Source organism: Nilaparvata lugens, chromosome 2 (assembly GCF_014356525.2).
Source record: "Nilaparvata lugens isolate BPH chromosome 2, ASM1435652v1, whole genome shotgun sequence".
Lineage (NCBI taxonomy): Eukaryota > Metazoa > Arthropoda > Insecta > Hemiptera > Delphacidae > Nilaparvata > Nilaparvata lugens.
In genome coordinates this window covers 98,246,789-98,311,627 of record NC_052505.1, presented here as the reverse complement: position 1 = coordinate 98,311,627, position 64,839 = coordinate 98,246,789, and the positions used below count along the sequence as shown (strand labels likewise).

Genomic DNA, 64,839 nt, shown 5'->3' with positions numbered 1-64,839 from the left:
GTAAAGAGAGAGGTCCCTTCACACAGAAGCCAGGGATCGATGTTACCACTATGAAATTCGAATCTATTGTGAAAGTGAGTTGAGGTTTTATTGAAAAATAACATTTTATTTGTCATAAAGTTCATCCAAACAGATAATAAAACTGAATATTACTGTATTTATCATTTTTCTTTTTCTTCTTCACCTCATTCTCTTCTGCTTCTTCTTCTCATGTCTACTTCTCCTTGTTCTTCATCTACTCTCTCTCTCCTGCTTATTCTTCTACTTCTTCTTCATGCTTCTTCTCGTCATCCACCTTCTCCTTCTTCTTCTTCTTCTTCTTCTTCTTCTTCTTCTTCTTCTTCTTCTTCTTCTCGAGGTCTTCTTCATCCTCCTACTCCTTTCCTTCTCTTTCTCCTCCTTCTCCTTCTCCTCCTGCTTCTTCCTCTTCTTTTTTCTTCTCCTGCTTGATGAAATAAGTACATTCTATTCTACAAAATCATATCTATTGTATCCTATTATCTTTCCTCTTCTTCTATTTCTTAATTTTTTTAGCTCTTCTTCTCCTGCTATCCGCTAACCACTAGTATTCTTCTAATTCTTCTCCTTCTTCTTTTTCTACTCCTGTTTCATCTCACTTCTCTTCCTATCCTCCTGCTTCTCCTTCTTCTTCTTGATGTCTTCCTGCTTCTTCTTGTTCTTCTCCACCTTTTTTTCCCTCGTTTTTCTCAACGCACTTCTTGTCCTTGGTTTTCATTTTTTCTTTTCTTCTTCTTCTTCTTCTTTTCATCTTCTTCTTCTTCTCATTCTTCTCCCTCTTCTATTCTTCTTCCTGTCTTCATACTTCTTCTCGTCCACCACCTTCTTCTTCTGCTTTTTCTTCGTCTTTTTATTCTTCTTCTTATTTTTCTCCTGTCTTCTTTTCTTTTTCTTTTTCTCCTGTCTTCTCTTCTTCTTTTCCCGTCTTCTTATTCTTCTACATCTTCTTCTCGAGGTTTTCCTCCTCCTCCTCCTCCTCCTCCTCCTCCTTTCCTTCTTCTCCTCCTGCTTGATAAGATGAATTAATACATTATATATAATAATATCACAATATTATATATTATATAATATACATAATCATATATAATCATAATCATCTATTCTATTCTCTCTCCTCTTCTTCTTCTTCTTCTTTTTCTACTCCTCCTTCATCTTACTCCTCTACCCATCCTCCTGCTTCTCCTTCTTCTTATTGATGTCTTCCTGCTTCTTCTTGTTCTTCTCCTCCTTCTTTTTCTCCAGTTTTTTAACGCACTTTTGTCCTTGGTTTTCATTTTTTTCTCCTTTTTCTTCTTCCTCTTCCTCCTTCTTAGTCTTCTCTTTTCTTCTTATCCGTTCTTCTTCTTCTTCTTTTCTTCTCCTTCTTTCTTCTCTTCTTCTTCTTCTTCTTCGTCTTCTTCTTCTTCTTCCTTCTTCTTATTCTTCTTCTTCTTCTTCTCTTCTTCTTCTTCTTCTTCTTCTTCTTCTTTTCTCTTCTTCTTCTCCTTCTCCTTCTCCTTCTCCTTCTCCTTCTTCTTCTTTTCTTCTCCTTCTCCTTCTCCTTCTTCTTCTTTTCTTCTCCTTCTCCTTCTCCTTCTCCTCCGCCACCTCCTCCTCCTCCACCACCTCCTCCTCCTCCATCTCCTTCTTCTTCTTGTTGCAGGGTGAGCACAAGCAGTTTAGCGTGCTGCAATTCGTGAACGTGCATAGTGACAGCGTGTGCCAGGTGCAGTTGAACGCCACCAACACGTTCTTCTCGTGCGCGACCACTCCACACGCGTCACTGCTGCTCTGTGACGTCACACGTGTACGCAAACCCTACGTCTTCAATGTGCCTGGTCTGGGCATTTCCTGTTTCGCCTATGACGAAGGTCAGTGCCGCATTGTTGATTATTGTTGACAAGTAACATAACTGTAGTCAGAGAAAATAAAACAATCTTATAATCGTACTAGCCGTCAGGCTCGCTTCGCTCGCCATATCCGTCTAGCAAGGGGGCTCCGCCCCCTCCAGACTAAACGTCTGGCTAAACGGATATGGCGAGTGAAGCGAGCCTGACGGCTAGTAATATAATATTCCCAGGAATAGCTCTGATCAAAGTAGCAGTGCCCAATCAATTTTTCCGCGATAAATGCATTTCAATCTTCAATTTGGTGCCAACCTAACAAAGTCAACTCAACTTAATGCCAACCTGACAAAATTATTAATTTAGTTACCAGTTAACAACTGTTTCGAAGAGGTACTCTCTCTAGATTATAGTTCTATTTTAACATATGGTATGGCCTTATTTCAATTATAATTGAGAGAATAAGAAGAATATACATGCTGAAAGACGAACTTCAAACCCTTAAAAATCACCCTTAAAGTTAAAATATTGCCAAAAGATTTCTTAGTGCGACTCTAAAGGGCCAACTGAAATATACTACCAAATTTGAACGTTTTTGGTTTGGTAGATTTTAGTTCTACAGTGAGTGAGTCAGTCAGTCAGTCAGTCAGTCAGTCAGTCAGTGAGTGAGTGCCATTTCGCTTATAATATATATATATATATATATATATATATATATATATATATATATATAGATAAGTTTTCATTGCTATAGTTTGAAGGTTGCATTCAACAGGTGGCCGATTCTACTATGAGTTAAGCCGGGTCCAGACGCTCAAGTTTGCCATCAGTCTTTTGCTCAAGCAAAAGACTGATCGTTTGGTTCAAGCAAAAGACGGATGTAAAATTGCGTCCACACGCATCCGTCTTATGTCGTCCGTTTTCCTATTTTTGTGCTCACAAGCTCAGTTCGTCATCAACTATGGAAGAGCTAGCAGCTAGTACTCTTGGCCACTTTTGTTTTGTGTGTAAAAAATAGGAAGAAAGGTAGAGTTCATCGTTCACGTTGGAGTAGGGACTGGTTGTTAAAGACACAAATTTTCTCACGTTGCATTGCTTCGAGAATTGCAAGATGAATCTGAAAATATGTTTATAATTTTGTTTAAATGTTCCTCATTTACGGTGAAACGTGGCAATAGATTTTCATGAAATTTGACAGGTATGTTATGTTCCTCTTTAAATTGCGCGTCAACATATATACAAGGTTTTTTGAAATTTTGCATTTTAAGGATAATACAAAAGGGAAAGAAGTATCTTTCGAACGTTAATATTACCGTTAAAATCAGACTAATAGATTATTACTTGCATGCAATTAATTTCCCATTGTAATTTGGTAAAAAATCAGCTGTCGTGTGGACTATTAATTGCAATCAATGAGGCATGCAATATTGATAACTCGATGTAGCTTATTATTTTTTCTCCCGACTTTTCTCTGCTTTCAACTTGGTAAGCTTTTAATGATATTAGCATAGTTGTTTAAAACAAATTATTAGCATTCTAATGCTAATAATTATTTCTAATATTAATAATTATTGTCGATACAACTAAAATCATAATATCAACATCAAGCTCTAAGAGTATCATGAGAATCAAGAAAGAAAAAAAGCGTTATATAAAATCGATAAAAAAACTTGCTTTTTTCAAGTACTCGCGAGGTATTTTATTAATTTGAGGGCGCTGAATCCGAATCTGAAATCACAATTCCTCTATCTCCATTTTTACGCGATTCAGGTTTTGGTGGATTGGCAAAAGACGGACGGTTTGATGGGAAAAGATTCCCGGCCGATACATTCTAAGTTTGACGACTTAAGCTTGAAGACCGTCCGATCCGTTTTACCGTCCAGACGCAACGACTTACATGCTCCGACTTTTGCTTGAGCAAAAGACTGAAGCTAAACTTGAGCGTCTGGACCGGGCTTTAGACTTTTAATTCACAACTTTCTCATACATTCAACAGGTGGCAGATTCGTTGAGGTCATTCACCCTAAGAACGAATCGGCCACCTGTTGAATGTATGAGAAATCTGTGGATTTTTGCCTCTAGCTCCGCCCCCAAATCAGTTTTTTTGAAATCTGAGGGCTGGTATGTTCCAAGCTCTACTTCCTTCATGCATTCCTATGAAGGACAAAATGCTAGATCATTTGAGTTGCATACTATTGAGGCTTTTTACAAAATAAAACTTTTGCCTTTCTGACATTCAACAGGTGGCTGATTTGTTTTTGGGGTCAATGACCTCCTATTTTGTACACTTGTATTTGTACTTTGAACCTGGACATGCAACAGGTCAACTCACAACTCACAATTTTCTTTGAAATTCAACAGGTGGCCGATTCATTGAGGTCATTCACCCCAAGAATCTACCGGCCACCTGTTGAGTGTATGAGAAATCTGTTGTTTTTTGCCTCCAGCTCCGCCCCCAAAGGGGTTTTTCGAAATTTGAGTCTGGTATGTTTCAAGCTCTACCCTCTCCATGGACTCTGATGGAGAACAGGCTTCTAAATATCCTTAATCATCATCTAAGTCGCATGCAAACAGGTGGTTCAAGGAAATTGAGACTTGTTCCTCCAGCTCCGCCCCCAAAGGGGTTTTCCGAAATCTGTAGGTTGGAATGCCCCAAGCTCTACTCCTCCATGCATTCCTATAAAGGATATAATGCTAGACCAGTTAAGTTGCAAACTGCTATTGAGGTATTTTTGAAAATGAAACGTTTGCCTTTCAGACATTCAACAGGTGGATGTTGAAGTTGAGAAACAATTGGAAGTTGAGAAATTAATCCAATTGAAGTCAAATTTTCATTAATTTGTAACATACAAAATCATGCGAAAATGTTGATCCAAAACTGAGATCCAACTAAAATGGAACTCACACGACACTAAAGACCTGCTTATAAAGGTGCGTACAGATTTACGCGCCGCGAACATGAGCAATTCACTTTTAATCAGCTGATCATATCTGTATTTTTACAGAAACGGTGAGATACAGCAGATATAAAAAGCTTGGCATCAGCTGATTAAAAGTGAATTGCTCATGTTCGCGGCGTGTAAATCTGTACGCACCTTTATTGTTCCCAATCACTTAACCATTCTATTATTCTATATTGATTGTTTCCTCAACATTCTCATTTCCTTCATTCTAATTATTCATCATTTTTTGACAGATCAACATCATTTTTTGTTTCCTCAACATTCTCATTTCCTTCATTCTAATTATTCACCATTTTTTGACAGATCTTCATCTATTGGTGACGGGTGGTGGGGATGGCCTTCTAAGACTATGGAATCCATACGTGCCACAGAAAAATAGCGGAACTTGCAAGAAGCACGATGCCAAAGTCTGCGCTATCACCATTCAAAAGGAGCATCATCTCATCTATTCGATATCCAAGGATCGCTGCTTAAAAGTGTGGGACTCCCGTACTAAGCGCTGTATTAGAGTGAGTATCTTTAGTTAGGTCCGGTTTCTGAGCTCGGGATTCAGCTAAGTTCTAGACTTAAAACAGCTGTAGTCAGAAAATTGGCTTTCCGAAACGGGGTGTAGTCGCAGTCAACGTTTAAATTGAATTTCGAAATCTAGAAAATTGAACACAAAATAAAATAAAGAAAAATAGTGTTAAGTTTCAGCTAATACATTCATCTTTCAATACAAAATCTCAATTTGACTCCAATAAAATACCCACTGATCCATTATAATCATTAATGGATATGGTAACCAAATTTTCAAAACAGGATCAATTTATCATCAGTTATAAATAGTGTTTTCGATTTGCAGTCTCAAATAGTTTTAGTCGTGGTCATAGTCATAGTCAAGTTTGAATTCAATTTCGAAAAACTAGAAAATTGAACACAAATTAAATAAAGAGAAAATAGTGTAAAGTTTCAGCTATTTTTAACTATTTAGAATTGTTTTATTTCGTCAAGGTAAAACGTTTCCAATTATGAAATGAGAAAATAAAGATTATCATAAAAACTGCTACTACGCTCCGTTTCGGAAAGCCAATTTTCTGACTCCAATTTTTTAAAGTCTAGAGCTTAGCTGAATCCCGAGCTCGGAAACCGGCCCTTAAAGTCACGCTATAAAGTCAGCACCTGATCAATCATTGGTTCTCTAACGTTGACTGTCATTAGACAAAGCAGATCTCTATGGTGGTCCACGTTATGATGACAGTATCTACCAGTAGTTCTTAAGAATTATTTTAGGTAGTAGAGAATGTGACTTCATTTTTTTGTTCTCATGAATTATTTTACGTGGTGGAGAATGTGCCTCCATTTGTTCTCATGAATTATTTCACGTTGTGAAGAATGTGCCTCCATATTTTGTTCTCATGAATTATTTCACGTTGTGGAGAATGTTCCTCCATTTGTTCTCATGAATTATTCTACGCTGTAAAGAATGTAATGACTTCACTCTTTTGTTCTCATGAATTATTCTACGTTCTGGAGAATGTGCCTCCATTTGTTCTCATGAATTATTTTACGTTGTGAAGAATGTACCTCCATTTGTTCTCATGAATTATTTCACGTTGTGGAGAATGTGCCTCCATTTTTTCTCATGAATTATTTCACGTTGTGGAGAATGTGCCTCCATTTGTTCTCATGAATTATTTTACTTTGTGAAGAATGTGCCTCCATTTGTTCTCATGTATTATTTCACGTTGTGGAGAATGTGCCTCCATTTGTTCTCATGAATTATTTTACGTTGTAAAGAATGTGCCTAATGTATCTGGAATACACTCCATTGTATCTATTCTACAATAATTAATTATTCTACATTCCTTGAATAAGCCCCTTCAAAGAAAGAGCAGCAACCCGCCGTACATAATTATCCACATCTCATGGAACTGGGTCAACGCACTAACTCCATAAACAAAGCCATAGTGCATTCGTGCGACGTCAGCACAGGTAGGGCTCCTACACCAATAAAAATTCGTTGATTTCAGCTGATTTATATCAGCTAAAGTGCGAGATAAATTTCTTTTAACACTGCTCTTTCTCAAAGACGGAGAGGTCCGATGCTCTATCCTCCACTAATCTCTCCCACTACCTAGCAGCATTCTCCTTCTTTTGTGTCTGTGTGAGAGAGCTTTGTAACGCTTCGCTCCCCTCCACTGGCAATGTTCCAAAGTGATATGTTTGTGTATGTTACGGAGATGTGTGTTCATCACAAGAACCTGAAGCGAAATGACACGGCGCATCCAATTGTGCGCAGGATGTCCATCTGTGACTATGCTACAAACTGTGAAGGGAGAATTGGGTTTCTCCTCTTCATGTTAAAAGTAATTTTATCTCGCACATTAGTGTTTCTATTGGTGTAGGAGCCCTGCCTGTGCTGACGTCACGCGAATGCACTATGGCTTTGTTTAGGGAGGTAGTGGTCAAGGTCAGCAAAAACTCGGCCATGGGTTCACTATTAACAGGTATAACAGACTAGAGGGTCTTTAACCTAAAGTTCCAGATTAGTTTTTTATTATTAACTAGAACAAATTTTTAAAAAATGTTCATATATTTACTTATTTATTTATTCATATGCAAATACAATCCAGGTAAAATCAACAGGAATTTGCCCAAAACTGCTTTAAACCTTAATTTGGAATACACAGACTAAAGGTTATGTTACTTATGTAACGTAAATAATAACTCAATTCGTAAACAATTTGAGTCCAAAATAATGTATCTACTACAATTTTGAATTTATCAGATTAATCAATTTCCAAATACGAATCCAAACAAAAATCTTCCTTCACAATTGCAAAAAATATTGAAAATTTCACTAAAATCCACAAACTCATGTAAAAATATAGCTTGTTAGTGAAATAGTGTGTACTGACCAGTGAGTATGGAATGTATTTCTATACATTACAAAATTACATTCTTTTATTATATACTCACTGGTACTGACTTATCTGGTCGTTCTAATCGAATCAAAAAACAAAGTTAATCAAAATGGATGGTGAGTAGGGTAAATATGTCTTTATACTGAGATTATATTCCTTGATCAAAGTAAATATTCCCTATATCTTTACAAGATTAACTTCATTTAACCTACTGTGATCTTCAAGAAGAATTCAAAATACACCTATAACCATCCTTGATAAATCAATAATGTGCAAAATTTCAAGTTAACAGTCCAGTAGCTCAGACGTGATGATGCGTCATTCGTGAATTTCTATCCCGTACGTGTATAAGCCAATTCTTTCCATTATTATTATAGATCATTTTTCGTCTCATTGTTCTATCAAAACTTGTGCATAATATCCACATAATAAGTAATGAATTGTACATTATTTTTCAGACTTTGGATGGGCTCATGGATATTGGAAAAAATGCGCCCAGTATTGCCATATTTTATAATCCAGAAAACTCATTTACTCATGGCCGCTAGTGTTAAAATTGCTCTCATCACGTGTTTGAGAGTTATCAATGAAATTTACACCGATGGGTTCACGCATTCGAAAACTGTTACGAAAGTACTATACAATCCTCTTTATAAAACGGTGAGTCTCAGAATATATAACAAGATAAAAGATATTAGTTGCAGTGATAGTAGTTTTAATTTTTCTGCTCAACATTTTCAAGTTTATTTCAATATTATCGAAACATTCGGATTGTTTAGTGTTATTTCCGGCTTTTATCAACCCTTCGAAATTCAAAATTCATCAGTCATAAATATCTCAAATACGTATTCTCTGAGTGTTAATCTTTGGTGAAAACAGAAATTTTAAACTTAACCTCACTTTGGACTATTTATGTGCCAAAATCAAGGAATTGAAGAAGTTTTGGGCAATTGCCTGTTTCTCTTTCCAAATATCGTGTTTGTGACTGTTCTAATAAATAAATAATAAATAAATAAATAAATAAATAAATCAAGAACCCTTATATTTCTATAATAACACATCTAGTTTCAACTTTTCAAGAGCCATTTGCAAGTGTAATCATTTTGATGGTCCTTCAAACTTGAAAATGGTTCTTGAAGAGTCGAAACTAGTTGTGTTCTCTAAAGATTTGTCAGAAAGCATAGAAATATATCTGATGGTATTATGAGATACCATGCGTTTATATTCCAATTTTCACTGTTTACTCAGTCCTAGTAGTTGTTTTTCGTGGCGCTGGAAGTCTCTCATGCTGAGCCGTTCTTAAGGTGCATACAGACTTTCGCTCTGCTCCGCAACCGAACGTCACTCCGGCAGAGCGATTGATGATCGACCGGGGAACAACAATGGTTCGACCGGGGAACGCGAGAAGATCTAACATCTTCCATAATAATCATGATGGGTGCGTGGGCGGTGCGACTGTGGTTCGATGGTGGTACGAGGGCGGTACGAGGGAGGGGCGTGCTCGGTGCTGGTTGGAAGCGCGAATATGTGTACACAGCTTTGCACTCTCACCCGGCCAAACAGTAATAATAGACAGTTGTAATCGGCTTAAGTTAATAAAAATCGGCTTGCAATTTGAAACATGAACGACGTATACCATGAGATATCTTTTTATGCTATCTTTCTTCCCTTCATGGTTAAACATTAATGGTGCGTGCATATTGGCTCAAATAAGATTAGTTTGATATCCTAATTTCATTTTGTAATACACTTTCGTTCCAGATCTTGACGGTCAGCAAAGACTCGACGATAATCGCATGGGAGCCTTTCATTGGTCGATGCCTGTTTACAATAAACCACGCCCACACAAAAATGGAGCTGGGCGAGTCGAAGGATCTGCCAATCACAGCCGCCGAATTCGACCCGAGCAAAGTGCTTCTAATCACGGGGTCCAATGATGGAAGCATGAAAGTCTGGAATTTCAACGAGAAAAAATGTGTGCGCAATATGACCACCGGTGATGACAGGTTCGGAATCCACTTAATTTGTTTATTCATGAATGATTCTGTTTGAAGCCTTGCGCACACCCCTGCGATTCGCAGACGGGAGCGGGAGTATTGAACGGTTGAAGCCGTCATGTGAATTGTAGTGATAAGCACAAGACCTTGAAACCTTAATATATTAGCCACGTTCAATTTCTTACTTTTTTCGACTTTTAAATCTCTGGATTTCTGATGTGTATATTGAGGTACACGTTATAATGGTAATGAAGGAGGAAAAGAGACCAGCGTTGGCGATTCTCTGACTTGCAACTCCCTTCCAACGTTGCGGAGATGGGAGAGTATAGAGCTATCTGCTTTGTCGAATGATAAACAAAGATAGCAACACCGTTGTCAACCAAATACTGCAATTATAACGTGGACCTTAATATACATTCCACTCTTTACAGTACCGGTATCTTGAGAAATAATCAAAATAGCTATAATTACACTATAGATATTTCTTTGCTGAGGGTGATGCCCACATGAGCTCGAGGATTGTGCGTGGGTAATGAGGCGGATGAAGATGAGATGAGTGGACATTCAGTTTTAGTTAGGCTCCGAACCACCTGGAAGCGATTTTTCAACTCATGAATAATATTAAGAGGAGTTGGCTCAGTTGGTCACCCATCCAACGGGAGTAGCAGGCGCATGATTCCTAACTTATCGAAGTGACGATAACTTATCAGCGCGACCACAGAGTCACTCCCTATTGGATAGGCAGTAGGCCTACTCTCGTTTACAACTTATTTGAAGGTTAGTAATATATGATTTTACTTTCCTTGCCCTATTACCATAGGTAAGGAAAGTATTCCTTTCCGAAAAAAATTAAGCTACCCCAATTTCTAAATTTCTATACGTTTCAAGGTCCCCTGAGTCCAAAAAAGTAGTTTTTGGGTATTGGTCTGTGTGTGTTGGTGTGTGTGGGTGTGTGTGTGTGTGTGTATATACATGATATCTCATCTCCCAATTAACGGAATGACTTGAAATTTGGAACTTAAGGTCCTTACCATATGAGGTTCCGACATGAACAATTTCGATCAAATGCAATTCAAGATGGCGGCTAAAATGGAGAAAATGTTGTCAAAAACAGGGGTTTTTGCGATTTTCTCGATTTTGATTAAATTTATACCTAGAATTGATAAGCTCTATCAGCTGCCACAAGTCCCATATCTGTAAAAATTTCAGGAGCTCCACCCCATCTATGCAAAGTTTGATATCAGATTTCCAATTATCAGGCTTCAGATACAATTTAAACAAAACAAATTTCAATGAAAAAGATTGAACATGAAAATCTCCACAATTAATGTTTGGTAACATTTCCACCTAAAATTGAAAATAAGCTCGGAATTCGAGAAAATGTGATTATCCAATTGCAAACTGTTGGCAACTGTTGATTCTATTAAATGATTCACTATGAAGAGATAGCAGGCCTTGTATGTCTCCAGCGTTATTGTCCTGTCACCAGCTGGCTCTGATCTTTGTTAGTTTATAAGTAGACTTGAGATGCGCGTGAACACTAGCGTCAGGTGATCAATTTTCATAACGGCAAGAAAAGTTGTGTGAGTGCGCCTCACCAGATTTTTAATTATGTAAGTCTTGAATGTGTTCACATGTTTTTATAACAGTTCCCACAGATAGATGCTAGTGATTTCTGATATTATTTTGTATATTTTTAATGACAATATCGATATGAAAAATTGAGTATTGCTATTTATGATAAATGAATAATAAATATGATGATTGGTTTGCAGTCGTGTGGTGGACATCCACTGGATCTCGAATCGTGTGCTGGTGATGACATGGCACCACATCACAGAGTTCGTGTACCCGGAAGGCACAATTGTGGGCAAAACGTGGGAGGCCAAGCACACTGATGATCTCACTGCCTGTGCAGTGTGTCCGCACGCTTTTGTCACCGGCACATTCAACGGAGAACTCATTTTCTGGAGACTCGAGACCGGGCAATCGCTCAAGGGCTTCATTATTGTCGACCCTGAGAAGAGGTGAAATAAAGCCTTATTCTCATATTATATGTAGTTAAGTATTATCCTCATATTCTAAAATTCGTTTTTAAGTGATAGAATATGCTTACATATTTGTTAAGTGATAGAGTGGACATCTCTGCGGAGAACTCATTTTCTGGCGACTCGAGACCGGGCAATCGCTCAAGGGCTTCATTATTGTCGATCCTGAGTAGAGGTGAGAATAAAGCTTAGATCCCATATTATATGTGGTTGAGATTATTCTCATATTCCCATATTCGTTGTTAAGTGATAGAGTAGATATTTCTACGGAGAACTCATTTTCTGGTAACTCGAGACCGAGCAATCGCTCAAGGGCTTCATTATCGTTGATCCTGAGAAGAGGTGAGAATAAAGCTTGAATCACATATCAGTGGAAATATAATATCCATGAATTCTAATGGGAATATTCACACTGCACGTTGAGTGGCTGTTGTTATTCCTTTAAAAATGATGTAAAGAACGAGCCCCTTTAAAGTAAGAGATGCAACATGCAGTACACATCTCATGAAACTAGGTCAAGGGCAGCAAAAACTCTGCTGTACAGTTGGCATAACAGTCTTGAACCTTTTAGTTATCGCTTAGTTTTTCTAATGGAAAAACGTAGTTCAAGTAATTCTTGATTCTTATATAGTAGTGAGCTACTTTAAACATTAAGGTTGTGCAAATGCTAAAAGAAAACTTTCTACTCGTGATATTTTTCTAAGTTTTTCGATTTGTATATCATCAAGCTATCAAAATGGAAAAGTTTTCTCAGGAAAACTTTTTTTACCGATCATTATTTTTTGAGATATGAGCATCTGAAGTTTGAATTTTTGGGACAGAACATTTCAAATTCGGTAAGATATAAATCCATGAGATTTAGAGGATGGACTCTTCATGGTATTGTCAATCTAGTAAAACAAAAATTCTCTGAAAATATCAATTTTTAAAAAAGTTATTCAATTTACCAAAAATAACTCAACTAAAAGTTATTTTTAGTAAAATGAATAACTTTTTTTTAAAAATCGATACTTTTAGAATTTTTTTGTTTTAATAGATCAACAATTCCATGAAGAATCTACCCTTTAAATCTCATGGATTTATATCTTACCGAATTTGATATGTTCTGTCCCAAAAATTCAAACTTCAGACGCTCATATCTCAAAAAACAATGATCGGTAAAAGAATGTTTGCCTGAGAAAACTTTTCCATTTTGATAGCTTGATGATATACAAATAGAAAAACTTTTCAAAAAGTAAAGATCAGAAAAAAATGTTTTCCTGAGAAAACTTTTTCATTTTGATAGCTTGATGTACAAATTGTAAAACTTTGAAAAAATATCACGAGTAGAAAATTTATTTTTAGCTTTTGCACAGCATTAAACATGAAAAATAGGACAGAATGTTGGATTGGGTTAGTCTAGTTACCCCGGTTGGTAGTGGAAGGATTCATGGATACAATGGAGCCTTCATTTATATAGAACCATGAACCTCTGTTTTGTATACAAATCATGAGCGAACAATTCCTCTATAACCATCATTAGCTATGCTCAAGTTTTTAGAATGCATTAAAAAAGGGATCATTCATAATTCACACTATTCTAATCACTACATTTTTACATTTTACTTTCCTTCTTCTTTTCTTTCTCCTTCTATTCTTTTTCTTCTTATTTTCTTTTTCCTTCTCTTCTTTTCCTTCCTCTTCTTTTTCCTCTTCATTTTCTTCTTGTTTTTCTTCTATACTAGGTATCAGCTAGTAAATAATTTTCACTACATGGAAAAGGCCCATAAGGTGACTTTGTTGCACTTATATTAAATGCGACCTTAGTTAAATGATATCGTCAAACAAGAATCTCATCCACAAGATCCTATGAAAGAGGCTAACGATTTCATTGAATATGTGGTTAATCTCGTTCAAGTTTTATAGATTAGGCCATAATGTTTGAATATTGACTGATCAAAAATTGGATTCAAGTTATTATGATAGAATTAAAATCCATATTAGATATAGTGAATTATATTGATGTACCTAACCTAACCTAACCTAACCTAACCTAACCCAAACCAGAGAAAATAAAACAATCTAAAGTATAAGTATAAGTTATCTCTGCCCAAACTTATGAACCGCTTACTTAGTTCAACATAACCAAGTTATAACAGCTTTAATTATTCCAATAAATTACAATATTGCATTGATGTAAGATGTTGGCCGATGTGAATTAATTTCGAAAAATATTCATTCTTTTTCCCAGTAAAGTGACCGAGTTATCACTGAAAACTATCAAATCGAGGAAAAGGAAGGATGTTGCGAGTGATACTCATTCTATTGTGTAAGTCGAGCCTCCCAAACTCTATTTTATTTATTCATTCATTTTTTTAGAAAGAGCTCATTACTGACTGTATGTTGATTAAATATTAATTGGTGTTGATATATTTACCAAAATATTCTTTACAAAAATAAGAATAACACAGAATTTTCAAATTTATAGCAGCCTAATTGATAGTGATATATTCACCGATATCTTTATTTTTAATTAATCATGAATTCATTAAGTTAATGTTGATATATTCACCAAAATACCCTTCTCGAATAACACAGTATTTTCTAGTTCGAACTCATTTGTCAACTTCAATGTAGTAGTTTATCGATCACAATTTTACACAAGTTTAATCAGACTGATATCACGAATCTATACAAAAATTATTAAAAGTCTCTGTACAATCAAAAGCAAGTTGCCTACTCTGCTGTGTACTTTGCCTGCCATCTTCGGAGCAGAACGCGCCAGGATTGGTTGAAATTGATTTGTCACACACAAAATGGCGTCTATCGCGGACCAATGAGATGACAGGGCGTGACTATTCGCCTCTGATTGGTCGGAGCTTTGGTGTAGTTGAAAATTTATTGTAGTACATTGTTCGATTGCTATAGTGAGGTCCACGTTATAATGGCAGTGGAGAAAGATAGGAGATCAACGTTGTCGATGCCGATGTCTTGTCAATGGCTTCCATAGACGATAACTGATACAGGTTTATTGATATAATATTAACTGTTCATTCTCATTCAGAATTATCAATTAGATTTCATTAAGCAAGAAATTATATTTTTCAATAATTCCATAATGAATCTTCATGAATAAGATAAAATATTTTGTTAATTAATTATCAATTCTACATTGTTGAAAGACGATCTGGCAACAGAGCAAAGTGAGAAAGAGATAGAGCTATTCGCTTTGTTGAATGATAGACAAGGATAGCAATACCATTGCTAATCGAACACTGCCATTATATCGTGGATCTCACTTTAGATAGCATTGGACGTACAGTATTATTAAAAGTTGTTTTTTGTCTCAAGCTTCTCAGTTCTTAAATAGTGATTTTTGTGTGAATTTCATTTGTCCATGGAGTAGACCTGCCAATTTAAAATTATATATTTCATGATTTTGCAGTCTCAACACTGCAAATGTCACAGACAATGACTCCATTGATTCAGACATGACTGATAAGAGTCAGTCCGACTTGGAAGTGAATAATTGTGAGTATAGATTTCAAAAACCGATAATTAAACACTGGAATATTGTCTAAAAATATCACGAATTTATTAAAAAATTACAAACATGTTTCAACACCGATTGTGTCATCATTATTATGCATAAATATCAAAAACTATACCTCATCAAAAACCGTATCTGAAAGCAATAACAAATTTCATCCAATTGAAAAGTTTTTTTATTTCTTTATTTAGACTATGTGGTTTACCTTTTTATTCAGGTTTTTTTCAAAGGATTTTATTGTTGAAATAGTAATTTTAACTGAAGTTAATTTATAAAGTGAACTCTTGTAACACCATCCATTCAAGACCTCAATTAGTAGACTATCAAATTCAAATTCAAATTTATTCACACTCATAGATACATATACAGAAACCAGATAGAGTCTAGCTTGACAAATACAACAATAATCCATCTAAAATTTAATAATAGATTGTAAGTAATAGTATATAATATAATAATATATAATATATATTAATGTGAACAATAACTGCTCACAAAGTGCTTCATGAAGCACTTGTCCGTGAGCAGGAGTTGAGGTTTAATCGGATATAGGAGGAGAAAAAGCCTACACACACACAAACACGCACACATTCAATCGCCATCATCAAGTAATTTTATTGATTGATTGTAGTATTTCCTCTCTTTAAATATACTTATATTATGAAATGTAGTTCAAACTGCGAAAAAATGGGAGGAAGAATCACCAGTATAATTTTTTTCAACATAATTCATGACAAGAGAGGGGAAAAAATGAAAAATGAAAGATGAAACATAACAGTGATAAATAAAACAATGTTTGCAGATCAAAGCTCCATCTATTACACAACCCTTGTGCACTTGAAATACTGCAGCTATTGGAGAAATCATTGAGCAGGCCAGACCTTCAATAATATAGAATTTTCTGAAACCATCAACACAATGTTGATATTATTGAATAATATTATCATTGAAATGAACATCATAGTTTATCTGCTCAAAAAGATTCCTCGTACCTATGATAATATATACAGTAAACTTACATTGTATTTTGTAAGTACACTCCTGAGTGATATTCCCATATGAAAATTAATGGAAAAGGTTGAGTAGAGCGTAATCTTGTTGTATCAATAATAGTATTTGTATAGTCAGGAGGTCCACGTTATAATGGCAGTGGAGAAACATAAGAGAAAAATGTTGCCGATCCTCTGTCTTGTCAATGCCTTCTATAGACGGTAGCTGATACAGGTATATTGATGTAATATTGACGGTTCATTCTCGTTTAAAAAAAACGATTAAATTTTATCAAGCAAGAAATTATATTTTACATTGATGTCATAATGAATTTTCATAATTAAGATGAAATATTTTGTTGATTAATTATTAACTCTACATTGTTAAAAGACGATCTGGCAACAGAGCAAAGCGAGTAAGAGATAGCGATATCCGCTTTGTTGAATGATAGACAAGGATAGCAATAACATTGCTAATCAAACACTGCCATAAAGTAAAGTAAATTCGTATGGCTTTTGTTGGTGGGGAGTCCCTTGCGGGAAGGTCCCACCGCCTGAATATATAATTTTAGCCGTCAATGGGCCTTACGACTGTCATACTTCAGCCGGGACCGACAGTTTAACGCGCCCATCCGATAGCACGGGAGTGATCTGGTTAAAAAACTTTTGGTTGTGAGAGGGTTCGAACCCGGGATCTCTATGCCATTATAACGTGGATCTCACTATAGTATTTAAAATATGCCTATTTTAGTGATAGTAAATGATGAAATATAGTGATAACTTCAAGGAAAGTGAGCATTGCTAGGATTTCGATGTTGAATCTGTGCTGAAATAATCCTCAACAGTATAGTGACACTTTTTAATGAGTAATGTTTCTATATGAAAGGCTTGAAATATTTTATATTTTTCCTCCATTCAATGTTAATATATAATTCTACTTAATATTGTTCAATTTATATTATTTAATAATCCTCAACAGAATAGAGACACTTTTTAATGAGTAAAGTCTCTTTATGAAAGGCTTGAAATATTTTTCCTCCATTCAATGTTAATATATAATTATTTAATATTGTTTAATTTATATTATTCAATAATCCTCAACAGAATAAAGACACTTTTCAATGAGTAAAGTCTATTAATGAAAGGCTTGAAATATTTTTCCTCTATTCAATGTTAATATATACCTAGGTAATTATTTAATATTGTTCAATTTATATTATTCAATAATTCTTAGCAGAATAGAGACACTTTTCAATATTAGTAAAGTCTCTTTATGAAAGGCTTGGAATATTTTTCCTCCATTCAATGTTAATATATAATTATTCAATATTGTTCAATTTATATCAATCAATAATCTCCAACAGAATAGAGAAACTTTACAAATCAAATAAAGTTTTATTCACAAATTCAGTACAGATATAATAAAAAATATATAACATTTATAAATTTCCCCCACATAGACAAGTCTGTGTGTGGGGAAAGAATTCTAATGAAACATAATTTGGTACTCAAAAGAAAATAATAAATATTTACAATTTAACTTAATATAAAAAGTTATTTATATTTCTGCCAATAAAACATTCTCAAATTTAATTTAATATAAAAAGTTAATGAAATTTAGTGAAGGAAATATATGTTTGAATTGAAGTAGCATAATATAAATATTACGGTATACAGCTTTCAATGATTAAAGTCTCTTCATGGAAGGCTTGAAATATTTTTCCTCCATTCAATGTTAATATAATAATTTATTCAATATTTTTATAGTACTATCAATACGGTACTCTTTTTCCAGACAGGTCTAGTTTTGGATACATTTACATTATTATTTTCATATTCACATTTTCCATTCCATTTGAACTTTCAAGCATAACCTATTTTCTGGACATGTTATTCATTATCTAAATTTAGGAATAGAATAGTTTTGGGCCAAGCCTGATGTTGTTCGTTTCCGATCATATTTATATGATTTGTAATAATTGTATCCACAAATAAATACATAAATTACAATTAATTTTTATTCTCTGGCAGACAACTTCGAATCATCCCTGCTAACTAACCATTGGAAGAGCGACGTGACCATTCACGCGATCACGTATCTGCGTGGCGGCACGCGATTGGCCGGCGCTGATGAAGGGGCGGTGCTTGTCTCGACCAATGGCGGCTTTGTGCAGATGTGGTCCACTCACCGCTCGGCTGCCAGCGGTCTAGTATACACGTTCAAGGCCACTAGAGATCCTGATGTCTACATCATGACTATGGCCACTGATAGGCTTGATCAGTACTTGTTTACAGGTACAGTAGGTTAATCGTGTTAATTATACTTACCCTTAAGGAGCGTTCACATTAGTCAAGTATACTTGAATTTCTAAACTAAAAAATACAATAAAAATAAGGAAGGTCCCCGCAAGTTTAAGGCTGTGCAATTGCTAAAAATAAACTTTCTACTCGTGATATTTTTCAAATTTTTTCGATTTGTATATCATTAAGCTATCAAAATGAAATAGTTTTGTCAGGAAAAAATTTTTTTCCAATCATTACTTTTTGAGATATTTATTTATTTATTTGCATACAAATGACTATGTAATAACTTGGTAGATAAAATAATAAGGTAGTCCTTGTGCTATTTTTCTTCCAAATTGTAGGTGACACAGTCCAAGATATGAGTGCCTGAAGTTTGAATTTTTGGGACAGAACATTTCAAATTCGGTAAGAAATAATCCATGCGACTTAGGGGATTGATTCTTCATGGTATTGTTGATCTAGTAAAACAAAAAGTTTCTGAAAATATCCATTCTTGAAATAGTTATTCAATTTACCAAAAATAACTCAACAAAAAGTTATTTTTGGTTTTTTTCAGTAAATTGAATAACTCTATCTTAAGAATGGATATTTTCATGAACTTTTCGATTTACTAGATCAAAAATACCATGAAGAATCAATAATCCTCTAAAGTTAATGGATTTATCTCTTACCGAATTTGAAATGTTCTGTCCCGAAAATTCAAGCTTCAGGCGCTCATATCTCAAAAAGTAATGATCGGGAAAAATTTTTTCCTGAGAAAACTTTTCCATTTGTATATCATTAAGCTATCAAAATGAAATAGTTTTGTCAGGAAAAAATTTTTTTCCAATCATTACTTTTTGAGATATTTATTTATTTATTTGCAATACAAAATGACTAATGTAATAACATTGGTAGATAAAATAATAAGGTAGTCCTTGTGCTATTTTTCTTCCAAATTTGTAGGTGACACAGTCCAAGATATGAGTGCCTGAAGTTTGAATTTTTGGGACAGAACATTTCAAATTCGGTAAGAAATAAATCCATGCGACTTAGGGGATTGATTCTTCATGGTATTGTTGATCTAGTAAAACAAAAAGTTTCTGAAAATATCCATTCTTGAAATAGTTATTCAATTTACCAAAAATAACTCAACAAAAAGTTATTTTTGGTTTTTTTCAGTAAATTGAATAACTCTATCTTAAGAATGGATATTTTCATGAACTTTTCGATTTACTAGATCAAAAATACCATGAAGAATCAATAATCCTCTAAATTTAATGGATTTATCTCTTACCGAATTTGAAATGTTCTGTCCCGAAAATTCAAGCTTCAGGCGCTCATATCTCAAAAAGTAATGATCGGGAAAAAATTTTTTCCTGAGAAAACTTTTCCATTTTGATAGCTTAATGATATACAAATCGAAAAACTTTGAAAAATATCACGAGTAGAGAGTTTATTTTTACCATTTGCACACCCTTAAAAGACCTGTGTGCAGAGGCCGGTAGTTTGAAAAATCTAGTTATTTTAAAATTTCAGGATAAAAGATAGAAAAATTAATTCAGTGGAAGAAAAAATAAAAAACTGATAGAAAATTATAAAATTCGAAAAGAAACTCACTAAACTTGAAAATAAATTAAAAACCAAGAGGAGGAAAAAGGAAGAAGGAAAAGTGAGTAAGAAAGGACAGGAGAGAAGGCACCTGATAGAATTGAGTTGTTTTTTTCTGTCAAGATGAATATTATTGTCTTGTCTCCATTTCTGAATTTTCAGTTCAATATTATCATCAAAATTTTTATAGTTTTTGCTTTTTAAATGAGATTTTGTTTTTGAAAATAGTTTTCTTGATTTCAAATTTTTTAAAATAGAAACTCAGGAAGTGAAAGTGAAAATTTTAGTGAGAAAACATGAAGAACCCAAGACATAACCTATAAACTTGAGTGTTGATAGGAAATGACATTGGGTAATACGGCAAGGCAGAACATCCGAAAGGATCTCTCTGCCGATAAAAGCCATAAGAATAAATAAATGAATAAATAATGGGAATGTAGTACCAGACAGCAACACAGCAAAATACCTTGGACCTTGGAATGACTCTTGACGCCAAGTTGGAATGGAAAGAGCATATCTAGATGAAAAGGAGCGAGCTAGGACTCAAATACAGTAAAATCTATTGGTTGTTGGACCGTCAATCACAACTCTCATTGGACAACAAATTATTGATTCACAAACAAACTCTAAAACCTGTCTGGACGTATGGAATTCAGCTTTGGGGCTGCTCTAGAACATCTAACATCAATCAGATTCAAACATTCCAAAACAAAGTACTGCGGAACATGGTGAATGTGCCCTCTGGTACATAAGGAACAGCGATTTGCACCGAGATCTGCACATCCCCTATGTGGCCAGTGAGATAAGACGATTGGCAGCCCATCATGAGTCACGTGTTCATCAACACGACAACACCGAAGTCATCCAACTACTAGACAACACTGAACTCACAAGGAGGTTGAAGAGAACAAAGCCCTTCGAGTTGGTGTAGTGCTAGGGAAGTGAAAAAATAAAAAAGTATATTGCATAAAATTATTGTAATGAAAGAATTTAAAGTAGTGAAATTATAGATTGGAACGGTAGACTTCACTGGAAGACTTTAGCAATAAAAATTAATTTAGGATAAGAAATAACGGAGATAAATTAATGGCTAGTCTTAGTGACTAATTTCAATAGAAGCAATAAATAAAAGATAAATATTGGAGAAAATAAGAGGAGATTGGCTTGGTTTTTGCAGCCACTATTTAAACTATAATGTCATTCTAAGCTAACCACTCATTTATATGTCTTACCAGCTTTGCACCGTATTCAACAAGAAGTAATGTAAATGATTTCCAGCTACCGAGAATTAGATTAGACCTGGTAGGAAGAGGCCCTTGGTATAGGGGTATGAAAATGTTCAATTTGCCTCCATATTACTTGAAGGATGAAACTACTAATGGATGTTTTTTAAATAGATTGAAGTATTATCTTGTCAATAGCTGCCCATACAAGGTTGAAGAACTATTTCAACCATAGATCTCTCGTTTTTTATGCCTGACTGTTTCTTGACTCAAGTAACTTTCATCCTATTATGGAACTTTTCATAGTTTTTGACGTGTTTCTATGTGTTATGATTGTAATGTTTGTAATTGTTTTATTGTATTCTTATTATTGACATGTCATGGCTTGATAAATATTGTATTTATGCAAACAAATGTGACGTAAGATCTTATCTTATCTTTCTACTCTTTATTGGTGATAAATTGATGAGGGATTTTATTTATGTGTTATGATACAATATATGAGAACTGTCTTCTGCAGATAGATAATAGTGTCAGCAAACTGTAAAGTGATGTATGAGAGACGAGAATTAAATAAATATGATTTTATTGCCGTTAAATTCTTAGAACAATAGGCAAAGTCAAATATTGAATACAGTACGACAAATGATAAAATTAAGTTTTACAGCAACTGTACACACAAAATTAGTCTACACAATCAATTTACTAAATCAATCTACACATCTGATTATATGTAGATTCACGCGAATTGAATAGATCTTTATGTTTGGTCATAAATAAGCTATGAAAATTCTAATAGACAACTGCCTTACTGTACAGTTGGAACCTTGAATTCGAAAAATATACGGTATATTTATTCACTTGGATAGTGTCTAGGCTTTCCAAGTAAGGCTTTGATTAGGGTTTTTGAATGACAAAAATCTTATCTATATGATTAGAATAACATCCATCCCAAGTTCTAATCCCATATCCCACAGATAAGAACGTTAAAAACGTTTCAATTTGAAATACAAAAACATCTAGTTTCGGATGTTTAATCCATTTTCAAGTTAAAAAAAATATCATTCATATTCACTCTTTCTATACAAGACTACCACATTACAGCCATTATAATTGAGATTAAAAAATACCCTTCCATATTTTTCATTAGTGCATAAACAAGTTCCAACTCACGATATAAACTTACACTGATAGAATTTTAAAGGATGCTGGATGATATTTTGAATCTATTTCAATACTGTATCATATGTATCATAGTTTACATCAGGTTTCGCACAAAAATAATGTATCAAAACTTTTATTTTTAAGTTTAACTAAAAACGACATTGTCAGTTTCACATAATTTTTATTTATGTTTTTATTTCACTTAAATATGGAGAAATTCCACAATATCTCTGTTCATAGTATAAACTTTTATTTTTATTTCGATTCTGAATCATGTTTGTCATAGTTTACATCAAGTTCCCTACAAATAATGCATTGTAACTTTCCTTTTGCAGGAGACTCAATCGGTTACATAAGAATATTTTCAATTCTGAATTTGGGAGTGCCAGAATCAGACAGGGTACAGATTGATCACATGTACTTCTACCATAAATTCCCCTATTATGCAATTGTCAATCCCGACATGAATTTTGAAAACGTCGCTTATCCTATTTTGTTGTCGTGTTATCAAGGGCATAAAAAGACTGTAACCAGTCTCAACTTTATACAAGAACTGGAGGTGCTAGTAAGGTAAATAATTCTATTTATCCAATTAATTGTATTCTCGATAAATTTATAAATGAATTTTCAAGTGAGATTCAGGTTATAGAATCAGCATCACCTAGTATGCTATCTTTGTCTGTCATTGGACAAAGCAGATAGCTCTATCCTCCTCCAACTTCGCAACTTTGTCAAATCGTTTGTAGACAATGTAGAAATATTATGAACTACTGAAATTTTTCATTCAAGTAATAAGAATCTAGACTATCATAGAATCATGAAGAAGTAAATATATATTTATATATTTTTTAGTGATAATAATGTGAAATATTTATTCTATTTATTCTTGGTTTTGAAGCATCTAAATTTAAAAATCTACTTTATGAAAATAATTAAGGACTGGAAATTCTGTAAAGTGAACAACTACAAGACTTAACATATTTCGGACTATGTGTAACCTTCTAAATTTGGGAGAGGAATAGCACAAGGTTACCTTATATATTTATTCTCTACCTACCATTTTGATGGTGTACCGTACTTATTGTATGAATCAATAAAGGATAAAGTTATTTTCGGACTAAGACTTTATAGGTAGACTATTCTGATTTAGTTCAGCATTTATCTCTAAAAAAACAGGATCAAAATATCCATGCTGCCAAATGGGGCAATATTCCAATCTTTAATGTATGCAATTCACTCTTTAATGTATCATTAAATCAATAAAGAATAATTCGACAACTCTTCATCACTTCATCTACTGTGTTGTCAAATTTAACATATCCAGTGATATGGGCTTGTGTGAAAAGATTTAAATTTCACACAATTTGGAACAAGAAGATTTTTTTTTCAAGTATCAACTTGTTTTATTCAGAGTATCCCTGTATTTTGTGAACTGAACATCGGGAATGATTATTGTTAATTATAACAGATCAAATATGATTTTCTTTCAGTTTAAATTAAGTTATTCTAGGTACATTGAGAAAATCCAATACATGTGAGAAACATTATTAAGTTTTTCATATAGTAATTTAGTCTATAAGAGCATAGATCATAAAAAATTATGAGCCATGGGATAGATTATTGCTTTTTGTGTAGTTGAGAAGTTGATATTGTGGTAATTATTCATATTGAATGAAAATATGAAATTATGGCAATACTCATATTTTGTCAGTCACTCAACTCGTTTTATAGAAAGTACATTCTGTGAACTGAGCGTTATAATTAGATATATAATTGTATATTATAACAGCTCAAATATAATTTCCATTCAGTTCAAAATAAATTACGGTATTGAAAAAATCAACTTCTAATTTTCACAGACTTCAAAAACTAAGAATTAATATTTGCAACTAGTTTAGCCTTAGCTTGTTAAGTCAGCATGACGTTTATCAATGGAAAGAATAAGACTTTGATATTGACAATCAAATTTTTATCAATGGATTTCAATTATTAGCATATTAGTTATTATGAACATTATAACTACTTACAACTTCTCCTTATTATTACTAGTTATGGTACCTTTATCATCTTATATTAAAGTATATAGTTTCATTGATAATATTTTTTGTAGTTAGAGTTATCCAGTACCTGTTCAATCCATCTTATATAGCGACTCTGTTTCAAAAGTTCTAGTACAGACAATTCGGCAAGACTGTGGACTCTGGAAGGCCAGTACATTGGCACCCTGGGGAATACCAAATATTGGAAGCAGCTGGAACGAAACACAAAGGCTGAGGTGGTTGAGCCCAGACTTCCGCCTGATATTAGAAGAGTTTGCTCCGAGAATACGTTGAAGGTATCAGCACAGATAAGATTTGCATTAATTAAACTACTTATTTATAAAATAGAATTTTAGTACCCTTTTTTGAAATTGATAAAATAATATAGATTAAAATACAAAACAACTAGTTTCAGTAGAACACTGTTTAGAACACTGAGACCCGGTTGCACAAAAGCCGGTTAAATTTTAACCGTGATTAACTTCACGAGAACCAATCAGAGAATGCGTTTTTGATAAAACGGCTTCTCTGATTGGTTCTCGCGGAATTAATCACGGTTAAAATTTAACTGGCTTTTGTGCAACCGGGCCTGAGACTAGTTGTAATAAATCGTATTTTTAATTTAATATTTTATCAATTTCAAAAAAAAAGGTTCTATAATTCTATTTTATAAATAAAAATCAGTAGCCCTGAATACATACATTTTAAACTACAGTACTCATATTCATGTTCTACATAGGTCAAAATTATTGTAATAGTTTTTGGAAGATGTCCCTATTTATATACTAGCCTACCTACTTGTATTTAGCCTCAGATAAAGAAAATATACTTTTATAATATTCCAGCCACTGGTAGGCCTTATCCTTAGCAGCATTATGATCATACAGACCTCCATGGAGTGAAGTTCTTCTTTCTCTTCTTCTTCTTCTTCTTCTTTTTCTTCTTCTTCTCCTTCTTATTTTAGATTCAGTAGACTTAGTAGATTCATCTATATACATAAAAATCGAGCCTCAAATTTTGACATTCAATAACTTTTTATGTGTGAACCGAATTTGATGATTTTTTTAGTTGTGTTTGTTATGTTCAGGAGCAGGTTTATGGCCTATCAAATTTATGATCCGACTTCAGGACTCTTTCCTTCGGTCCTTCAAAGTTTACATGTAATCCTTATGGGAGAAGATTTGTGAGCTGGCTACACACAGAATTAAAAATCAGCTGTTATAATCATTGAGTCATCCAACAGCCGTCGATAGATCTGTTTTTCAATTTTCTTTCTACTGATTCACAAAATTTCAATTCCAAAGATAATGCCGCGGTACGAACGACGTCTAAACTTGGGTCATAGAACTCGAAATGCTGTAAATTTAGAATATGCACGGGAAAATCAGCAGCAAGGAGATATACCATACAATTTCCATGCAGCACTCAACTATATCTAAAATACAAACTGCTGCACAACTAACTAAGCACATAGGAAGTGCACATTGAGATATACATGTAGATACTGATTGTTGGATAATTTTCATGAAAATATAGTGCATCAGATTAAACTAAGGCTAAGCACACCTGAGGAGGCGTGGTTTGGTGACACAAAGTGTTGATCTTATGGAGATTGCCTTATCACACCGTTCCACGCCATGCCCGATTCAGTGTGTGTGAGTTCTTCTATTCAAACCAATAAGCAAGAAGCACCTGGATGCAAAATGCCGCATCGCGCTTTCTCAGGTGTGCATCCAGCTAAAGTTTGTCATGAGTTGCATTAAGTATTTGGCGGTACGAAGTTCGCCGGGCCAGCTAGTTCAATATAGTTATTTGTGCAACTAGTGCGCAAAGTGACAGTTTGCTGCACCGAAAGAAACGTTTACGCCCGAGCCGTAGGCGAGGGCGGAATGGTTTGTTGAGTGCAGCAGAGGAACTTTGCGCACGTATTTCACATTAAGTTTTTCCTACAGTTACCATTGAATATGAAAAGTGGGTAATTATGGGTAAAATTGCCTGAAATGCATCAAATGTTTTTCTGTGTAATTTTATTATTGATAAAAACCTTAATCCTAAAACCCCAAAGTCCTCGTTGTCCTTGGTTATAATATATAATTAATAATTAGCTCGTTGTGCTTCGTTGCACCTCTGCTCACTATAGCAGCCACAGCAGTCACTGTTACCAACTTCATTTTGATTTTGCTGCACTGTTGCTCCATATAACCTACTAAGTATTTTGCGTTACCATGTTGCAAATCTGGAGTGCAGAAAAATTTTTCCCGCACTAGAGCGGAAAAGTGATTCTTTGCGTTCTGTAATCAGTGCAGCAATGGCCACTTTTCAACGTAACTGTAGGAAAATATTATTACAGTCTTTCAAGAAGGATATCTACAACAATATCACTTCATAAAGGCCTACGCTGTTTTTGGTAAGATATAATGATATTTATCCACAATGAGAAACACTAGAATATTGTCTAAAAATAATACAAGAGTAGGCTATATTAAAAAGTTTTAACACCATATAGGTGTTGAAAAATGTGACTTTTTAATAAATTCGTGATATTTTTAGATAATATTCCAGTGTTTTATTAACAATGTAATATCATTTCCACAACGGTGTCAGTGACAGTGTCAGTGACTATGGTTTGATTTGATTTCTTGCTGGGTAATCTTGAAAAGTATTTAAGGAAAGTCATTTCAAAATAGTAATGAAAAACTATAAATTTAAACAAATGTAATCTGGACTATCGCTTCTATATTCCACCTTAATATTTGTTTCTTCTCATACCTACTGAGCTGTCCTGTGGTAGATCCTATAGTATCGATAAATCTACAAAACTATTATTTATATTTTGCAAATTTATAAATACATTTCATGTATTCCTCACTCAAAAGTATTAAATGAAAATAATATAATTTTTAATGTAATATACGGTAATGTAAATGTAATTTTTGTTTCTTCACACTATGAACAGAGATATTGTGAGTTTCTCCATATTAAGGTGTGATAAAAGTGACGTCATTGTCAGTTTCACATAATTTAAAAAAAATACCATTGATGATGATGCCTTAGTGCATTGAAACTTAATTTTGGCTCAAATAAATTATGTGGACTGAAATATCTCTTTTATTTCACCTTAATTTTGGATTCTTCTCATACCTAGGTACTGATCTTTCCTGTGGTGGGTTTTATTTAGTAATTATCGATAGATTTATTAGGTACCTATTTTTAAATACATGTCGATTTCACATGTCATATATATCTACAATACGGTAATTTACTTCCATTGCTCATGAATGGAATATATGTACTTTTGTAATGATTGATTTCAATTTTTCTCCATAAAACGTAAATGTTTTTTTCGTACATAATCAATTAAATTAATCAATGCTTTAATTTTTTCCTCTACAATTTTTATAATTGCAACATCCAAGGTACACACTAAAAAAATAAATGTTGAGTTTCGTTTGAAAATGAGTATGTAGCCTAACTGTTATTTCAAATCATCCATAAGTTACCTCCCTGCCCAACCCTATATAAAATTTTAAGATAAAATTCCTGCTTTTTTCAAGGTATTGAGCTATAAAAGCACACAAGATTTCCTGGCAAATGTAGACACAGTGGAGGATGATTTGTCGAATCTTCCAGTCGACAAAATTCCAACTTATGGAAAGCCTTTAAGTGAGCCGATTCTAGGCAATTACTTCTCTCTGCCTGAGAGAGGCAAACGCAAAATAAAATTGCCCAAAGTAGACGCTACAAAAGGACGATTTGTGGGTTCATTCATTCATCTATTCATTCATTATTAGTCTACTATTCACATTCATTGAATCTACTATTGACTGTTAGACTCATTTACTATAGATTACTATTAAAATATAATATTATTTATTAGTCAATTGTGCTTTTCATTATGGAAAAGTTCCACAACTTCACACAATACACAACTGTAATAATATTTATAGTGAGGTCCACGTTATAATAGCAGTGTTTGATTAGCAATGGTATTTGCTATCCTTGTCTATCATTCAACAAAGCGGATAGCGCTATCTCTTTCTCGCTTTGCTCTGTTGCCAGATCGTCTTTTAACAATGTAGAATTAATAATAAATTAACAAAGTATTTCATCCTAATTATGAAAATTCATTAAGATATTATTGAAAAATATAATTTCTTGCCTTATAAAATATAATAGACTACCTATTTTAAACGAGAATGAACCGTCAATATTACATCAATATACCTGTGTCCGCTACCGTCTATAGAAGGCATTGACAAGACAGAGAATCGGCAACGTTTTTCTCTTATCTTTCTCCACTGCCATTATAACGTGGACCTCACACTTTAGTCAATGACTATTAATATACCTATGTACTAGTTCCTAGGTACTATGTACTAGTAGTTCTGTGAACAGTACCTAGTACCTAATACCTAGGTACTATGTACTAGTAGTTCTGTAAACAGTAGACCTCGCGCAGTTATAACGACGTCCCAAACCATAAGCACATCCACACTGATACACTAACTATTTATTTGATCAGATCATGCTTACACAAGATTTAATTATCATATAACGCTTTCAAGAATTTAGCGCGAGAAAACCAGGAGACATCTAGGCGCCCAGACGAGCTGTTATAAGTTCTTTGCATCCTATTTTAATAGTGCATAAAAATTGCATTCAATTTATTAGGCATGCAATTTATAGTCTACACAGCTACTAATTTTCTACCAAGTTACATTGAGATATTCAACTAACTCGACAGCTGATTTATGATGAATAATTCTGTAGTCTGATTTTCACTCTAATATTGACATATGAAGGAGGCTCCCTTTTCCTTTTATATTATCCTTCAAATGCAAAATTTCCAAAAACATTGTATATACGTCGACGTGCAATTTAAAAAGGAACATACCTGTCAAATTTCATGAAAATCTATTACCGCGTTTTGCCGTAAATGCGCAACATTTAAACATTTGAACATTTAAACATTTAAACATTTAAACATTTGAACATTTAAACATTTAAACATTTAAACATTTGAGCATTTAAACATTTAAACATTTGAGCATTTAAACATTTAAAAATTAATCATTTAAACTTTTAAACATTTAAACATTTAAACATTTAAACATTTAAACATTTAAACATTTAAACATTTAAACATTAAACATTTAAACATTTAAACATTTAAACATTTAAACATTAAACATTTAAACATTTAAACATTTAAACATTTAAACATTTAAACATTTAAACATTTAACATTTAAACATTAAACATTTAAACATTTAAACATTTAAACATTTAAACATTATTTAAACATTTAAACATTTAAACATTATTTAAACATTTAAACATTTAAACATTATTTAAACATTATTTAAACATTTAAACATTTAAACATTTAAACATTTAAACATTTAAACATTTAAACATTTAAACATTTAAACATTTAAACATTTAAACATTTGAACATTTAAACATTTGAACATTTAAACATTTAAACATTTATACATTTAAACATTTAACATTTAAACATTTAAACATTTAAACATTTAAACATTAAGAGAAATGCCAAACCGTCGACTTGAATCTTAGAACTCACTTCATTCGGTCAATAAATTATTATTACTATTGATATAGGTACTGTAGTTTACCATTATTATTAGGAATATACTATTATCTATAGATTCATTTAGTGGATCTACTATTCAGTATTTACATTCTTACATGGATCTCTCTATATTTGAACATGTACCATATTTTATTTCATAGTATTACCATTCTTACTATTTTTATTTTCAATCAGAAAAGATTTTGACATTTGATAATGGAATTAAAATACTAGAAATTATATAGTGAGGTCCACGTTATAACGGCAGTGGAGAAAGATAGGTGAACGCGTTGCCTATTTCTGTCTTGCCTCTGTGCCTTCTGTAGGGGGATTGCTGAGACTGATGTAATAATTATTACCGTAACTGTTCATTCTTGTTTAAAATAATCAATCTATTTTCCAATTCTCTGTCTTGCCACTGCCTTCTATAGAGGATTGCTGAAACTGGTATATATGTTCATTCTTGTTAGAAATAATCAATTATAGGCCTATTTGTTAAGTAATGCATTTTCATAATTTAGATTAAAGATTCTGTTGATTAATTATAATTCTACATTGTTGAAAAACCACCTGGCAACGTTGCGGAGGTAGAAAAGGATACCTCTATCTGCTTCGTGGAATGATAGACAAGGATAACAATACCAATGTTAATCAAATACTGTCACTAAATAAGCGTGGACTTCACTATAGTCGTGTCTCAAAAGTCAAAGACAATAAAAAAGGGTATTAGTAATTCTATGAAATCTAACTTCCAAGTAGATAGCCCTATTGAAATATATAAAGAACATGTATTATTTATTCTGTAGGTTCGAGTGTATGCCCTGATGGCCAATGATGATAAACCACTGAAAGAGGTTGCTTCACTGAAAAACAGCAAACCAAAAAGGTAAAAGCAATCATATATTTCTCTAAAATTATTCACAAACCTCTTATAATATCCGTGATAATCCATTGGAAACTAATTTTGATAACAGGGCATTATTTGCTCATAAAATCAGTAGAAAATTCATTGGGAACTAATTTTGATAACAGAGTAGTATTTATATAAGAAATGATAATAACTAATGTATTCAGGCACAGGAAGCATGTAATCACTCTCCAACTTGAAGAAATTTGATTTCGAGTTTAAAAAATAATTGAAATGCTGAGTTTGTATGCAATTTTTCTGCATGTGAATATTTATCTAATAAATATTGAGCAAATCATCACAAATGAAGAAAAATAAGGATCAAGTCCAATACTCCTTTACAGTGAGTGGGACCACTACCTCCGTAAACAAAGCCGTAGTGCATTCGTGTGACGTCAGCACAGGTAGGGCTCCTAAACCAATGAGAATTCGTTGATTTCAGCTGATCTATATTAGCTAGTGTTTTTATTGGTGTAGGAGTCCTACCTGTGCTGACGTCACACGAATGCACTATGGCTTTGTTTACGGAGGTAGTGGTGGGACCCACTTCAAAAATGTTGAAGCTCTATTCAACATGCTGTGCATTTTAAAACAACAAAACAAATATCCGAATCAATAATAACACATTGGAATTGATGAGAAACTGCATTTATTCAAATGCTAATCGATAAATAATTATTTATCTTTTTATTTAGCATCCACATATTTTTGGATTGTTTCTCATCGAATCCCCATCTAGCTGTTAACCCAGTTGTCAATATTTGCAGTAGCAGAATTCTTTAGATAAGCATTTTCATTTGAGTTTATAATATAAGCATTTTTAGTTGAGTTCTGAATGTATTTCACTCCTGTTTGCAGACAAGAATTTTCCAAAGCATTGTAATCAATGATCTGTGATATCATTTGTGTAACGGAATTTGTTATGTAAGTGATGTCATTGAATAAAACTTGATTTGATTTGATTCTTCGGGGTGATTTACAGCATTTAACTTTGAATTTCTATTTATAACAATAATAACATTCACAGCCATGAGAATAAAATCATAGAGAAACAATAGCGTAAGTAGATATCCCATGGTATAGGGCGTTTATGTCGCAACTTTTAGGCCTACTGTTATCTCAAGCCGATAGTTCATGTAATTCTTTCCCGTGAAGCTGTGTGACACTGGTAGTCTCTCATATTGTGCCGTTCATACACTCTCACCCCAACAAAACAGTAAAATTCTACAATAATCAACAGTAATCGGCTTGAGATAACAGTAAAAGTTGCCACATAAACGCCCTATACCATGGGATATCTACTTATGCTATTGTTTCTCTATGATAAAATTCAGTTTCATACATGGAAAACAAACTATCGGAATTATAAAAAAAAATTCTTTTGATGAATGATAATATGAATGTATGATATTTGAGCAAGCACCATTTTTGTATTTGGTTGGGGTATTACTGGATAGTGTTTTAAATTGAGTAACCTTCTAGAAGTGATATACTGAAAAGTAATTATTTAAGATTTCGAGCACTGCAAATACAAGTAAATTATGTGAATAAAAGCTTATAGAATCATAGAATATGATGATTTTTTATTTAATGACGTGGCAAAGCTTGGACAGGGATGCCCACTCTACCATTAAAGTTTATTTATAAAAAAAGATTTACACCGTAACACATTTTTGAAGACAAAGTAAATAAGTTGGAGGCTCAAGTTTACAACATTTTCAAGAGTATGATGAGTATGCAAGTTCTAACAAATATTCATAACCCACAAGAAGATTCTAGCCTATAACCATAGAGAAAAGATAGCATGAGAAGATATTCCATGGTATAGGGTGTTTCTGTTCCAAATTTTAATGTCAACTCAGTTGATAGTCCTAGTAGTTATTTTTCGTGAAGCTATGTGACGCTGATAGTCGCTCATACTGTGCCGTTCTTTCACTTTCACCCAGCCACAACAGTAATAATAGGCAGTAGTCGACTTGAGTTAACAAAAATCAGCTTCAAATTTGGAGCATAAATGACACGGGAAATCTTCTTACGCTTCTAGACTCAGTTAAGAGACTCTTATAAAGCTGGTTGCTCTATCTTATTATCCTAGTCTTTCATGATCTCTTACCTTGATTAAATTATATTCTTCCTTATATTTACAGAGGCAAAGAGAGAGATACAACTCCAAAAAGCTAACCAAATTGAACAAATATGTATGTGGATATTGCTTCATCTTGAAAATATAAATGAGTTTGAAGAATATAATTTGGATACTGATGGACGTACATCACTGGATAAAAAGCCTTGAGTATGATGAATGGATAAATATAGGTACCTAATAAGAAATGTGCAACTTATAAACAAAATAAATTGTCAAGTGCATAAATATAATAAATGAGATATGAGACTATCCAATTTCAAGTCTTCTGAGTTTTATTATAGAACTAGCAGGTAGCCCTTGTTCCGCAACTGTCTAATTGAAAGCTTGACCTAGGTACTGAAATCTTGAAGAATTTAAAATAGACTTCAACCATCCTTGGGAAATTAAGAATCTGTATGCAAAATTTCAAGTTAATCAGTCCAGTAGTTCAGACGTGATGTTGCGTTATTCGTGAATTTCCTATCCTATCCCGTTCATGCCCTCAAACGTCTTTGTGGTGAGCTGGACCAGGATGACATTCGTCAGGCCTATTTTGGCATTTTTCAGTCGCATATCCAATATGACCTAATAGTCTGGGGTTGTGCAGCACAAGCGCATGATTTCTTTTTATTGCAGTAAAAGGCTGTCCGAGTCATTGCCAAAGCTCCGTTTCGTGAACATTGTAGATAAATTTTCAAGGGATTGCGTATATCAACACTATTTTCATTATACATATTACAATGTTTACTGTTCTTGAAAGCTAATCCCGATAAAATGGTGTTGAGAAGTGCTACACACACACAAATAATACACGAACAAGTAAATCTTTGAATGTAAGAAGAAGCAGACTCCACAGGACAGATCAAAGCCCCACTAATGCCGCAATCAAAATTATGAATAGACTGCCCTTTCAAATAAGATAACTTAATTACAAAAGGTTTAGAAATGTGTTAGAAAAATTTCTCGTAGATAATCCCTACGTCAAAGAATATATGGAGAAAAAATTATATCCAAGGATTTTGAAATGAGTTGAAAATTATGTATATTTTTGAATAATGTTTATTATTAACTGTATGTAATGTACATATTTGAATTTGAATCCAATGTACTGTGACTGTTTATTGTAGTGTTTTATTGACCGTTTTTACTTTCCTTGCCCTATTACCATAGGTAAGGGAAGTATTGCTTTCCGAAAAAAATTAAGGTACCCCAATTTACAAATTTCTATACGTGTCAAGGTCCCCTGAGTCCAAAAAAGTGGTTTTTGTGTATTGGTCTGTATGTGTGTGGGTTTTTCGCGATTTTCTCAAAAACGGCTCCAACAATTTTAATCAAATTCATACCTAATATAGTCATTGATAAGCTCTATCAACTGCCACAAGTCCCATATCTGTGAAAAAATCAGGAGCTCCGCCACATCAATGCAAAGTTCGATTTTAGATTCCCAATTATCAGGCTTCAGATACAATTTAAAGAAAAAATTTCAAGTGGAAAAGATTGAGCATGAAAATCTCTACAATTAATGTTCAGTAACATTTCCACCTAAAATTGAAAATAAGCTCGGAATTCGAGAAAATGTGATTATTCAATTGGCAACACTGTTGATTCTATTAAATCATTCACTATGAAGAGATAGCAGACCTCGTGTGTCTCCAGCGTTATTGTCCTGTCACCAGCTGGCTCAGATCCTGGAATAGTAGACTTGAGATGCGCGTGAACACTAGCGTCAGGTGATCAATTTTCATAATGGCAAGGAAAGTTGTGTGAGTGCGCAACACCAGATTTTTATTGTGCTGTATTGTATTGTGTGACTGGCCTATATGTCAAATTGTGATGTATTGAGGCTAATAAAGATATTCTATTCCATTCATGTAAAAAGCCAATACTTTGCTTTACTATAATTATTATAGATAGATAATAGGCTAATTATTTGCTATAGTGGATGAATCTTCAATTTTTTTCCTGAAGCCAGGAATGTAAGAATAAATTTGCATTTCAGTAATGCAAGACTAAATTTGTAATTTTATTCTTGCATTCATGGTTAGACTTGTATCTCACTTGATCTCTCATGATTTATGAAAGAGTAAAATAATGTAGCTTTAGGCTTTATCAAAAGGTCATTTCACACCGCCATAGCGTAGCTTGAAAGACGTAGCCAATGTATCTCCTAAAGTTAATCAATCAGTCCATTTCAAAACGGCGTAGCTTAGATTAACACTAGCAGGTACGACGGCTTTGTCTTTCAAAAACCAAATCTAATCAAATTTTATTTTGCCATAATAAAAGACATATTTCAAGCTACGCTACGGCGGTGTGAAATAGTCTTTAGCCATTCTGAATTCTAATTACAAATATTTAACTTGTTTAGCGTTCACTATTGACGAGATAGGAGAAAAAGCCGACATATTCAGTTCAACGTGAAACCCCGCATTGATTTTTCCCTTCAAATCAACACTAAAATCGTCAGTTTTATTGAAAATTTATACATAAAGTTGTGATTTTTAGAATAAACCACAAATCAACACTAAAATCTTCAGCTTTTTCGAAAGTTCATTCATTAAGTTGTGATTTTTTATAATAAACCACAAATCCTTTAAATCAACACTAAAATCTTCAGTTTTATTGAAAATTCATTCATATAGTTGTGGTTTTTCATAATAAACCATAAATCCTTCAAATCAATACTGAAATTTTCAGGGTTTCTGAAAGTTCATTCATAAAGTTGTGATTTTTTAGAATAAACCACAAATTCTTCAAATCAACACTAAAATCTTCAGGGTTTGTGAAAGTTCATTCATAAAGTTGTGATTTTTTATAATAAACCACAAATTCTTCAAATCAACACTAAAATCTTCAGGGTTTGTGAAAATTCATTAATAAAGTTGTATTTTTTCATAATAAACCATAAATCCTTCAAATCAATACTGAAATCTTAAGGGTTTCTGAAAGTTCATTCATAAAGTTGTGATTTTTTAGAATAAACCACAAATTCTTCAAATCAACACTAAAATCTTCAGGGTTTGTGAAAATTCATTAATAAAGTTGTATTTTTTTTAGAATAAACCACAAATTCTTCAAATCAACACTAAAATCTTCAGGGTTTGTGAAAATTCATTAATAAAGTTGTATTTTTTCTAGAATAAATCACATATTTCAACTCATTGGAGGAACATGAAAAATAAAACAAAGTCATTTCTAACCAACAATACTGTAATTCTCGTTATTACATATTATGAAAGTGCAATCAAATACAATAAGAAGTCCAAAATAACTTGAACACAACCAACAAAAACATATATATAATAATTTACTAATAGAACAGCAAGAATAATATAATACAAGTCCAAACCCATGCAAAGCGCAGAGCACAGAAAGAGACATAGTAGGAAAAAGGTGGACATTTTGATGGTCAACCATTCAGGGAAGTAACACAGTTACCAATATTACAATCTGTGGAACTTGCAATAGTTATTAATTGACAATGACTCCCTATGATGGCCGACCAACAATAAATTACATTTAAATACTCCCTAACCAACTACTTCTCAATCTGTGACCTACGATACTAACAAAACTGTTCACATAATAATCATCTAAAACTCTATCTGTAACCCGTGACATAACTGTTCACAAAATGATTTAAAACTAAGTTCTTTGTTCAATTTAACAGTTTAACTACAGGAATGGGTATTGAATTCAATGTAACTAGAGTGACGCACTAGACAGTATTTACAGGTAGCCTACACGATACTCAGCTAAATAACTAACTACTGGAGGTAGCATTGATCGAAACAGCAGGAGTCTGTCTATTTTCTAAATAGTATTTTCAATACTTTATGTCCTCATCTTAACGTCAACCTGACAAAACTAGACACCAGCGTTCTATCTATTTTTAAATAGTATTTTCAATACTTTATGTCCTCTACTTAACGTCAGCCTGACACAATTAGACAACAATTTTCTGTCTGTTTTTTAAATAGTATTTTTAACAATTTATGTCCTCATCTTAACGTCAAACTGACAAAACTAGACACCAGCGTTCTATCTATTTTTAAATAGTATTTTCAATACTTTATGTCCTCAACTTAACGTCAGCCTGACACAATTAGACAACTATTTTCTGTCTGTTTTTTAAATAGTATTTTTAACAATTTATGTCCTCATCTTAACGTCAACCTGACAAAACTAGACACCAGCGTTCTATCTATTTTTAAATAGTATTTTCAATACTTTATGTCCTCAACTTAACGCCAGCCTGACACAATTAGACAACAATTTTCTGTCTGTTTTTTAAATAGTATTTTTAACAATTTATGTCCTCATCTTAACGTCAAACTGACAAAACTAGACACCAGCGTTCTATCTATTTTTAAATAGTATTTTCGATACTTTATGTCCTCAACTTAACGTCAGCCTGACACAATTAGACAACTATTTTCTGTCTGTTTTTCAAATAGTATTTTTAACAATTTATGTCCTCATCTTAACGTCAAACTGACAAAACTAGACACTAGCGTTCTATCTATTTTTAAATAGTATTTTCAATACCTTATGTCCTCAACTTAACGTCAGCCTGACACAATTAGACAACAGTTTTCTGTCTATTTTTAAATAAGTATTTTCAATACTTTATGTTCTCATCTTAATGTCAACCTGAAAAAAATAGAAAGAAGAATTCTATATATTTTTAAATAGTAATTTCAATACTTTATGTCCTCAACTTAACGTCAGCCTGACACAATTAGACAACAGTTTTCTGTCTATTTTTAAATAAGTATTTTCAATACTTTATGTTCTCATCTTAATGTCAACCTGAAAAAAATAGAAAGAAGAATTCTATATATTTTTAAATAGTATTTTCAATACTTTATGTTCTCATCTTAATGTCAACCTGACAAAACTAGACACTAGCGTTCTATCTATTTTTAAATAGTATTTTCAATACTTTATTTCCTCATCTTAATGTCAACCTGACAAAATTAGAAAGAAGAATTCTATATATTTTTAAATAGTATTTTCAATACTTTATGTCCTCAACTTAACGTCAACCTGACACAATTAGACAACAGTTTTCTGTCTATTTTTAATAAGTATTTTCAATACTTTATGTTCTCATCTTAATGTCAACCTGAAAAAAATAGAAAGAAGAATTCTATATATTTTTAAATAGTATTTTCAATACTTTATGTCCTCAACTTAACGTCAGCCTGACATAATTAGACAACTATTTTCTTTCTATTTTTTAAATAAGTATTTTCAATACTTTATTTCCTCATCTTAATGTCAACCTGAAAAAAATAGAAAGAAGAATTCTATATATTTTTTAATAGTATTTTCAATACTGTATGTCCTCATGTTGTCAAAACTAGATAGTACCTAGAGCTTGTTGAGTATGTCCTTACGTAATTCATAATTCTTGATTCAATAATGTGACATCTTTGATAAAATTTGTTGACTGAGGAGAATTGATATTGTGGATTTTTTTCATAATTGGAGAAACACAGTTTTATTTCGTCACATCCACATTCATAAAATATAATAATAGTGAAAACTATTCATGTATCCATGTATCATGTTTTTAATGTTACAAAATAAATCTGTGTTTTTCAATGTGACATCTAAACTGTGACATCTATTGTTGTTCTTGAAGAACAGGCAGTCAAAAAATTGACGATTCAATTATTATTCTAAACATATTTCAGTTAAGATTATTAGATTATGAGAATTATACCCATAATACTAGTACTATAACAATAGTATTTAGAATTATTATGATCGGTTGATTAACCGAAAAAATGGAAGATTTTATTAGAATTTGCAGTTAAGCCAACTGCTCGAATATAATTACTGTATATTTATCTTAGATATTTGAAATAGTTACTATACAGTAACCAAAAAAAATGAGGACTACTGTTCTGGTACAGTAGCTCTAACCACTGTTACCTCCAGTAGGATATTTAGCTGAGTGTTTAACGCACACTTACAAAAGGAATCACTTCACATACACACACTACAAAAAAGTTGCTCAGTTGACTTTGGACTTTTTCGTTGTGGAGGCAAAGTACAGCATTGTTGAGTAGAGAGTCGGAAAGTTCTGAAACAAAATAGAATAGTTATTTGTATATCTAGAGTGAAAAGTACGACTTTTTCTCCCTGTGGGAAAAAGTTTGAAGCCCGAGGCGAAGCCGAGGGCAGCAATTTTCCTGAGGGAGAAAAAGTATTTTTCGCTCGTGATGTACACAACATTTTTCCTCCATCTACATTTTTTTATAGAAACTGCAAATAAAATCATTCTAATAACTTACGTATTGGTGACAATGATTCCTAACAACATAACCTGAATCTAAAACCTAAAAACCGGTCGTCTGATTGGCACTGCCGATTGCGCTATCTATCGGCAAAAGTTGTAACAATTCTATCAGCTGAGCAGCTACCAAAAATGGCTGACTCCAGATCACGCGGTTCAGATTTGAATTGCAGATCAAAAATATTTGTTGGCTGGTATTTTGAATAGAATAAAATATTTTAAAAATTGTATAAATTTTTATCGTCTACTAATATTAAGAATATAATAATAATTATCATACAAACATATATTTCATGAGTTAATCAAATTTCTGGTTGTGGTATTGAATTCAGTTGACTCAATGACAGACACCTCTATTTTGCTTTCTCATCTGAGCTTAGACCTTCTAACCTATTACAATGTAAGTTTCAAAATAGAGATGCTCCCCAATGGAGTCATTTTTACTCCCTAGGGAGTTTTTCTGTTTTTTACTACCGAGAGCGAAAAAGTGACACTTTAGTATTAGGTTTCAGGGAGTAAAGTAAGTACTTTAGACAGTAGGTGGAGGAAAAAGTTCATTCAATACGTAAAAAGCGAGATTTGAAAACAAATTGAATACTATAGTGAGGTCCACATTATAATGACAGTATTTGATCAACTTTGGTTTTGCTATCCTTGTCTATCATTCGACAAAGACGGTGGTACTATCCTTGTCTAGGTCCACAACGATGACATTTATGTTTCTGACAGTGTAGAAATATAATTAGTTAATGCAGAGAATCGGCATCGCTATTCTTTTATCTTTATTAACTGCCATTATAACGTGGACCACACTATAGGCTATAGTGAGGTCCACGTTATAATGGCAGTGTTTAATTAGAAATGGTATTGCTATCCTTGTCTATCATTCAACAAAGCGGATAGCGCTATCTCTTTCTCTCTGTTTTGCTCTGTTGCCAGATCGTATTTTAACAATGTAGAATTAATAATAAATTAACAAAGTATTTCATCCTAATTATGAAAATTCATTAAGATATTATTGAAAAATATAATTTCTTGCTTAATAAAATATAATAATTGATTATTTTAAAAGAGAATGAACAGTTAATATTACATCAATAAACCAGTATCAGCTACCGTCTATAGAAGGCATTGACAAGATAGAGAATCGGAACGTTGTTCTCATATCTTTCTCCACTGCCATTATAACGTGGACCACACTGTAGGGCCTTGTTGAACAAAAAATATAATTTTTTAATTTATTAAAATTTTAATCAAAGAAAATACAAGAAAAAAGACTGCAGTAGTAAAGAAAGACATGTGGAGAGAAGAGAGGACGATTATGTGGGGAAAATGATCGACCACTTTAATGTCCAAGGCACTATAGTGAGGTCTACATTATAATGGCAGTGTACGATTGAAAATACTGTTGCTGTCCTTTTCTATCATACAACAAAACAGATAGCGCTATCTTTCTCTAGCTTTGCAATGTTGTCAGTTTGCCAGAATATTTTATTTTTGCTTTTGACAGTGACTGTACAAAAGTAACTCAGCCGCCATTTTTTTCTCCATTCTATCAAAATACTTTGGTACACAAGTCGTATAATTGATTTAAAATGTATTTTTGAAACAATGAAACAGTTTTTAAACATTACCGTATAAGAAACTCAAATTAAAATACCTGAAATGACATTTTAAAAGTCGATAACTAACCATCCTGGACTTCATCCATGCTTCAGTTAGCCTACCCGTATAGGTTAGACCTACTCGTACCGGTACAAATAATATTGAAAAGTTATTTCAGAATTATTCCCATTAAAATTACTTATTTTAAAAAGGATTTCTATTTTTCTATCATTTTCAAAAGAAATTGGAATAGAATACCTACCAATTGACTGAATTTCTGTTGTTTCGAAATTCAGATTGGTGTATCACAGCTTTTTAAATTAGCCGCCATTTCAGGTTTGTGTAAAAATAAAATTCTGATCTTAGTTATGGAAGCAAATTTTTGAATCAAATTATGAAGAAATATATTTTATTGATTAATTCGACATTAAATTGATTATTCTATCGAGGAAATGATAATTATTATTGGATCAAATTTAATGGGATGAATTGAGTAACAGCTGTGTACAATAAGTGGCAAAATTGAGAGACTTGGCAACGTTTTTCTCCTATCTTTCTTCACTGTCATTATAACGTGGACCTCACTATAGGAAGAGGGGAAAACCTAGGGAGAAATGGGAAAATTGTATCACTCATGATCGCAGAGAAGGGACTAACACCAAACGAAGCCGACTGATCCGAAACGCCAACCCATACTGAGTGGGAGAAAGCTAAGAAAACGAAGATTTAAATTCTAATCATGATTAAATTCTACGAGAGCCAGAAGTTTTCTCTGAGAAGACGGCTTCTCTGATTGGTTCTCGTGGTATTTCTGTTTTCCTACTCAAAATAGCTCCAAAAGAGATACAATATGTATAAAAAGTTTTTCTGGGTGTGTTTTTCATTAAAAAAACGTGTGTACAACATGGGTACATATAGTCTGTTTAGAAAAAAATGATCATTTTTCTCCATGGACCATGAGTACCAAATTATCAATAGACCCTGATCTACTCATTATTTATCAAATAAATACTTGAATGATCATCAAAATAGAAATACATCTAATCACAGAAGAAGATGTAGTAGAAGAAGTAGAAGTTGTAGTTGTAGAAGTTGTAGTTGTAGAAGTTGTAGTTGTAGAAGTTGTAGTTGAAGATGTAGTTTGTTATGAAGACTACATTACATAACTAAAATAAATCTCACATAACATATAAAACTGTGTGCCTTCTGTATCTTGATAACTGTTGATCAGCTGATTTAGAGTAAGATAATTAATAAATTTACAATATATCTTATAGTTATTATAAAGTAATAATTCTCATAAAAATATCATTGGAATATTATAAAATTATATTTCTGCATAAATCTACTTTTTCTTCAAACACAAAAAATAATCACAACCCAAGGTGATAATACTCTACCCAGGGACCAGCTCTAAAGGTGCGTACAGACTTTCGCTCTGCTCCACAACCGAACGTCACTCCAGCAGAGCGATTGATGATCGACCGGGGAACGCGAGAAGATCTAACATCTTCCGTAACGTTCATGATGGGTGCGCGGGCGGAGCGACTGTGGTACGATGGAGGAACGAGGGCGGTACGAAGGCGGAGCGTGCTCGGTGCGCGTTGGAAGTGCGTATATGTGTACGCAGCTTAACAGTTAGCCCATTGAAATGCATTATAACTGTACACCAGAATGAACCACAGAGCTTGGAACACAACTATTGCGTGTGTACCAATATGGTACACATGGTCGTCAAAGTGTTAACATACTTTTGAGTAACCGGGTGTTGGTATTCTAATTGATACCGAGCTCTCAAAAGAAATGAAAACTAAGGAATGGGAAGTTAGATTGAGTGTAACATTTATATATCTTCATTATTCTAATGATCTTGTTGCATCTTCCAAGATGTAGAACAGACAAATCATATAAGAGCATTCTTTGTAGGTGGTGTCAATTTATTCAACAAGGTTCCTGTTGAAGCCAAGAATGTGTCTGAAAAGCTTTGAAAAGGAATTGTTTAGTTATTTAGTGGAAAGGCCCTATTACTCTTTTGAAGAATTTTTGAACTCCAACTGTGATATCCTATACTATTAAACGAGCAACTTCTGTTTATATGTTTAGATGTATGAATGTTTAGATGTTTACATGTTTGTATTTCATCGGATCTCGAAAACGGCTCTAACGATTCTCACTAAATTCAGAACATAGTGAGTTTATAATATAAAGATTAGATTGCACTAGGTCTCATCCCTGGGAAAACTCGCTGAAGGACATAAGAAGGATACTTATTATTCATCCTTGGAAAAACAGCTGATAATAATTATTTCGTCGTCTGTTGGTGATGGAAGTGAGTGAGCGAGTTCATGTGTGTGGGACTGTGTCAAAATAATGACTCAACTGTTGAACTTTTGTAGTCATTCAATCAGGTACTTAGTGCCGGTTGCAAAAAAGCTGGTTTATTTTCAATCCTGATTAATTCCAGTCGATCCATCTTTTTGAAATGATATTCTCTAATTTGGTTCACGTGAAGTTATTCAGGATTATAATTTAACCAGCTTTTGTGTAACTGGGCCTTTGTGAGGGTAATTTTTGCATTCCTCTGGGAATTAATCTCAATTTACTGTGATTAGATAGAACATTTCTGTATGAATGTTATTAATGTTATTTTCTTTCGTAATAAATTTTCTATACTTTTGTACTCCAGAGCGAAGCTCGGCCCCCGATATTAACATTTTGGTTTAGCCTGTCTAAATAGATTGTAATTGGTGTATTTTTATATTTATTCAATTTTTACTCTGTACTTTACAACTTCTATGTAAATTTATGTTTGACAAGATCTTATATTCATGTATATGAATCTACGGATCAAATAAATGAATCATTATTATTTTATTATTATTGATGCATTTCAATGTATTGAGATTAAAGTTTCTGGTACCTAGTTCATTATATTTTAGAAACTATTTGGCAACGGTGAAGAGTGGAAAAATAGAGTTATCTGCTTTGTATAGCAGGCAAGGCTAGCAAACCAATGTATAGTCCGGGTCCTACAGCTTTGCCTATTGGCTGAGGGCCACTAGATTATAATACTACCCGTTCAAAAACATCGACCTCAACTCTGCAGGGAGCTTCCTCCATCTCGGGATCCAGGCACTCTGGAGCATGTTTCTCTAATGCCCCGTTTCACCAACCTTGGACATGGCATTTGAACATGGTTAAAGTCCATCAGCTGGTAAAATCAAAAATAATTCGTTTCACCAACACCAGTTAAGTTTAACCACGGTCAAACCAATAGTTAAGTTTTACTGCCGCCGAACGGGCGATCAAAAGACTGGTTCGATCAATTTCCTTGCTTGTTTGTAGGTTACCATATGTTTTTGACGCAATGAAAAATTTCAAAGTTTTTATTGCGATTGAATTTAGTTGTAGTAAGTTATTTATTAGGTCTGTTCTCGGAAACTTTTAATTAGTAAATTATTATAGTATAGAAAATAAAGGAAGATTTTGAAAAAGATTTGCTTTACTCTTTTATGACACAGAAGGCCTATATTATTCAATCCTTAGATCAACCTTGCTGCTTCAATGTATCTCATTAGAATTAGAATGTTCTTTTGTTCATAAAAAAATTGTCAAAAATGATGGTGATTTGTAAATCTCTTTGCACGAAAGTATTCAATTCATATTTGAAATATTATTATAAATTAATGTAGATGTGTGACTATACAAAACGTCTGTGCCAGGGCCGTATATAAGAAGGAGGCCCAGGGGGCCTGCCCCGAAATAATGAATATGAAGAAAAATCAGTACAGTAATTACAGAAAAAAGTACAGTGATCTGAATTTTTGACGGCCTGACGGTAAAGTAAAAAGAGCAAATTACCCTCTGAATATGAGCAGCGAAACTGATATCAAGTATCATGGGGTTTATCAGAGACTGACAATGGTGTAATAACCGAAACCGGTCTTTCTAATTATCAATAAATCAGTGATTTTTGACAATTTCTTAGTCTTTTTCATTCAATATCATGGGGTGTTACTATATTTACTATATTAAAGAATTTAATTTGGATTTTCTTTTAATAATAATAATTTATTCATTAGCATTTGAAAAATTGCAATATCTCAGTAATTTCCATCCATAAAAATCAGATGTAGCCAATAGCAAGCCAGCGAACATGTTGGCCAACTTCAGAAAAGTACAGCTACAAGAGTTGACCATGTTCCGATTTGACCGACGGAGTTTTGATCAATCCCGAGGTTGGTGGAACAGTTGTATGTTTGAACGAGTGATAAAATTTTGACTATGATCTAATTGACCATGGCTAGGCTATATTTGGTGAAGGTCGGTGAAACCGAGCATAAAAGTAGGAATATCACCCCAAGAACCATAACTTGCCTATTTGCAGTTTCAAAGTCACGAAGGCAAATCTACGGGATGCGTACTATAAATCAGGTGCTGACTTGTTTATCAAATCTCACTATGAAAATCCCTAAATCCTCAACACCATCAAAATAAATTTTCTTCAGCATCTTTAACTATCAGTAATGTGTATTCTATGATGTATTTTCTTTTCTATAACTTTTGGGAATGAATAATTATCATTCTGTAATTATCGTGAGAAAATAGTTATTTGTATATCTAGAGTGAAAAGTACGACTTTTTCTCCCTGTGGGAAAAAGTTTGAAGCCCGAGGCGAAGCCGAGGGCAGCAATTTTCCTGAGGGAGAAAAAGTATTTTTCGCTCGTGATGTACACAACATTTTTCCTCCACCTACATTTTTTTATAGAAACTGCAAATAAAATCATTCTAATAACTTACGTATTGGTGACAATGATTCCTAACAACATAACCAAATAATCAAATATGATCTGAAACAAGGAAAAATTTTGCCAATTTTCAAGAGCGGTGATTCTGAAAGAGTTGAAAATTATAGACCCATTAGTATTCTAAATGTAATAAGTAAAATTTTTGAAAGAGTAGTTTTAAATAGGCTATTGATGCACCTGGAAGAAATTAATTTCATATGTGATGAACAGCATGGTTTCCAGAAAGGGAAATCTACTAAGACTGCAATAGTATCCCTTGTTGAAAGACTAATAGATATAATAGATTCAGGTGAGAAGGCAGCCGCAATATTTCTTGATTTATCCAAAGCTTTTGATTGTGTGAACCATAGAATATTATTGGAAATACTAAAAACTGTAGGTGTGAATGGTATAGAACTAAAATTGTTTGAATCATATCTCATAGGTAGAAACCAGTGTGTTGAGCTTACCAAGGTGGATGGGAATGAAATAGTAAAAATTAAATCTCAAAAACTGGAGGTCCAGGCTGGAGTACCTCAAGCTCAATTCTGGGTCCCTTACTGTTTCTGTTGTATGTGAACCAATTACCAAAAGAGTTAAAATCACAGAGCTCTGTTGTTTGCTGATGACACATCGCTTATCTTTAACAATTATTTATTAGATAGTCTAGAAATAAATGCTTTTACTGGAGTACAGTCAATTGTCCAATTCTTGAAGCAAAGGCAATTAACAATAAATAGTAAGAAATGTCAATTCCTACAATTCAAAAGTAAATATAATTCAGTAGAGGATAGAGAAATAAATGTGTTTGTAGAGGAAAATGAATTAGACCAAGAAGAGAAAGTAGCATTCTTGGGAATTTTATTGGACAGGAAATTACATGGCATCCTTACATTGAGAGGATATGTAATAAGATATCATCTGGGGTATTTGTCCTGCGGCAGCTTGCTAGGCTGAATGATAAAAAACTACTGTTAACTGCTTACCATGGACTTATACTATCTCATATTAGGTATGCTATTTTAGTATGGGGTAATTCATCTCAACAAAATATGGACAGGGTGTTTAAAATTCAAAAGAAGGCACTCAGATGTATAGAGAAGTGAATGGGTTAGACTCTTGTAGGCCTTTATTTAAAAAGCTTGGTCTATTAACTGTGCCATCTTTGTATGTATATGAAGTTGTAATGCATGTGAAAACGAGTGGTGTGATCCAGAATTCAGATGTTCATGAGTATAATACGCGAAACAGAGCAGATTATCATATAATGGGTCACAATAGTAGGTTATTTGAACAAAAACCAGATTATATTGGTAGGAAATTTTATAACAAGCTACCTCAAATCTTGAAAAGTAATGATGATTTGAAGATTTTCAAAAAACAAATTAAAAAATATTTAGTTGATAGAGCTTTTTATAGTGTACAAGAATTCCTTTCAAACCTAAACTAGGTTGAACTACTTAGTGTTAGAATTATTATGTAATAACATGACTTGTCTTATACTCCATGACTGGAGTCTTTAGGACGTAATCTTAAAAAAAAAAAAAAAAAAAAAAAAAACAACCTAAATCTAAAACCTAAAAACTGGTCGTCTGATTGGCACTGCCGATTGCGCTATCTATCGGCAAAAGTTGTAACAATTATATCAGCTGAGCAGCTACCAAAAATGGCTGACTCCAGATCACGCGGTTCAGATTTGAATTGCAGATCAAAAATATTTGTTGAATAAAATATTTTAAAAATAATAATTTATTCATTAGCATTTGAAAAATTGCAATATCTCAGTAATTTCCATCCATAAAAATCAGATGTAGCCAATTGCAAGCCAGCAAACATGTTGGCCAACTTCAGAAAAGTACAGCTACAAGAGTTGACCATGTTCCGATTTGACCGACGGAGTTTTGATCAATCCTGAGGTTGGTGGAACAGTTGTATAAAATTTTGACTATGGTCTAATTGACCATGGCTAGGCTATATTTGATGGAAGTGGGTGAAACCGAGCATAAAAGTAGGAATATCACCCCGAGAACCATAACTTGCCTATTTGCCGTTTCAAAGTCACGAAGGCAAAGCTACGGGATGCGTACTATAAATCAGGTGCTGACTTGTTTATCAAATCTCACTATGAGTATGAAAATCCCAAAATCCTCAACACCCTCAGAATAAATTTTCTTCAGCATCTTTAACTATCAGTAATGTGTATTCTATGATGTATTTTCTTTTCTATAACTTTTGGGAATGACTAATTATCATTTCCTACAGTTACGTTGAAAAGTGGCCATTGCTGCACTGATTACAGAACGCAAAGAATCACTTTTCCGCTCTAGTGCGGGAAAAATTTTTCTGCACTCCAGATTTGCAACATGGCAACGCAAAATACTTAGTAGGTATATGGAGCAACAGTGCAGCAAAATCAAAATGAAGTTGGTAACAGTGACTGGGCTGCTATAGTGAGCAGAGGTGCAACGAAGCACAACGCGCTAATTATTACTATTATATATTATAACCAAGGACAACATTTTCATTCAATTTGACAATAAATTAAGGTTTATCAATAATAAATTACACAGAAAAACATTTGATGCATTTCAGGCAATTTTACCATAATTACCCACTTTTCATATTCAATGGTAACTGTAGGAAAAAACTTAATGTGAAATACGTGCGCAAAGTTCCTCTGCTGCACTCAAGAAACCATTCCGCCCCGCCTACGGCTCGGGCGTAAACGTTTCTTTCGGTGCAGCAAACTGTCACTTTGCGCACTAGTTGCACAAATAACTATTCTGTAATTATCGTGAGAAAAAATAAATAGCTACTACTCACCTGAACAAATAAATAGACTACCCCAAGGTAGATAGCAATCGCGAATGTAAGGAATAAGTCGAATACAGCCGGTTTCACACTGGAAACAAAGCAAAAAAATTAATAAAATGAAAAGTATGAAGCTGGATTTTAGGTTGAGAGGTCTTAAAAGCCCTAACTCCGCCTAAAGTCTGTGAGATATTACTTTTAACATGAAGAGGAGAAATCCATTTCTCCTTCCACAGTTTGTAGCTTAGACACAGACGGACATCCTGCGCACAATTGGATGCGCCGAGTCATTTTGCTTTTCATCACAATAATTGTGATGAACACATCTCCGTAACATACACAAACCAATATACCTGCTGACCAGTAAACGACTTGGAACATTGCCAGCAATAGCTGGAGGAGAGTGTTGACACGTTACAAAGCTCTCTCACTCAGACACAAAAGAAGGAGAATGCTGCTAGGTAGTGGGAGTGATTAGTGAAGGATAGAGCATCGGACCTCTCCGTATTCGAGAAAGAGCCGTGTTAAAAGTAATTTTTCACGGACTTTAGTAAAGATTTTTTTAAAATTTAATTTTCCCACACATCAGACTTGGGCCAATACCTACGTAAACAAAGCCGTAGTGCATTCGTGTGACGTCAGAACTGGTAGGGCTCCTACACTAATAAAAATTCGTTGATTTCAGCTGATCTCTATAAATCAGCTAGTGTTTCTATTGGTGTAGGAGCCCTACCTGTGCTGACGTCACACGAATGCACTACGGCTTTGTTTACGTAGGTATTGGCCCAAGTCTGATGTGTGGGAAAATTAAATTTAAAAAAATCTTTACTAAAGTCCGTGAAAAATTACTTTTAACACGGCTCTTTCTCGAATACGGGCCCGTATGCAGATTCTTGGTTAAAATGGAGAAATGTCAGCTGTTCGTTTAAACCCAATATGAAACGCATTATGATAAATGCAACCATATCTACAAGTAAACATGGTTTAGCGTTAAACGTAGATGGTGTATATGGCCCTCAGGGTCCGTGATGTCCGTACAGTAAAATATTCAGCCCATTACAACTTACAGTGAGAATAATTCCCCTGCACTGGACACGGACTATGATACTGATATACAGAGTGATTCATAATATTATGGTAGAATAATTTAATACGTGATAGTAGAGGTAAAAATAAGAAAAAAATCTTATAAACATATATCCATTAAACGCTTCATTAGCGACTATCAGAGTGAAAGATTTCGCCCGGAATTCAGTTCCTCTGGTGAATACACCGATGCTGAATTGTTTGGGGACTAGTTTTTGAAAAACTAATGCTGGATTCATATGGAAAAATATCTGAAAAATTGAATAAAACTAGTCTGGAAGCTGTAGTGTGAGTAGTTTTTGAGAAAAAAGTTGAAATATGCAAAAAAACTAAGTAGAAAAACACAGACTTCTACGTTTGATGCCCAATAACTTTCTTTAATGACAAGTAAACAAAAATTTTTTGCAATAAAAATTGTAGAGAATTTAATTCTGAAAAGAATTGTGTAAGCTGTGTGAACTAAATTTTAATAAAAGTTGAATAAAATGTATTCTTATGTACTACATTACACCACAAAAATTTGCTGTTTTATGAGTAGAGAACTAATAACTCATAGGTTGTAGCTGATTGCAAATAAAACATGGATTTCAATAACAGCTGTTTTATTCTGTTTCAAATAAGAAAATAATAATATTTAAAAGAAATTATCAGCTGAAAGTTATTTTCAGAAATATTTTAGCTCATTGTTGAACAAAACAACAAACTGTAAGTTAGGCCTACTGTAACTGCGCTGTGTTTTTTTGTTTAATCTATTAACCAGTTATTTGTAACCATTCCACTTTGCTTTTGTGTTAAGTTTCAACTTTTAAAAAAATGGCAGGTAATCTTAGACATTATTCATACTCCGAATTAGCTGACATGCATTAAATGTATGGAATGGGACACAACTGTAATAGTACTGAAGCAAGACGTTTGTATCAAGAGAACTTTCCTAACCGAGTATGTCCAAGTTCAAGGTTTTTTGCCACTATTCATCAACGTCTGTCTGAAACAGGTTCTTTGATATCCAAAGAGCACATTTATGCAGGCAGACCCCGATCTACTATGACTGTTGAGTTAGAAGAACAAGCTCTTAATGAAATTTATGAACATCCAGAGAAGAGCACGAGAGAATTGTCAGTGCAGTTTAATGTCAATCTATTATTTAGAGGATTCTAAAAGAGCAACAATTGCATCCATACCACCTCCAGAAAGTTCATACTCTATTGCCACGAGACTGTATTCCCTGTGTTGTGATCTGATTTTCTTGCTGTTCAGATATGTTACTTTCATATAAAAATAAAATTTTCATAAAAAACCAAATATTTTATTTGCAATCAGCTAAAACTTATGAGTTATTAGTTATCTCCTCATAAAACAGCAAATTTTTGTGGTGTAATGTACTACATAAGAATACATTTTATTCAACTTTTATTAAAATTTAGTTTACACAGCTTACATAATTCTTTTCAGAATTGAATTCTCTACAATTTTTATTGCAAAAAAATATTTGTTTACTGGTCATTAAAGAAAGTTATTGGGCATCAAACGTAGAAGTCTGTGTTTTTCTACTATTTTTTGCATATTTCAACTTTTTTCTCAAAAACTACTCACACTACAGCTTCCAGACTAGTTTTATTCAATTTTTCAGATATTTTTCCATATGAATCCAGCATTAGTTTTTCAAAAACCAGTCCCCAAACAATTCAGCGAAATCTTTCACCCTGTATAGCTCGCTAATGAAGCGTTTATGGATATATGTTTATCAGAATTTTTTTCTTATTTTTACCTCTACTATCACGTATTGAATTATTTTACCATAATTATGAATCACCCTGTATAGGGAACCATCTTAACGAAATAACCTGAAAATAGCTTAATAAAAAATATCTTTCAAATACATTATAGAAATGCTACTATCAAAATTGAATAATACAGGACAGAAGAGAATGGTTTCAATAATAAACAGAAAAGGACAAAATACATTATATTATTTTCCAATAGAATTGACAACACAATTGAATTAATAAATTCACACCCAAATATTTGATTGATATTTCATATTCAATTGATATTTTCAATTCAATATTCTATTGAAATTTGATGAACCTCCATATTTGATAAGTATTTAAAAACACCTTAATATTAATTGGTATCTGACAATGCATTGATTAAGTATTCAATTGAAATTTAATGAGCCTCCATATTTGATAAGTATTTAAAAACACCGTAATATTTAATTGGCATCTGACAATGCATTGATATTAGCAAAGAGAAAACGATAGCATAAGAAGATATGCCATGGTAGGGCGTTAATGTTTCAATTTTAATCAATTTATTTACACCCGGTTGCAGAGTCGACAAATAGCGTCGCCCATAGTTAACAGCGCGGACTTAACTATTTAACAGGCCAATTTGCCTGTTACAGGTTGCAGAGACGTTCTGTTAGCTATTGCTCTGCCGATAGGTAACAGCGCGCCACCAAACAGGATTTTCTGTTGCAGATACGAAAACCCTACAGGCAGATGACGTCATCTGAGGCTACCAATAACTAAATGTGCTCTTAATTTAAATGCCAAAAATCGTGGTTATAAATCCACTATATATTCGCGCCAAGTGTATTTCAAGGTTATGTTGACTAGTTTACATGTTTTAAAAGATAGACGAAAATGATCATACATAATAGTTGTTTACATTATAATAACGTTAACTATTTGAAACTGTAGATAAAGTATAAATAAACTGAATAAAATATCATTGAATATTCGAGTAGCTTGAACGAAGATGTAGTACAATTTTCAATATATTGTATAATTTAATAAATTCGAACAATCAATTATTATTAATTTTAATAATAAGCACCGTATGAAGAGTCATTAGAAATATATCTTGTAAACTGGCTGCTTTGCTTCCAAGATATATCAAAATGCCAGAAGGCAATGAAATAATTCTGGTCAAAAATTTTTATAAATTAATATTATGCAATAATAAATACACCAGTCACTTATTTTACTTCTACCTCTAATTTTATTTTACTCAATTCATTCATTTAGCTATCAACAAATCAAACTAACTGAAAATAATTTATTTGCAGTTTACGATCTTGATTCGTAACCTATAAACATAAAAAACACAATAAGTAGAGAGCAGTTTTGTGATAAACAAGCTCCATGTTGTGACGTCATCATCCGACTGGAGGTTTAAAAGAACTGTTCACAGTGATTCTCTCCCCGTTGCCAATACATTAGTTGGATAGAAGCATACCACGCAAAAAGTGGTATGAGCAGCAGTGTGACTTATGTGTGTGCCTTATCAGAGCCATAGTTAAAAGGGGTCTGGCAAACGACTCTGAAACGAACATCTATTTATGGGCGAGTTGTTAACTAATGGCTCTGTTAATATGGGTGACTTATGTAGCGACTCTGCAACGAACATTTATGGGCGAGTTGTTAACTAATGGCTCTGTTAACTATGGGTGACTTTATGTAGCGACTCTGCAACGAACATCCATTTATGGGCGAGTTGTTAACTAATGGCTCTGTTAACTATGGGTGACTTTATGTAGCGACTCTGCAACGAACATCTATTTATGGGCGAGTTGTTAACTAATGGCTCTGTTAACTATGGGTGACTTTATGTAGCGACTCTGCAACGAACATCTATTTATGGGCGAGTTGTTAACTAATGGCTCTGTTAACTATGGGTGACTTTATGTAGCGACTCTGCAACCGGGCAGTAGTCTCTCATACTGTGCCGTTCATACTCTCTCACTCCAACATAACAGTAATAAGACAGTGGTCAACAGTAATCGGCTTCAGTTAACAAAAAATCGGCTTGAAATTTGGAACATAAACGATCTACACCACCTATGTGCGAGATAAATTACTTTTAACATGAAGAGGAGAAACCCAATTCTCCCTCCACAGTTTGTAGCATAGTCACAGACGGACATCCTGCGCACAATTGGATGCGCCGTGTCATTTCGCTTCAGGTTCTTGTGATGAACACATCTCCGTAACATACACAAACATATCACTTTGGAACATTGCCAGTGGAGGGGAGCGAAGCGTTACAAAGCTCTCTCACACAGACACAAAAGAAGGAGAATGCTGCTAGGTAGTGGGAGAGATTAGTGGAGGATAGAGCATCGGACCTCTCCGTCTTTGAGAAAGAGCCGTGTTTAAAGAAATTTATCTCGCAGTTTAATTTTGCTATCTTTTCTCTATGCTATTTTGGTATTTTGCTCTTTGGTATTTTACACCACCTCGACATATATATTGAACATTTAATTGATATTTGACAGTAACTTACATTCTTCATCCTGTAAGACGATTCTAGTACCTTCGGTAGGCTGCTAGAATTAGTACTCTCTGGTACACAAGATTCAAAAATAACTTATCCAACAAAGGAAAACTAGAAATTTATTAAAATATTGAAAACTTTGCGTGTACCTGTAAACATTGACCGTAGATTTGGATACGTCATAGAAGACGAACTCAGGATCTCGTTTGTCGGCTACTTGGTAAGTCACCTTCACATCTTTCAAATATCTGTTGGAAAATAGTTCAAAATTATGAGCACTAAAGTTAGAGGATCAATACTATGCCATGCATTACATTCACTGTACGAAAAATGGAACAATTTTATAAAAATTAAGAGATTTTTCTCTTGGAAATGGAATCAGTAATAGGTATTATGTTCATTGTATTGATCAAAGTGAAACACAGCTAAGGGTGTATGCGAAGAGCGGTCGCGTTATTGGAGACCGAATACAGGGTGCGACAGCAAAACTTCCTTTTTTAAGGCTGTGCAAAGGCTGAAAATAAACTTTCTACTCGCGATGTTTTTCCAAGTTTTTCGATTTGTAATTTATTATCAAGCTATCAAAATGAAAAAGTTTTCTCAGGAAAACATTTTTTTCCCGATCATTACTTTTTGCGATATGAGCGCCTGAAGTTTGAATTTTTGGGACAGATCATTTCAAATTCGGTAAGATATATATCCTTGAGATTTAGAGGATGGATTCTTCATGGTATTGTTGATCTAGTAAAAAAATTTTCTGAAAATATCCATTTGTAAGATAGTTATTCAATTTACCAAAAATAACTCAAATAAAAGTTATTTTTGGTTATTTTTAGTATTGAAAATATCAATTTTTAAGATAGTTATTCAATTTACCAAAAAATAGCTCAACTAAAAGTTATTTTTAGTATTGAAAATATCAATTTTTAAGATAGTTATTCAATTTACCAAAAATAGCTCAACTAAAAGTTATTTTTTGTTATTTTTAGTAAATTGAATAACTATCTTAAAATTGATATTTTCAGAAAATTTTAGTTTTACTAGATCAACAATACCATGAAGAATCCATCCTCTAAATCTCATGGATTTATATCATACCGAATTTGAAATGTTCTGTCCCAAAAATTCAAACTTCAGGCGCTCATATCTCAAAAAGTAATGATCAGAAAAAAAATGTTTTCCTGTGAAAACTTTTTCATTTTCATATCTTGATGATTATACAAATCGAAAAACTTTGAAAAATATCACGAGTAGAAAGTTTTTCATTTTTTTCCCCTCTCTTGTCATGAATTATGTTGAAAAAAATTATACTGGTGATTCTTCCTCCATTTTTTTCGCAGTTTGAACTACATTTCATAATATAAGTATATTAAAGAGAGGAAATGCTACAATCAATCAATAAACTTACTTGATGATGGTGATTGAATGTGGTGTGTTTGTGTGTGTGTATAGGCTTTTTTCTCCTCCTATATCCGATTAAACCTCAACTCCTGCTCACGGACAAGTGCTTCATGAAGCACTTTGTGAGCAGTTATTGTTCACATTAATATTATATTATATATTATTATATTATATACTATTAGCCTACTTACAATATATTATTAAATTCTAGATGGATTATTGTTGTATTTGTCAAGCTAGACTCTATTTGGTTTCTGTATATGTATTTATGAGTGTGAATAAATTTGAATTTGAAAAAAAATAATTGAATTTGAATTTGAAAAAAAAGTTTATTTTTAGCCTTAAAGTGAACGCCATTCACTTGATGATGCCATTCACAGCTGATGTCGTAGTAGAGCGTAGTTTGGTCTCGTTAGAGAGGTCAGACTATAGCGGTTCAGTCGCCATCATGCATTGAACAATGAGAAGCGTGCATTTGCCGTTGAGACTTATTTTTCGAGCTGATGTTCTGTGATTTCGAGCGTGCATTTCGAAAGCCCCTTTGACTACTGTCCCGGACCAGAAATCAATTAATACGTGGGTCACTACGTTCAGACTAACTACAAGTGCGACAAGACGAAGAACCTAAAACGTTGAGAGTTTCAATGTTGCGATCACCACAGCGTTCTGCGCGCAAACATGCGTCTGCTCTTGGAATCTCCGATAGTTCTGTGCGACGAATTCTTCATTTTGATCCATACAAGAATTGAGCAGGAACTTTCTGAACGTGACTTCAATTGAGGGAACACTTTCCAGGACGCCTCATCTCAATTGGGAGCGATTTGGAAAAGCCAGCCCAATCTCCCGATTTGAACCCTTGTGATTTTTTCTATGGGGGTTTTTGAAATCCTTTGTTTATGTGAACCGTCTAAGGATCCTACAAGATTTGACGACCAATATCAGAGAAGAAATTGCTAACATAACGCCTGTAATGCTGGCAGGAGTCATCACAAACACCAGAAATCGGTTTACTCAGTGTATGGAGAATGGGGGACGTCACCTACCTTATTTTTGATATTCGAAACTAATTGAAGCAAAACTTTATACAGTAGAACGTCGATAATTCGGACGTCAAAAATCCGGACCGTCAATAATCCAGATTCGGAAATATGTAGTGTCTGGTGTTTTTACTGTGCGTTGTACACATGTTGCTGTACATAAAATACGATACAGTGCTTTAAAAACGTGTTTTTAATGTATATATTACCTTATACTCTACCTACAAATAATTGAATACTGTACTGTATATGCAATTTTAACAGCTTTGCTTCTTGAATAGTGGGTGCTGACCGTTTTTTTTAACGTAATTTCGATAATCCGGATAATTTGATAATCCGGATGGGGTCCGGTCCCAATTAATCCGGATTATTGACGTTCTACTGTATATGTGTCTACATTACAATAGTTATTTGTGCAACTAGTGCGCAAAGTGACAGTTTGCTGCACCGAAAGAAACGTTTACGCCCGAGCCGTAGGCAAGGGCGGAATGGTTTGTTGAGTGCAGCAGAGGAACTTTGCGCACGTATTTCACATTAAGTTTTTCCTACAGTTACCATTGAATATGAAAAGTGGGTAACTATGGGTAAAATTGCCTGAAATCCATCAAATGTTTTTCTGTGTAATTTTATTATTGATAAAAACCTTAATCCTAAAATCCTAAAGTCCTCGTTATCCTTGGTTATAATATATACTGAATAATAATTAGCTCGTTGTGCTTCGTTGCACCTCTGCTCACTATAGCAGCCCAGTCACTGTTACCAACTTCATTTGGATTTTGCTGCACTGTTGCTCCATATAACCTACTAAGTATTTTGCGTTGTCATGTTGCAAATCTGGAATGCAGAAAAATTTTTCCCGCACTAGAGCGGAAAAGTGATTCTTTGCGTTCTGTAATCAGTGCAGCAATGGCCACTTTTCAACGTAACTGTAGGAAAAAAATATATACAAACTTTCTGATCCATACAGGGAGTTTTATTTACTTGAGGAAAATGAAGTTTTGCTACCGCACCCTGTACAAGGAAACTAAATTATTAGTATGAGTAATAGACGCTCCCCATATCATTGAATTGGTCTTGTAGCTACAGATATTACTGATGTATCTAGTTTTTTTTAATCATTGTAAAATCCAACAAGAACTCTTGTATTTGCCGCCGCCATTTTGTCCATAGAATGAACGTGGACCACAGAACTCGGAACGCCTGACGTCCATCTGTGTGCACACACCTCAGGCACAGAATATACAGAATGGAAACTTGTAATCAATCGGCTATCTAACCAATGCTTTTTACATGACGCCAATACTAAACACGTCACGTGACCTTGGGAAGTTCCAATCCTGGTCTTCTGATTGGCTCGTAGCAGTGAACCAGATCAATTGATCCGGATCATTAAAGTGATCCGAACCTACCATCAATACTATTATAATGCGGCGCTTCCTAACAAGATGGCGGATTCTAGCGTCAGGGTACTAGCCAAGTTTTCATACTGTATGTATACTGTGCCTCAGGATGCGATCATTGAATTAACAGTGATTTATTGATTCTTTATTCATTCATACAATAAGTACATTATCAAAATTATAGGGAGAGAAAAATAAGGTAACCTTGTGCTATTCCTCTCCCAAATTTAGAATAAGGTTACACATAGTCCAAAATAGGTTAAGTCTTGTAGTTCACTTCACAAAATTTTCATTATTTTTCTATATCTAAATAGAGAATGTTTCAACGAATTTACCACGGAAATTCTAAAATAGTAGACAGCAGACTATTATTTGTGAAGGTGTATGAGTTTGTATGTTGTAGATATACATGAAATTTTCAAATGAATCAAACAATAAATACATTGATATAAAGAAAATAAAAATCCCAGTACCCTTTTTTGAAAAATTTTATCACATGTTTCGGACATTTATGTCATTTTCAAGGACTTGAAGGTCCTTTTCAAGACTTGAAGGACTTGATAATGGCATCAATGTCCGAAACATGTAGTGATAAAATTTTTCAAAAAAGGGTACTGAGATTTTTATTTTCTTTATATCTATATTACAAGTAGCCCTATACAGAAAAGAGATAAATAAATATATTGCTTTAAAATACATTTTTGCCATTGTAATAGACTAGAGTGGAATGTAATAGACTTAAAATTGAAATGTGTAAGGGCCGGTTTCCGGGCTTGGGATTTAGCTAAGTTCTAGACTTTAAGCAGCTGGAGTCAGAAAATTGGCTTTCCGAAACAGAGCGTAGTAGTCCACGTTTAAATTAAACTTCGAAAAACTAGAAAATTGAACACAAAATAAAATAGTGTAAAGTTTCAGCTATTTTGAATTAGTTAGGAATGTTTAATTTCGTCAAGTAAAAACGTTACCAATTAAAAAATAAAGATTATAATAAAAACTGCGACTACGGCCAGTTTCGGAAAGACAATTTTCTGACTCCAGCTGCTTAAAGTCTAGAACTTAGCTAAATCCCGAGCTTGGAAACCGGCCCTAAATTGACAGATCTTTACTACCTATACGATATAATGTAAGGATGAGAATAGTCTATTTTTTACTGTACAAAAAATCTGGTGTGGTACACTCACATAACTTTCCTTGCTCATTGATCTATAAGCCTCATTCTTGAACGAGGATAATTTAGGGGAATAACATTATGCCGATTGGCGGCTAAATAATTAACGATTATACTATTGTTATTGTGTTCAGAGTACATTTTCCTTTGTTTGAATTATGAAATTTGTGGATTTTTTAAAAGTTGTCAAAACAACTGTCTACAAATAAAAAAAAAAGTAAATTCGTATGGCTTTTGTTGGTGGGGAGTCCCTTGCGGGAAGGTCCCACCGCCTGAATATATAATTTAAGCCGTCAATGGGCCTTACGACTGTCATACTTCAGCCGGGACCGACAGTTTAACCTGCCCATCCGATAACACGGGAGTGATCTGGTTAAAAAACTTTTGGTATTGAGAGGGTTTGAACCCGGGATCTCCATGCTGCTACGCAAGCACTCTATCCACTAGACCACGGATCACTCCAAATAAAATATCGACATGTGTTCTTTTGAAGAAACTGCTCTACCAACCTACCTACCTAGCTCACACACGACAAGGAAGTTACAAAGTAAATTTCTCAAGGATGGGGTGGACCTCCTGTTAGTTTCTCAGGGAGGAGACTCATGCCAGTTAATAGAGCTGATATATAACTATACAGGGTATGAATTTAAAAAAAAATCGGTCAAGTCATTTTTGAGAAAATCGTGATTTCTTATTGTCGTATCCTCATGGTATAAGGACCTGGACCATGGTATAAGTTTAAAATTTCAAGTCAATCGGTTTATTAGGAATGGAGTTATCATGTTCACACACACACCACACACACACACACACACACATCATGTTCACACACACACACCACACACACACACACACACACACCACACACACACACACGGTTCAGATTTGAATTGCAGATCAAAAATATTTGTTGGCTGGTATTTTGAAAAGAATAAGATATTATAAAAATTGTATAAATTTTTATCGTCTACTAATATTAGAATATAATATCATACAAACATATATTTCATGAGTTGATAAAATTTCTGGTGTGGTATTGAATTCAGTTGACTCAGTGACAGACACCTCTTATGCTTTCTCATCTGAGCTTAGACCTTCTAACCTATTATAATGTAAGTTTTTAAAATAGAGATGCTTCCCATGTTATTTAAATGGAGTCACTTTTACTCCCTAGGGAGTTTTTCTGTTTTTTACTACCGAGAGCGAAAAAGTGACACTTTAGTATTATGTTTCAGGGAGTAAAGTAAGTACTTTAGCCAGTAGGTGGAGGAAAAATATATTGCTTAAAATACATTTTTGCCATTGTAATAGACTAGAGTGAAATGTATAGACTTTAATTGAAATGTTTAAGGCCGGTTTCCGGGCTCGGGATTTAGCTAAGTTCTAGACTTTAAGCAGCTGGAGTCAGAAAATTGGCTTTCCGAAACAGAGCGTAGTAGTAGTCCACGTTTAAATTAAACTTCGAAAAACTAGAAAATTGAACACAAAATAAAATCAAGAAAAAATAGTGTAAAGTTTCAGCTATTTTGAATTAGTTAGGAATGTTTTATTTCGTCAAGTAAAAACGTTTCCAATTAGAAAATAAAGATTATAATAAAAACTGCGACTACGCCCAGTTTCGGAAAGACAATTTTCTGACTCCAGCTGCTTAAAGTCTAGAACTTAGCTAAATCCCGAGCTCGGAAACCCGGCCTAAATTGACAGATCTTTAGTTACCTATACACGATATAATGTAAGGATGAGAATAGTCTATTTTTTACTGTACAAAAAATCTGGTGTGGTACACTCACACAACTTTCCTTGCTCATTGATCTATAAGCCTCATTCTTAAACGAGAATAATTTAGGGGAATAACATTATGCCGATTGGCGGCTAAATAATTAAAACTACGATTATACAATATTGTGTTCAGAGTACATTTTCCTTTGTTTGAATATTATGAAATTTGAGGATTTTTTAAAAGTTGTCAAAACAGCTGTTCTACAAATAAAATATCGACATGTGTTCTTTTGAATAAACTGCTCTACCTACCTACCTAGCTCACGCACGAGAAGGAGGTTACAAAGTAAATTTCTCAAGGATGGGGTGGACCTCCTGTTAGTTTCTCAGGGAGGAGACTCATGCCAGTTAATAGAGCTGATATATAACTATACAGGGTATGAATTTAAAAAAAATCGGTCAAGTCATTTTTGAGAAAATCGTGATTTCTTATTGTCGTATCCTCATGGTATAAGGACCTGGTATAAGGACATGGTATAAGGACCATGGTATAAGTTTAAAATTTCAAGTCAATCGGTTAATTAGGAATGGAGTTATCGTGTTCACAGAGACACACACACACCACACACACACACCACACACACACCACACACACACACACACACACACACACACAGACCAACACCCAAAAACCATATTTTTGGACTCAGGGGACCTTGAAACGTATAGAAAACATGAAATTAGGGTACCTTAAATTTTTTTGGAAAGCAATACTTTCCTTATACCTATGGTAATAGGGCAAGGAAAGTAAAAACATAACCTACCAAGTGAAATGATTAAAGTGATAAATGTATAGTTTACATTACAGTACAGTTTTCCCGGGCTGACAAACAATTTTTGAATAGTAGCGCTCATCGAATTTCCATCTAGCTGTTTACCCTGTTGTTAATATTTGCAGTAGCAGAAGTCTTCGGGGTGATTTACAGCATTTAATTTGGATTTTCGTTTATTAATAATTAATTTATAGTTACCTAGACATAATATCATGTAATGACGAGACTAGTGGATTATTTTTTTCAGCCAATAGCTGGGCGGCGCGAGGCTGACTAGCTAGGAAGTCCAACAGTATTCTCATTGATTCTTCTTCAACACCCTGCAAAATTGAAAAAATTAAATTAATGCAATTGAATAAACAATCAACGAGTTGATAAAATATATTGTCCTCTCCCAATCATTGTACAGTAGAGCACTGATTATCCAGACTAATTGGAGTGATCCGTGGTCTAGTGGATAGAGTGCTTGCGTAGCAACCTAGAGATCCCGGGTTCGAACCCACTCAGAGCCAAAAGTTTTTGAACAGGTCACTCCCGTGTTATCGGATGGGCAGGTTAAACTGTCGGTCCCGGCTGAAGTATGACAGTCGTAAGGCCCATTGACGGCTCAAATGATATATTCAGGCGAGGTGGAACTTCCGGCAGGAACTCCCTACCAAATAAAAGCCATACGAATATAATAATATTAATAAATATAATAATATAATAAATAATAATATAATCTCAGAGAATGAAAAGCTGGTGGGGCGAACAAGAAACCCGCCAAGTCTAATAAAAATCGATGATCATGATTTTACTCAGCGTCTTCCACTTCGGGAGCTCTACGACTAATAATAATAATAATAATAATAATAATATAATAAAATTATCCAGACTAATTGATACATAGCAATGTCCGGATAACTGGTAATCAAGATAATAGTTTTCAACTCGATTTCACCCTAGTTCTTGAATTTTAGACGTAATCAATGGCCGGTTTCCAAGCTCGGGATTTTGCTAGGTTCTACACTTTAAACAAATGGAGTCAGAAAATTGGCTTTCCGAAACTGGGCGCAGTCGTAGTTTTTATTATTATTATTATTATTAGCCGTCAAGCTCCCAGATGGAAGACGCTGAGCAAAATTTGGTTCATTTTTTGTTTTTCTTGTTCTTTTATCAATCCACCAGTTTTTCATTTTCAGTGAGAACTCCGCTTTCCTTGCTTCACTCCATTTGTTCCCACTCTTGGCACAGTCATCTCTGGTTTAACTTCCCTTTTTCAACCTTTTCTCTGAAACTGTTCCTGTTGTATATTTCATCATTGTTAATGTTAGCAAGTATTAAGTCCTTCTTGACGTTTTTCATCCATGCACCTCCATTACTAAGGGTTGCTACATATGTTACTATTCTTTTTGTAAGTCTGTGATCTGGAAGCCTCATTATGTGACCATAAAATTTAAGGCGCCTTTTCCTGTTTTTATAATAATCTTCAATTTCTCAATTCTATATTGGAAACGTTTTTCCTTGACGAAATGAAACATTCCTAAATATTTAAAATAGCTGAAACTTTACACTATTTTTCTTAATTACTTTCCTTGCTCTATTACCATAGGTAAGGAAAGTATTGCTTTCCAAAAAAAAAATTAAGGTACACTAATTTCAAGTTTTCTATACGTTTCAAGGTCCCCTGAGTCCAAAAACATGATTTTTGGGTGTTGGTCTGTGTGTGTGCGTGTGTGTGTGTGTGCGTGTGTGTGTGTGTGTTGTGTGTGTGTGTGTGTGTGTGTGTTGTGTGTGTGTGTGTGTGTGTGTGTGTGTACACGATAACTCCATTCCTAATTAACCGATTGACTTGAAATTTTAAACTTAAGGTCCTTATACCATGAGGATCTGACAATAAGAAATTCAATAAAATTGAATTCAAAATGGCGGATAATTACTAAAAAACCATGTTTTTCACGGTTTTCTCAAAAACGGCTCTAACGATTTTCTTCAAATTTATACCATGGATAGCTATTTATAAGCCCTATCAACTGACACGAGTCTCATTTCTGGGAAAATTGCAGGAGCTCCGTAATATTCTTGAGAAAATGGCGGATAATTACTGAAAAACCATGTTTTCCACGATTTTCTCAAAAAATAACTTGACCGATTTTTTTCAAATTCATACCCTGTATAGTTATTATCAGCTCTATCAACTGGCATGAGTCTTCTTTCTGGGAAACTAAGGGGGTTCCACCCCATCCTTGAGAAATAAACTTAGTAACCTCCTTCTCGTACATGAGGTAGGTAGGTAGCGCAGTTCATAAAAGAACACAAAGTCGAGTTATTTCATCTGTAGAACAGCTGTTTCGACGACTTTAAGAAAATGACGACTAAAAAATCATCGAATTTTACAGTTTACACAAAGGAAAAAGTACTCTGAAAACATTATATATAAACATATTATACAGAAGTCTGATCGTAGTTTCAAATATGAGCAAGGAAAGTTGTGTGAGTGTACCACACCAGATTTTTTTATTTTGAGTTCAATTTTATAGCTTTTCGAAGTTTAATTTAAACGTGGACTACTACTACGCTCTGTTTCGGAAAGCCAATTTTCTGACTCCAGCTGCTTAAGTCTAGAACTTAGCTAAATCCCAAGCCCGGAAACCGGCTCTTACACATTTCAATTTTAAGTCTATCACATTTCACTCTTTAGTCTATTACAATGGCAAAAATGTATTTTAAAGCGATTCATTTGAAAATTTCATGAATATCTACAACATACAAACTCTTACACCTTCACAAATAATAGTCTGCTGTTTTACTATTTTAGAATTTCCGTGGTAAATTCGTTGAAACATTCTTTATTTAGATATAGAAAAATAATGAAATTTTGTGAAGTGAACAACTACAAAACTTAACCTATTTCGGACTATGTGTAATCTTATTCTAAATTTGGGTATCCATGACAAACAGCTAGTTAATAATTCGTTTTGAACTATTTTTGATGACACTACAGTCTAATTGAGTCTAAATTAGACTGCAGTGTTGTCAAAAATAGTTCAAAACAAAATAATAATACCTTTGATTCTTCAATTTTCTAGATTTTCAAAATTTAATTTAAATGTGGACGACTACGCCCCGTTTCAGAAAGCCAATTTTCTGACTCCAGATGTTTAAAGTCTAGAACTCGGCTAAATCCCGAGCTCGGAAACCGGC

The 64,839-nt window shown here is 33.7% G+C and overlaps 2 protein-coding genes across 2 annotated transcripts in view; one reads left to right on the top strand and one right to left on the bottom strand.

Annotated features, from left to right (window-relative positions):
* Positions 1–5,118: 5,118 nt before the first annotated feature.
* On the top strand, positions 5,119–33,629 carry LOC111063264 (WD repeat-containing protein on Y chromosome; the record flags this gene model as incomplete). Its single annotated transcript, XM_039420307.1, is given in 13 exon segments — positions 5,119–5,313; positions 7,241–7,293; positions 8,169–8,370; positions 9,472–9,716; positions 11,483–11,734; positions 13,986–14,063; positions 15,180–15,265; positions 18,305–18,568; positions 22,890–23,124; positions 24,721–24,889; positions 28,148–28,348; positions 30,996–31,075; positions 33,244–33,629. Coding segments are annotated over 13 exon segments (2,094 nt in total), but the record flags the coding sequence as incomplete, so codon positions are not given.
* Positions 33,630–38,612: 4,983 nt separating this feature from the next.
* LOC111050141 (nicalin-like) overlaps positions 38,613–64,839 on the bottom strand; it is a 51,864-nt gene continuing 25,637 nt past the window's right edge. The window contains exons 9-12 of the mRNA XM_039420306.1: positions 61,855–61,976; positions 54,248–54,346; positions 48,744–48,822; positions 38,613–39,315 (exon numbers count right to left, since the gene is read on the bottom strand). Of these exons, the coding sequence (XP_039276240.1) occupies positions 39,247–39,315; positions 48,744–48,822; positions 54,248–54,346; positions 61,855–61,976 (369 nt within the window). The 3' untranslated portion in view covers positions 38,613–39,246. The remainder of the gene's footprint in view (positions 39,316–48,743; positions 48,823–54,247; positions 54,347–61,854; positions 61,977–64,839) is intronic.